Source organism: Rhinatrema bivittatum, chromosome 19 (assembly GCF_901001135.1).
Source record: "Rhinatrema bivittatum chromosome 19, aRhiBiv1.1, whole genome shotgun sequence".
Taxonomy (NCBI): domain Eukaryota; kingdom Metazoa; phylum Chordata; class Amphibia; order Gymnophiona; family Rhinatrematidae; genus Rhinatrema; species Rhinatrema bivittatum.
Window position 1 is genome coordinate 30,893,678 of NC_042633.1, and position 71,692 is coordinate 30,965,369.

At 42.5% G+C, this 71,692-nt stretch overlaps 4 protein-coding genes across 4 annotated transcripts; 1 reads left to right on the forward strand and 3 right to left on the reverse strand.

The window, feature by feature from the left end:
• The first annotated feature begins 1,502 nt into the window (after positions 1-1,502).
• On the forward strand, positions 1,503-5,023 carry LOC115080337 (olfactory receptor 6N1-like). The gene is made up of 2 exons (XM_029584487.1): positions 1,503-2,404; positions 4,789-5,023. The coding sequence occupies exons 1-2, from the start codon at positions 1,503-1,505 to the stop codon at positions 5,021-5,023; spliced, it is 1,137 nt and encodes a 378-aa protein (XP_029440347.1).
• A 3,763-nt stretch (positions 5,024-8,786) lies between these two features.
• LOC115080338 (vomeronasal type-2 receptor 26-like) lies at positions 8,787-23,172 on the reverse strand. Its single transcript, XM_029584488.1, has 7 exons — positions 22,847-23,172; positions 20,678-20,926; positions 16,051-16,342; positions 13,757-14,581; positions 12,860-13,087; positions 11,910-12,033; positions 8,787-9,697 (listed from the first exon to the last, which is right to left on the reverse strand). The coding sequence occupies exons 1-7, from the start codon at positions 23,170-23,172 to the stop codon at positions 8,787-8,789; spliced, it is 2,955 nt and encodes a 984-aa protein (XP_029440348.1).
• Positions 23,173-28,514: 5,342 nt separating this feature from the next.
• LOC115080340 (vomeronasal type-2 receptor 26-like) lies at positions 28,515-38,712 on the reverse strand. Its single transcript, XM_029584489.1, has 3 exons — positions 37,912-38,712; positions 30,632-30,755; positions 28,515-29,425 (listed from the first exon to the last, which is right to left on the reverse strand). Exons 1-3 carry the CDS (start codon positions 38,710-38,712, stop codon positions 28,515-28,517), a joined length of 1,836 nt encoding a protein of 611 aa, XP_029440349.1.
• A 9,311-nt stretch (positions 38,713-48,023) lies between these two features.
• Positions 48,024-61,570, reverse strand: LOC115080341 (vomeronasal type-2 receptor 26-like). The gene is made up of 5 exons (XM_029584490.1): positions 61,238-61,570; positions 58,779-59,603; positions 55,132-55,359; positions 51,717-51,840; positions 48,024-48,934 (listed from the first exon to the last, which is right to left on the reverse strand). Exons 1-5 carry the CDS (start codon positions 61,568-61,570, stop codon positions 48,024-48,026), a joined length of 2,421 nt encoding a protein of 806 aa, XP_029440350.1.
• Between the last annotated feature and the right edge of the window lie 10,122 nt (positions 61,571-71,692).

Consider the following 71,692-nt stretch of genomic DNA (forward strand, 5'->3'; position numbering starts at 1 on the left):
CTCCCCACCTGAAACTGAAACAGAAAGCAGAGCTGTAAGAGATTCCATTTTGAGTCACTTGTGTGATTGATTTTAGAGAGTCAGCACAGAGAGACTACGAAGCTACTTGCTTCTCAAAATTGAGAGCTCAAGGATAAGTTTATTTAAAAAATGGCAGCACATTTTTTAAGATATTGAGTGGTATATTTTAGAATGCCAGTTTTCTGACCTCTGAGGAAGGCTGGACGACCATTGAAACTTTAGCCATGTTGGGTAGCAAGAGTGAACAGGGCAATAAGAGTGAATATCTCTAATTGCCCTGTTCACTTTATATTTCTAGTCATCAATGTAAAATGTTCGATGAGATAAGTGATCTTTGATGCGGATAAGATTTTTGAATCATTGTTCATCCAGATATTTAAGGGCTTAGAGGAAGTTTTAGAACTAGAAACGTTTGCTATAAATCATTTATTAAATAATCTTTCTGAAAACTTAAAATGACTTTGTAGTATGAAGAAAATGGCAAATGATTTTACACATGGTGTGTTGTTCTGATTCCTGTTTGAAGCCCTACTGGACCGGGTAAGTGGGGGTTGGGGTGGATCCTTGCCTGATAATATTTTGAGTGGGAGGGATGGGTGGTGAGACATATGATAGAAGGCACAACAGGGTGCTCCCAAGGAAATGGAACACATTATCCATTATAAGGGAAGCTAAATTCCAGGAGACAAAAGAGGGGAACCCAGGAGGGGCTGCAGAGAATAATCAGAAGCCTAATTCTCCACTGTGAGTGTGTATTTTGTAAACCATGTCAAAGAAGGTCACTCATGAATAAAGGCAGAATATCAAGAAATAGAATATCCGGCTAGGAAAGTTAGCCAGATAACTTAGCTGGGATATTCAGCAGCATGGTTGCACCACTGAATATACCCAAATAACTCTGAGTTATCCAGCTAAGTGTCGGCTGCTGAACATGGCTGAATATTGAAACAGCACCACTTAGCCGGATATGTTCCAGCTAAGTGGCAACATTTGCTACATTAGTTAATTTATTTATAGACATTTGGGGCCTTACCCGGCCCTAAAAGTCTATCAATAAATAAATAAATAGCCAAATGTACCAGATGTTGCCTAATTTATGATGAAGTATCTCAATAAAGAGATTTATTTTGGAACATTATAATTGTGTAAAGACTTTTACATAAGTTAATAAATAAATATGTCTTTATAATCCAATTATATTAGTGAAAGTAACATAGTCCAATGCCTATGGCCCTCAAGGATAATCCTTAACCCTTTCCCCCCTGAAACAGCACCATGGAAGAACCCCACTGGGGTTAAGAGGAATGAGGACTCAACCCCAGTATCCCAGTATCCAGTGAGTTTCCTCACTATAGGAGGAACCCAAGAGAGGGTTTGACTGTCTCCAGCCAATGACATGTTATTGCTGTAGAGTAATGGAACCTAAAGAGTGTCTCCCTTGCATGTACCAAAAACTGACTCAGATTTGTCATTGCAGTGAAATGGGACCCAGTAATAAAAGCACCGTGACTGAATTTATAATCACTGGATTTTCTGGCATTAATCAAGTCTGGCCTGTTCTCTTCACGCTCCTGCTTGTTGCATATCTTCTCATCATCACTGGGAATTTAGTCATCTTCCTGGTCATCCGGCTCCAGCCACGCCTCCACCTCCCCATGTACTTTTTCATCAGTGTCCTCTCCTTCCTGGAACTCTGGTACACAGCGGTCACCATCCCCAAAATGCTTTACAATTTACTGGACAGGAGAAAAAGCATTTCCTTCAGTGGCTGCTTCCTGCAGGTCTATTTCTTCCATTCCTTGGGAATCACTGAAGTTTTGTTGCTCACAACAATGGCTTATGACCGTTACTTGGCCATATGCACTCCCTTGCATTACCCTGTCATCATGACATCCCAACTTGGCCTCAAGTTGGCTATAGCCTGTTGGATTTTGGGATTTCTTTACCCTGTGCCTGAGATCATTTTGATTTCTCGCTTGCCCTTCTGTGGACCAAACGTAATCGAACACATCTTCTGTGACTTGTCACCCTTGTTGAGCTTGGCCTGCACAGACACGTCAGAAAGCATTATTTTTGACTTTGTTTTCAATGTCTTCATAGTTGCAGGGCATTTTTTACTCATAATACTCTCCTATGTAAGAATCATATGGGTTGTGTTGAATATCCAGTCTTCAGAGGGACGACGGAAGGCCTTCTCCACCTGCGCCACTCACCTCATCGTGGTGATGATGTACTTTGGTAGTGTGGGTTTCATGTACATCCGACTGACCAAGACATATTCTTTGAATTATGATAAGTCTTTGGCAGTAGTATATTCTGTGATAACACCCCTGTGCAACCCAGTGATCTACAGTCTGAGAAACAAGGAGATTAGAGAAGCCATATGGAAAATAGTGATAAGGAAACAGACCTCCACCAAGCAGGATCAAGTCTGTAATGTTCTGTCTCACTGACGCCACTCAGTTAAGAGAACTATCTAGGGAGGTCAATGTACTACATTTATTTATTTATTTATTTAGAGACTTTTGTATACCGGTATTAGTAGGGACATCATACCGGTTCACATTTGAACAGCAGGTTTGAAAGTACATATTAACAGGGAGAAAGAACTGGGAGGGGGATAACACAAGAGCAGCGTAGAACTGTAGCTTAACAACAGGCGAACATAAAAGCTTAACAACAGGCGAACATAGAGCTCCTTAATATAAGGAATATAGGATAGTCTATATGGGAGATATTATAGCATCGTAGGAGGGAGGGGGAGGGCTAATCCGGATAGGCTTGTTTAAATAACCATGTTTTTAACTTCTTTTTAAATTTTGATGGTGCATGGTTCAAGGCGTAAGTCTGGAGGGAGGGAGGGAGTTCCAGAGTGAAGGGCCAGCAATTGAGAGGGCACGGTCGCGTGTGGAGGAGAGGTGGGCTGTTTTAAGGGAGGGTACTAGTAGAGTGCCTTTGTTGGCAGTTCTGGTGGGCCAGGTAGACTGATGAGTCTTAAAAGGAATGTCTAGCCAGTTGGAATTGTGAGCGTGAATGGATTTATGTACAATGGTCAGGGTTTTGAGTGAATTCGGGAGGGGATAGGGAGCCAGTGTAAGTCTTTAAGGATAGGGGTGATGTGTTCAGATTTACGGGTATTTAAGATGATTCTAGCAGTCGCATTTTGTAATATTTGTAGGATTTTTATTGTGGAGTAGGGGAGCCCTAGGAACAGTGAGTTACAGTAGTCCAATTTAGAGGAGATAGTGGCTTGGATCACTGTGCGGAAGTCTTGGGTGTATAGTAGTGGTTTAAGTTTTTTTAGGACATTAAGTTTGAAGAAACCTTCTTTAAGTATGGAGCTGACGTATTTCTTCATTCTGAGTTGTTGATCAAGGAGAACTCCAAGATCCCTTACAAAGGGTTGGGCTGTGGTGATGTTGAGATTGGGGTCATTAGACGGGGGGGGGGAGGGGGAGAGTGGGGGGAAATAAGTAGAAGTTCAGTTTTTTTGGTGTTGAGTGCGAGGTGGAGGTTGGTGAGTAGAGAGTTTTTAGAACAACCATGGTAACACTAGTTAACTGCTGCTTTTGACAGCCAACGTACAAAACAAAAGATATGATGAACAATCCAAAACCCATCCTCCCCAAACGTTGCAATGTCACCCCAAGGTGTAAATCGACCCATGTTAGCATAGTCGGGTAATAACACTGAATGTACTATCCAGCACCAATACCTCATAACCTATTAAAATAAATTTGGATTTTAATGCCTCATTTGCATGCATATTACTCCACCCACAGTAATGCTTGCGCAGCTACAATTAATGCAATATGGGCAAAGGCATTAGGAAATATCCACATTAATGCATGTTAAGCATGAGCGTTATTCCTAACACCACTCATAGCAAAGCTAAGAGTGAGACTGCCGTCCATTCAGGCTGGGATCGTTTGTTTCATGCAGATAGAAACTGCCTTCTTGCTGTAATAATTGGGTTGTGGAAATTCTCAGTGTGATGTGGAGTATTGTGTTCAGCTTGTGTCTTGTTCAGCCGCAGGCTGTGTTAATAAAGTTCTCAGAAAAGATTATCAGACACTAGAGGGTACACTGGGTAATACTGAAGTCTCACTGTTCCTGTTCAGACCGTGTGGCTGAGTATCTTTCTGATGGTAACCTAGTTATACCCAAATAACCTGCGCCTAACAGAATGTCCCACTCAGCAACACATTCCTGTAATCAAGCGGAAAATATTTGCTGTCCGTGAACATGTACTCTGTGTATATATATATATATATATATATATATATATACCAACAAACTCCCCAACAGACTACTGTCAGGGTTAAAAGCACTATTATAATATATAATAAAGCATTTCAAAAAATGTGGTTATTTTTGAAAATATAAAATTTATTAATGGCTTCGACCAAATCACCAATGATGTGTATGAATAAATATATTACAAACCATGAAATATAACATACATACTAAAATCCTCACCAAACACCTTAACTTTGACCCTCCATCCTCTTCTAATATTACCCTCAATCTGACCCTGATTAACTAAATGTTCCCTCCTCTCATTGACGTTATAACAGGTCTATGTTAAAGAAATACACCACTTAGTACTTCAACTATCTTAAATCTCGTGTCTTCAATCGCATTCCTTGATTCACACATTGATCAACTACTAGTGGTGTATGTCCTTTAGATGTCTTTACATCCCATCCTGACAAGGTCCTCGTTTCGCCAAGATTGGCTTCTTCAGGGGAATACTTTAATTATGACCAAACGTCAATGGAAACGAATAACTTCCATCGCTTATATCTGCACTCTAAGCGGAGTGGATGCAGGAAAATACACATCCAATTCACTCCGGCTCAATGGCTCCTACGTTTTATGTGTAAATTCTCCCGAATATGAATGTGAACCTCTATGCCGCCTCTTCACTCCATCCGCACATGCTTCCGATCATAAGCTCTCCTCCCCCGGTTTCAAATTTATATCACCACACCTTATTTGAGGAAAAAACCGCTGTATTCAAAATGGAGTCACCACTCCCTCGATCTTAGCAAACTTTCAACCAGTACAGCGTTCAACCGTACCGGTATCGGTTTCTTATCTTCTCAAATTAGTTCAAACAGCTGCCCCGAAGTCTCTCTACCTCTCACATGTTTTTCCTTGCTCTTCAATAACCGTGCATGTCCTTCAGAAGCTCTGAAGGACATGCACGGTTATTGACATGTCCTTCAGAAGCTTCTGAAGGACATGTCCTTCTGAAGGACATGTCCTTCAGAAGCTCTGAAGGACATGCACGGACATGCATGTGCGGATGGAGTGAAGAGGCGGCATAGAGGTTCACATTCATATTTGGGAGAATTTACACATAAAACGTAGGAGCCATTGAGCCGGAGTGAATTGGATGTGTATTTTCCTGCATCCACTCCGCTTAGAGTGCAGATATAAGCGATGGAAGTTATTCGTTTCCATTGACGTTTGGTCATAATTAAAGTATTCCCCTGAAGAAGCCAATCTTGGCGAAACGAGGACCTTGTCGGGATGGGATGTAAAGACATCTAAAGGACATACACCACTAGTAGTTGATCAATGTGTGAATCAAGGAATGCGATTGAAGACACGAGATTTAAGATAGTTGAAGTACTAAGTGGTGTATTTCTTTAACATAGACCTGTTATAACGTCAATGAGAGGAGGGAACATTTAGTTAATCAGGGTCAGATTGAGGGTAATATTAGAAGAGGATGGAGGGTCAAAGTTAAGGTGTTTGGTGAGGATTTTAGTATGTATGTTATATTTCATGGTTTGTAATATATTTATTCATACACATCATTGGTGATTTGGTCGAAGCCATTAATAAATTTTATATTTTCAAAAATAACCACATTTTTTGAAATGCTTTATTATATATTATAATAGTGCTTTTAACCCTGACAGTAGTCTGTTGGGGAGTTTGTTGGTATATAAGCCTCAGCACTAGGGGAGATAGTATTGCCAAATTTTTGGTTTTATATATATATATATATATATATATATATATATATATATATATATATATATATATATATGGTATGTATTTGGTGTCACCTTAATCTACAATGCAACCGACACAGATGGATCTGTTTTGTTTCCTGAGTGCTGGCATTGATGACAGCCATTATGTCCCAAGCTTAGTTGGTCCCATAATCCCTGTGTAACTGGGGAAAATGAGTGAAACTCTAGCAATCTACAGTCATTTTGCTCCAAGGGGGGATTATGACATTGCGGGGGAACAAGCAGTCACCCATTGCTGAAACTCTCATGTTGAGTCAATTCAGATGCATCGGCTCCCCTATGGGGAAAGGCTAAACAGGTTAGGGGTCTTCAGCCTGGAGAAGAGATAACCGAGAGGAGGTATAATAGAGGTCTATCAAATCTTGAGTTTGGTGGAACAACTAAACAGGGAATGGTTATTTATGCTTTCCAATAGTCTAGGACTAGGGGACACGCCATGTACCTAATGGGTAGCAAATTTAAAACAAATCTGAGATAGTATTTTTTTTCATTCAGCACATAATTAAACTGTGGAAATTGTTAACAGAGGATATGGTGAAAGCATTTAGAATAGCTGGGTTTAAAAATGATTTAGGAGAGGTCCTGGAGGAAAAGTCCATAAACCCTTAGTAACCATGCAGACTTTGGGAAGTCACCACTTATCCCTGGATTAGACTGATTCTTTGGGATCCTGCCAGATGGCCACGGTCTGAGACAGGACGTTGGGAGCTTGATGGACCTTTGATTTGACCCAGTATGGCATGTCTTGTGTTTGTGTGCTCTCTCTTCATGCAGCGATGAAATGTGTAACCGGTTCCAGTTCGGACCCTTAGAATCTGCATTTGTCTGTTTTACCTTTTATTTTCAGCCCTTGCTGTGACCCTCCTTGTCCAGAGTCCACGTGCTGTGCGCTGCAATTATCAATCTTTCATCGTCAGGTTCAAGTTCACCTCTCTCTAGTCACTCCCGTGGGCCTGGGGTGGCTGAAATAACTCTTTTTATATTTCTCACTGTGGTTGTGCTTTTGTGCATTGCTTTTATTTCTTTACTGTTTACATCTGTTGATCATTTCTAACCATCCCTCAAAGCGGTTTGAAACAGCAAAAAAATACCACGATACAAATGTCCATTACACATGACTACAAACAATAAAATATTAACCCTTTCATCCACCCCTCCCTATTTACCAATGAATTGGACAATCAAGGAGTGAAATTAAACTTTATTATTGAATGACTACCAAATCCACCTAAAGTTTGTTCTAATGTGCTTTGACCCCTTGATAGCCTTGTGTCTCAGTTCTACTTCTAATCCTGGCTTTTCAATTTAATCTCCATAATTGACTATAGGCAAGTCACTTCACCTTTTTGCACCTTTCCATTTTATCCCCGGCTCTGTCATTGACTCTCTGTGCATAACCCTAGGGCAATTTACTTTTGAATACAGAGCTCAATATTTTTAACTCAGAAGATTATACTTTGAATGCACTTGTTACTTTTGAATAATGGGTGGGGACAGTCAGGCAGGGAAGGAGGTAGGCTCTAAGGTTTGTCTAAGATGCCTCATACCCTTGCAGTGACGCTGCACTACCGAGATTTCCCAATCATTTTCCTTGTACATTTTCAGTGTTACGTTTGCACTCTATGGTCACACTCTCTGTGCTGTTTCACTGAAAAGCAGATTTCTGACACCCACTAATAGACTGGAAGAGGAACTGGCACAGAAGAACTCGTTCACACTTGCTTGTATCTTCATCTGGTCCTTCAGAGTTTTCGCACTTGGTTGCATTTTGTTCTTCAGCTTTCAGAGCTACACATTCATAATTCTCCTGCAGCCCACACACACCTGATCCTGAATGGGCATGTTCTCTCTTGCACTTTTGGCTTGCAAAAAAAAGAGGAATTCACTATTGATCCGTGCAGATTCTAATTAGGATAAGCTCATTTTAAAAAAATGCTTTACTTTGATTGGCCTTGCTTCCTAATGTCTTACCTCTCCTTTCTACCCCAGCTCCATGACGTCTAGGGTCAAATGACATCACTAACTGTTAGTAGCTTTGGGGGCAGGAAAAAACCCCGCAGTTTTGTTTGTCCCATAGAGTTTAATAGGAAACAAAATTGAAAGCAAACAACATTTGTCATTAAAAGTTTGAAGAACTGGTCAAATGGATTCATTGAGTGATCAAAAATAAATAGACCTCTGATTCTTTACTCAATAAAAACAAAATGAACATCCCTAACATATTTTTTGTTTGTTGCCCTTTATTTCCATGCAGTCTAAGACATGAAAGACCTTGTTTATTTGCACCCACTCCCAGAACCATCTAGAGCTAAGGGATCCGAAAAAGATTGCTAAGATTGTTTCCAGCATTTTAGCCATTTTGACCATCATCATTATCAAAAGCTAAGTTAAAAGCTATTGGGATTGGCTATATTGAATAGAACTGGCTAAAAACAAGTGTTGCCACAAAATCCATTTTATTTGTTCATTTGACAAAAGAACCAACAAGCAATAATTTAATGTAAATGATTATGAAAGAGCATGTTGTCATATTGAGAATTCCATCTTTAACACACTATATGATATCTCAATTAATTAGCCTTATTTATAAGAGATCTCTCCTGACTTTTTGATATTGAGCATAATTACTCGAGCCACCAGTCCATGAGGTGAAAAGTTCTTTATCCATTGTGCCAATCCAATAGACCTTTCAGTTTCTGCCATGTAACACATAATTTATATCCGTGTTGCATTTCTCCCTACTAAGTTATCCTTGGTGTTCATCTCTGGATGTAGAAGAATAATGTAACACTTAGGGAGAAAGATTAACAGAAGCAGCCCTGCACCAGAGGATAGGATGGCAAAGATCTCTACTGCAACCATGTACTTCCCTTGTGTACTGAGGTAGGCGGGAATGAAAGACAACCAGACACTCACAAAGACCAACATACTGAAGGTGATAAACTTGGCCTCATTGAAGCTGTCGGGTAATGTCCTTGCCAGGAAGGCCACAATGAAGCTAATGATGGCCAGGAAGCCCATATATCCTAACATGCAGTAGAAGAGCATGGTCAACCCATCATTGCATTCAACAATTATCTTCTCTCTTTCTGTTCTGGTGTTGTTCTCTGGAAAAGGAGGGTGGCTTGAAATCCAATAAGTGCAAATAAATAGTTGAATGAGGAAACAGAAAAGAACAATAAGGTTGGGTATCTTTGGCCCCACCCATTTTCTGAGGTGATTGCGGGGGTTGACAGCCTTAAAGGCAATGACCACCGTAACAGTTTTTGCCAATATACAAGAGACACTGATTGTAAAAATGAGACCAAAGGCAGGCTGACGAAACATGCAGGTAAGCTTCATGGGTAAGCCAACAAATGTTAAAGAGCAGAGGAAACATAGAGCAAGGGAACAGAGGAGGAGATAGCTAAGACCCTGGTTGTTGGCTCTCACAATTGGCGTGTCTTGGAACCGGAAGAAGATGATAAGGATGAGGACCGTAGTCAAGGATAGGCTAATGGCAACAGCAGCCAGTGCTGCTCCAAGGGGTTCCTGATAGGACAGAAACTCAATATCTTTTGGAAGGCACTTATCGCGACTCTCATTGGGCCAGTGGTCTTCTGGACATTTCCAACATTCAGTTGTATCTGAAGCAGAGAAGAAACACCAGTCACTGCTCCAAACTAAAGACACAATCTGTCCATCTGTGCTATAACTGTAGAAGGCTTAAGAAATTCCATATAATTAGTAAATATTATTTCTGGCTAAAGTTTAGCTGGATAATGTAGTGGCATTCTGGGGGTATTCTGGAAGGAGTTAAGATAGCCAGATAACTTAAACAGCTAACTCCGATATTCAAAGCTAGGTGGATAACTTATTCCTCTATCTCTGGTTGTGCTGGAGAGCTGTACAAAAGATAATTGGATACATTTATCCAGCTTCCTTTAATTTAGCCAGCTATTTTCAATAGTGCAGCTACACCATTGAATATCCTTGCAAATTTGTCCAGCTAAATTTATCTGGCTAAGGGGGTCGTTTTCTATTGCTTATCGCGTGCGATAAGCGGCTATCGCACGCGAAAAGTCCCTTCGCATGCAATAGCTTGCCGGGGGGCAGAGTCGGGCGGTGAGGGGAGGAGTCGGGGCGGCGAGGAGGCAGACACTGCGATATCTTCACTGGTGACGAAAAGGTAAGCACTATTATCGTCGCCAGTAGCGCCCCCAATAGCACCACCTTTCACGGTGGTGCTATTGGATGCGAAAGCCGGCAGCGAAAACACCACGGTGGTGCGAAGGCTGCCAGCTTTTGCAAGCCTGCCCCCCCGTTTTCGCTGGATTCACCATTCTGCATTAGAATGGTGAATCCAGGCCTAAGTTAACTATTTGGCCAATTAATGAATATTACCCTCATGTGTCAAAGAGACCGGGATTTCAATATTATAAAATGAGAAACATTGACTATTGACTCAGGGTTTGTTCACTCTTCGAAGCAAAGTCATTAAGATGCCTTCTACTGTAGCAACAACAGAATTATACTACGATGCTGCTCTAATTTATGAACTATCTAGTCTACAAGGTTCCCCTAGTCACATCAGCGATCTTGAAATTTCATGTAATCTCTTTTGTATAATGATTATATTGTTCCAATAAACGTTATCCTAGCCTGCAAAGATGCCTATTGTGCAATAAAGGGGCAATAATTAAACCCCAAGGGACATTACTTTGAATCTGTAGTCATGTAAGCAATTTATTTTGTTCCTTTCTTTCTTCTTTTTTTTTTTTTTTCATTTTAAATACATTAAAACAACAACAACAAAAAAGAAATTAAGAACAAGAATTAAAATAAAACACAAAGCAGATAAAAAAAACCTGTCTGTGTTACCCCAGAAATGGGCTGCCAAAATGGTGCAGAGCCTGCCTCATTGACTCCAGCGCTCAAAATCCTTCATATTGCTTCTTAAACAATCACAAAAAGTTCACAAAAATGCAGTAGTGCGGCGGACCCTCCTAACACCTGTGTGACATGGCTGGGGCAAGATCAGGTCGGCATCATTTTGAAAATGGCACTGACCAGGCCAAGAGCAAGGGTGCACCCTGCCCCGACGCAGGATCCATTCTAAGGTGGTGGGTGCTCGGGAGGTGGGTGGAGGTGGTGGACAGAGGTGCAGGGGGTGGGAGTGGGTATTGAGTCACTTCAGGGGGGCCAGGGGATTGGTAGGCAGTGACTTTGGGGGGGCGGGTGGTGAGGGCTTTGATTTTGAGAGAGCCACCACCATGCACACAATTTAAACATTTTTCTATTTTGGGGGAGTTGGGACCGCCTCAACCAGTCACCCCAAGTTGCACAGGGGTCAGCACTGTGATGAGCGCTATTAGTTTCGTAGCGTGTTGAACGCAAGTTGTGGACGCACTAATCCCCTTATTGCATAAGGGGCTGTGGCCGCATGTCCAAAACTCACGTCCAGCCACGGGTTAGACACATGTGGATTTTGCTGTTTTGAATAATCTTTGCTGGTAGTTGTTAACCTACATCATATAACCTGCAGGCATTTCTGACCAATGATTATATTCATAATGCTGATTGCCTGAAATTTAGACATGAGAGCCACAATCTCAAATCGTTTCCTTTGATGAATTAGCCTGACAAAATGTATTTGATTTGCTTTACTGAGGATTGATTTTGTTTGGATTATATTTCCTCACTTCTCCTGATAATTGTGATTGTTGTAACCAAAATGATTCAGCCAGAGTCATCTATGACAAGCCTGGGGTGTGTGTGCTACATCGTAGGCTTGGGACGTCAAACACGCAGCGTTTCAGAATCCTACATTATCTCATAGAAAGGCAAGAGGTGGCTCACCCGTTTCATTGGCTATTTCTCCAGGGGAGCAGGGGATGCAATCAAAGCAACAATTGGACTGTCCCATTCTGGCAGACTTCCTGTATCCAACAGAGCAGCTCTCACTGCAGACAGAACGAGGTGTCTGTGGAATAGAAAAGGATTAGAGCACAGATATATTGCACCTTTGGCAATGAAACTTTTGCTAAAATGGTTTTATTGTGCAAGTTGACAATTTTGTTTTGCATGTACATTAAAATGGACCTTAATATTCTATGAAAAAAATTGTATTGAGCGAGTATTAAAACTTGGCCTCAATAGCGTAACTGTGAAACTAATGTGGACACAGTAAGTAGCATAGTATATATCAGCAGATAAGGACCAAAATAGTCCATCCAGTGTGCCCAGCTAGGTTTGTAACTGCTCCGTTGTGCAGGTTACCCTAAACGTAAAAGGCCCTATCCAAATCATAAAAGCAGATGAGGATCAGACCTTTGCCTCCCAACATTTATTCATTCCCTCTTGTGGTGTTCAGACGGCCTGCCCAGCCATAGAAGCACAAGAATGGACTTCCCCCCTTGAAGTAATGCAAACAGCCAAATAGCAAAATCATATGTTTGCTAAATGTGCCCAAACGGATACCGTGCATGCACCACTGGCTGTAACTTCTGCAGAAATCGTTCACCAAATGTCTCTTTTCATGTATTTGAAATGGCTATTACATCCCCACTCTTTCCTTCATAAGAGTTAAATTGAATGAGTGGCAAAATTCTACCATCAGCCTTTCTTGTACAAAATTTTGCAGTTTCCATTTTGCCTGTGGATTTTCCACTCTTTTAAAGATGTTGCAGAAATCAAAGCCTGGGGTAGAAAGATGCATTGTTCCAAATGCATTCATGCAATCTTTTGCATTGTTTTCACACCTGATTTTTCCCAATTCTTTAATGCATCGCATAACCTTCACTGCTCACCTGATAGTAGTTTTGGTTCCATAAGATGGCAGTGATGTTCAGAACTGTTTTCTCTTCTGGGGATTTCCTGGAATCATATCTGCCAACTTTTACTACTTTGCTGGTATCATCTGTACTTATTTGTATATTCATGATGTCGTAGACGGACGGCACATCTCCGTTCACATCAAAGAATATCTCCTCTCCAGAGTCTATTGTGAAATGCACATCCCACAGATAACGGAGAACCTATTGGAAAAGAATTATGCTGAATATGTAAATAATCTCTGACTCAGGAATGCTGGCAGTATTAATTGCCCTAGAAATGATCACCTTTTCTTCTACTCCCCCAGCCCTCTATTTTATTTTGGTCGTCTCCTCACAGTCCCCACCCCTTCATCTAGGGCAATCCTCTCACTTTAGTGAACCTGAATAGGCTTATTCAGTCCTGTTTTTATCACATCGAATGCCTGGAGTTGTCGCTCTGATTTCCCTAAGTAACAAGGTCTATATGTCCATGGATGTAAATGGACTAAACCAGGACTGAATTGGCTTCAGAGAGGTGACAAGTATCATCCCTTCCCATATTTCTGGCTCAGTCAATGACTCCCTGTGAGATCTTGAACAAGTCACTTAGTATTCCTGCACATCAGTGCTAGTCATCAGGTCTGCCAATGGCTCTCTATGCTACCGTGACGAGTACCATAAATTAATTATTAGATAATAGTAATGCCAACAAATTGACTTCTCCTCTGGCCCATGGACAATTACACACCTTGTGAAAAACAGTAATATGCAGCCTGTGCATCCATCCTAGAGATAGCTGAATGCTTTTTTCCAAACTCACAAAGTAGAAAGCATCAGTGGTATCTTGTTGTATTTTAGCACTATTACAATTCCATTTATTATTACCAATACCTTCCATGGTTTGATATTAAGAATGCTGGTGCCTATACCAAAAGTGTCGTCCTTGACTCCTTCCAAAATCATGTTGTGCAGAGCATGTGCATAGGCATAAACAGCCAGGTAAGCGTGATAGGCAATGCTTAAATCATTCAACTGAAAGATCGCTGGGTCCAGTGCTTTGAGATCTTCTTCTCCTGTGCATAGGATGAGGTCCTCCCTGAACTCCATCTGGTTCATGTTCTGTCCCTTCCATCGACACCCAAATGCTTTTTCCCAGAAGAGTTTGGTGAAGGGGTCCTGTGAGTATGCAGAAGGCCTCATGTGATACAGGAAATCAGTGAAGCTGGGTATACTGTTGGTGGAGGCGGCAAACACCAGGCTGCCGTTGAGCAGTCGCCATGACTCCCTGGTGAACAGATATTGGTTGATGATCATCCCTGATGAGAAGATCCAGACTATGGAGGTGACATTCTGGAGGGAGAGGAGCTCCAAGATCGGCTTCAGATGTGTTTCATAGCAATCACACACAATAACTTTTGCAGAGGATTGATGAATAACGCTTGCCACCCTTGCCAAATTCTCGCTAGGGTAGTGGTTGTCAATCTTCTCCAGGAAGGCCACGCAGCCACCATTCTCCACCACCTTCTGTTTTATCTCCTGGCTGCTTAGGTTAGTGATATCTGTGTTGGAAGTCAGGATTCCCACCCATGTCCAGTTGAAGTATCGGAGCAGTTGAGCAATAGCCTGGGACTGCAGGATGTCTGCTGGGATTGTGCGTAGAAAGGACGGGAACTGGAACTTATTGCTCAGCATTGGGTGCTCTGCTGAGAAGCTAATCTGGAAAAAAGAAGGATTTCCATTATCTCTCAGATCGGTGGTGGGGAAAGGGTGATAAATGTTATATTGTTTTTATTCATAGTTACAGTCTAATTTTTTTAGCTGCCATGATTTCATACTGAAAGGAGGCTTAAAGGAGGTTGGTAAATAAATATATTGATATCTTTAATATATGTAAGGCTATTTATCTAATTTTAAGGATATCATTCCATCTAGGGATGTACATTCAATTGAAATGAATGTGCAAAAAGTGACAATTGAGACCATTTTCAATTTGTTTCAAATGGAATGAACTGAATGGATGATGCCTCCAAAACAAATGAAATCTTTTGTTTATTTTGTGTTTGAGAATTTGCCCATGCAGCTCAGTAGCTGCATGCTCAAATTTGCGGTTTGTGCACTCAGCTACTGAACTGTGTGTGCACCTCCAAACGGCATTGCACAGTTCAATAGTTGCATGCACAATTTGCCAAAAATGAAACAAATAAAAGACCTCCATTCCCCCCAAAAATAAAGTGGATCAAACCTATGTATATATAATTTTTTTTCCATGGGATGATTTAGGGTTAAAACACATCTAAGCATGTGTAATATAACTCATGCAAAAAAATGTTTAGCAGTGTGAGTCAATCAAAATGTAAGGTTCCCTGTAAAACAGCACTTAAAGGTCTATGCAAAAAAGGTTGACATTGTGCACTAGCATGATTTTCAGTATTAGGCACCAAGTTTAGATCCCTAAATCAAGGCACATGAATTTGAGGAATAAATTTAGAACCCCAGATGCCTAAATATAGGGAACTTTTCAGCTAAAAATCGGCCCCAATTTATCTGCCAATAATGAAGGCCCTAAGTGAAACAATAAATTGACACCTTCATTCTTCTTTGTTCTGCTTGCTGAATTGTTCCTTTAGACGGTAACTTTCAGAGCGGTGCACGTTCGTTGGCCCGCACCCAGGGTCGCACGCATGTTATAAAGTAGCCTGGCTGCGCACATATGTGCATGCAATTTTAAGTGGACGCGCGCCTGTGTGCGCAAATGACGCTTCTACCACATAAGTGCGCGTATTTATGCACAAATTCCATGGTTAAATCCCGGAACACTCATGCCCCACCCAGACCACGTCCATGCCCCGCCCCTTTTTTGGAAACTTTTTATTTGTGCGTGCAGCGACTTTGCACGCACGTATCCGGGCGGCTTTTAAAATCTACTCAGTGGCCATCGGTCCAACACATTCGTGCATCCCCTAATGTCGGCATGCTTCGGGCTTTTAAAATGTGCCTTTAAGACTTTAATTTCATCTGGAGAGTCTGAGCCCATCCTGGGTTTTTCTTCATTGCATTTAGTAAGAATGAAAGGAAATGGAAATCCATCAATGCAGTAAGGGAAAAACTAGGATTTTGTAGACAAAATGGACTCAGGTGGTAACTGCTGGGTCACTGACATAGACAGAGAAAGTGGAATCTCCTACCTGTGGTATCCTATAAATCCCTAGTATCCTGGCCATGACCTCAGAGACCGCAGAGATCAAGTCCCCAAGGATTCCTGCCAGACCTGCATGAGCCTCGCACTTGTAATTCGGGATGGCTTGGTTCCACCCAGACAGTAGTAGGAGAGTGTCCCGCAGTGCGAGTACTTCTGAAAGGCAAGAGTCCAAGATCCGGAAACCCAGAGTATGATTTGGCAGCAGATGTTGGTTCTGGTTTATTTCTTCCACGGCAAACCAGACGGCCAATAAATCACGATAATACCGGGTCTGAAATCTGTTAGGAATAAGTCAGTCTTACGTCATCATATTTCACGATCTATTTGTGCTTAATGCTATATGTGGCTTTTTCAGAGGCCAGCAGATGAACTTGTAACATTCCACAACCTCTCCCGCATACACACCAATTACCTACTCCATCTCCATGGCTCGGCATTGCAAACTTGGGCTGTGTGAAGGTAGGAAGCAATTCTAAGATGGCGCGGTTGTGACAGCACAAGGTTAGCATCTTTTCCTGCCAGCAAGGAATGTACAGATGGCTATATGAAGCCCGGGGGATCCAAGTGACCTTGTTGTATCAGGCGAAGAAGTGGGGCAATTGGATTTGGGTGATTTTGTTGGTGAGTTGGGAGGAGCATCGGGGTACAGGCCGCCTTGTGGTTGTGCCAGCAGTAGGATCCAAATCTGGTCAGACTTGTTGTCTGGCTCTGGATGGGGCAGGTCAGTTTCCAGGAGGGGGAATCAGAGGGTTCAGGAGTAGTCTTGTGTCATGCGGCTATCAGGTATGGGCTTGTGGTGGTCAATATGGGCTTGCTTTAAGCATAAGCAACTGCCATACTGGGTCAGACCAATGGTCCATCAAGCCCAGCATCCTGTTTCCAACAGAGGCCAAACCAGGCCACAAGAACCTGGCAAGTACCCAAACACTAAGTATTTCCCACGCTACTGATGCAGGTGATTTATTGGTGTTTCTTTTACTGGAAAAGTCTATAAATGGCTTTTATAGTTAGCACAATTACACCTTTTATGATTCCCTTCACCTACTGAAATGAGACAAATCTAGTCAAATTCATTTGTCTCCCAGGTCCCTTGTTTTTGGAATGCCTTACCTTTGGAAATATGGATTAAGAAAAATTATTAAAAATTTAGAAAAAACGTTAAGACTTATGCTCTTCACTCTGGCCTTTAACATAGCAAATGTTGCTTACCTGTAATAGGTGTTCACAGGACAGCAGGATTTTAGTCCTCACATATGGGTGACATCACCAGGATGGAGCCCAACCACGGAAAACCTCCGCCAAAGTCTCCAGAACCCCGACCGGCCCCCACTGGGCATGCCCAGCACGGCACCAACCCCGCAGCCAGCAGGGGTTGGTGCCGTGCTGGGTGGAAATCTGGGCGCGCCTGTTTTGATGAGAGAGCTGGATGCACTCAACCTTGTTCTGTCAGGGTGAACTGGATGGTGTAGTGGGGGAAGGGTGAGGGCTGTGTATTAGCAGGGGATGAGGGGGATTGGGATCTGGGTGGATTTGTTGTTGTGTGGGTTGATATTTGGAAGAGGGTGCAGTCAGGCTTACTATTTTGGCTGGTGTGTGTGTGTGGTAGGGTGCGTGAAAGAGGCTAGCACGCTGACCCTGTCGTGCAGAGTTGACCCAGCACACCAGCTCATTCCACCTGGTGCACCACAGGTTTTGGAAGTCACCCCATGCCCACGGGTTTAGATCAGGGAAGGCAAACATATAAATCTCTGCACATAGTTTTTCCCTAGATAATTGTCCTGTGTTTAACTTCCCTCCTTTGTGGCGTGGCAACCCTCCCGCTTACAGTGGCCGAGTGTAACAATATGCAGTCTTTCGATGTCACCTGATGTTTACACAAAGGGTGCAATTAAGAGAAATGTTCTCCTTCCTATCGGGGCAACTTACCAGGACTAAAAGGAATTACAAGCCACCCAAACAGTCCCTCAGGGGTAGAGAGGGAAGGCAGAGGTTTAAGAAGAAGTAAATCGGATGGCATCGCAAGTATTGTGTGAATAATATTTAAAATCGAATGTGTTAAAGTCCTTTTTTTGTAAATAAATAGTCAAGGTCCCTCATGCCAAAAAGGAGTTAGAAACATATTTACCAAGCTCTGATGAAATATTATTGTTAACATAGTTCTCTTCCTATCTGGGTTTCTGCCATTTTGGGAAGATGAGCACTGGGCATGTAGATTCCCAAAACAGAAAACAAGGCCCTTACACTCCATGTCTCCTATCCTGATGCTCAGCCCTGTTCCTACTCTTTCCTTGTATGTGCCCCAATAATGCTCATTGATACTGGGAGTTTAATGATGGTGTCTCTGTCACCCACAGCTACCTCGAAAGGTTGATGGTGCTGCCAGGGTTGTAACCACCCCTGTTGCAGGTCACCCTAGCCCATCTCAAAAACCCATAGTTGATATACCACTGCTATTTAGGGTTGTAGCAACTGCTCCGTACCAATGAACCCTGTGCTATTATGGTTTAACCATAATTAGCCTATGCAGGTTACTTCAGGCATTTTTCTGGAAATCCTGATGCAATTGTACCAGCAGTCTCTGCCCATTGTTTCTATGCACCCCTCTGGCCCTCTAATTTATTTAGTTAAAAAAAATGTATAACCCACTTGCCCGTAAATCTCAGTGGTGTACAAAATTACATCCATAATAAAATCAATCAATCAATAAATGTCTGCCAAGATCAATTCAAAGTCAAACAAAATAAACATATACAAAATTAAAAGAAATATTAATGCATAAAATCACAACACAGTACTAAAATAACAAACCAAGAAAAAGCATAACATTAGAATAAGCAACTGTCACTGCTGCATCAGAGGCCTCCGTTTAAGCTAAAAGCAACTAAATGTTTCCTTTGACTGACTGATCAAACACTGAAGCACCCTTCTTAATTTCTATTACTTGATATCCCACCTTCTGAGATAAGCAATTATGCTTTGTGCCTGTCTCAAACTTATTTAATTTCTGTCAGTTTTGATTGTCACTCCTTCAGCTGGTAGGCTATTCCAAGCAGCTCTTACCCTCTCATTAAAAAAAAGTAATTTCTCAGGTTTTCTTTCAACCTCCCTCCCTGCAACTCCATATCATGACCCCTTGACCTTGAATGTGCTTTCCTGTGGATGATTCCATCTTCCCATTCTTTACGGAAGCCATCAAATATTTGATTGCTTCTATCATGTCCTCTTTACCCTTTCTTTCCTCCAGTGATACAGGTTTTTGCCCTATCAGTGTATGAACATTTATTGCAGAATTGCATTCTGCAGTGAGCCCTAGTAACCATATCCAGCAGAAGAGTATTCCGGAGATGTTGTTAGAAATTAACTTTCAGATGTTACTGTGGGGCTTCCTTTCCATTCGAGTGGCTGAGCTGCCAAGTATTGAGGCAAACTGCAGCACTTATCACTGACTTCTAATGAGGGGACATTTTGCGGCCCTGAATGGTCATAGAAACATAATGGCAGGCAAGGACCATAAAGCTCTTATTCTTCTCAGTTTCTTTCTATTGCAATACCATAATCTGTATTTGATCTTCAGCGTCCTCTTCACTCCTATGTAACTAATTATATTTGTTTATCCTAGGCTTTCTTGCATCTACCACCTCCTCTTGGAGACCATTTCATGTTCCCCATTCTGCTCCTCCACCACATGCATTACATTCATACACACAGACCCCTTTCATGTGATGCCTGTGATTGAGCCCCTTTGAGTCAGATGTCATGACTTTTTGTTTTGAAACTTTTTTTTACTGAAAAATGAATTATTTTGTGCATTATTTATGGCTTTGAACTACTCAAAGATAATTTTCATATCCCAATTTCTCTCCCCTCTCCTCTAGGGTATACGTAATTGTCTACTGTCTTTGTTAACGCTTATGCTGGATTTATAACATGTCAGAAAATCCCAAATGAATAACTTCAGTTTCTGGCTTAGATAATGATAATCAGCAGCTTTCTGAGTGTTTGGATTCTTATGTTTGACTTTGGTCCTTCTCCATCCCTGTTGATGTTGCTACAACTGATGTAAAGAACCTGTCTCGTAGATTTTTAAAAAAGCTCTGGGGAAGATGACGCCATTGACTTCAAGGATAGATTTAATCACCTACAGCACTCTTTTACTTAAAAGAACAATGATGAGTCTCATCCTTTGCCCTCAGCTTCTACCATTTCTATCTGACACAATCTTTTGCATAAATTTCACTACTACCCATTTGGACAATTAGACAATACGGTGTGATATCCTGCTTTATCTCCTTTTTTTCCACCATGATATTGCTGATTTGTTAGATATCTTATATAAGCAAAATAATGGATACATAAAAAATGTGAAATGCACCAAGTTGGGAGATTTTACAAGAAGGAAATCCTAATCACACACCAGGATTTATTCAGTTGGCCAAATGATGGCCTTATCTAGTGACATAAACACAAGCAAACTGAAAGTATTCCTAAAAATAAGCATCCAGCTCTGGCCTCTGATTTTTCTCTTCATGGCCCTTGTTCCTAATTTATTAACCACTAATATACCCAATGCAATCAAATTAAAGACCAACATTTTCCCAGTCTGTATGCCTTACTCTTCACAGTGAGCTGGATGAGCCATCTCTCTGAAGTCAAGCACGGGATAAACCACGCCAGAATGAACTGCAGCTATCACTCCAAGGACAATGTCTCCATCTTTGGAGAAGGGTGTCATCTTCTGCAGCTCCAGCTTGCATCCTGGGGTTGTGGCTTCTGCTACCAGAAGGCTGAGCAGAGTAAGTGTCAGCCAACGAAAAAGTCTCATTACCTCGTTCTCTTTCACTAAGCCTCTGCTTTCATCAGTACTGCATGAGAAGTAAAGGGGATACAATAGAGGAACAAGTCAAAATAAAGCAAAGGGGAACATAGGCAGAGTGAAAAGTAAAGAGAAGACACCAGGAAACTCATCAAAAATAGATCAAAGAGAATGAAATCTAGAATGAAGAGACATGGAAACTGATTCTAGAAAGATTGTAGAGATAAGAGACCAGATATTTAATAGAGAAAATTAAAAAAAAAATCAAACACACATCTTGAGATCTTGAGAGGAAAGAAAAAGAGAAAGGTCATGCAAAACAGTTTGAATCTAGAGGCAAGAGACCATGGCAAACGTTGTCATGGGTGAATAACTGTGGCACAGGACTGTCTATAGAGGCAATAGGTTTATATATTTGTTGGCTGGAGATTTTCACTGACCTCAGTAATTCTACAGCTGCAAATAAACAAGGTGGTACTCAGGTGCCTTCCTGTACTACTCATTACATGATGAGTAGTGTGAGGCTTATAATAACGGGGCGCATTGATAATCACAGCCTGCCATGTCCTCTGGGACATATGAGAGGAAGCACACCAATTTGATCTGATTTCAGATTCTCTATTGTCTCCTTCTATTTTAGAAATGGCAGAATTTTGGTGCTCAACCTATAAGTTCAAGGGATTCTTAACTTACTAAGGGTTAATAGAGGAGTTACTTACGTGGCTCAAAGTATAGGCCCAGAGCTACAGTCTTTCACTTCTGGCACTGCAAGGGTCCGGCGGATTATTTTAGTAAAAGTGAGCCCTTTACCTCTAGGACCAGATGGCTCACGGCATGGTACAGCTTGGGGTGAAGTTTCAAAGTCATTTTTGAGTATCAAAAATGGTGTTGTGCATGAAAATGGCCTTTTCAACATTTCTCTCAGGGTAGTACGAAAGTGCAAACGTTTGCACAAAAGTGATTTTGCGTTTACTTTTACTTTTATGTGCACTGCAAAGACGCATTCTGGCGGGGGACTATTTATATGAGCACTTTTGATTTTTGAAATCATGCACATAAATCTAGACGCATGCTCACACACATAGCCCTATATGAGCTGCTGAAATGCACTGTGCCTTTGTGAATGTCTAAAACAAACAAGAGTAAAGGGGAAATAGTTCCAAAGCAATCAGCATCTTTTTGAGTTTACAAGACAAGTTCAATGTGTAGAAAAGTTTATTTAGAAATAAAGTCATTATTAAGGGGAATGGATTCCAATATGCAAAAGATGTAGGCATCTTGATCTGCCGAAATAAAAATACTCCCAACACCCCTCCCCTCTAAATTTACAAGGCACCTAAACTTAAAAATGGATGGGCAGATAGAAGGAGTCAGGCTGGGGGCCAGGCCAGGTTCTTATGGCCTGGATTGGCCACTGTTGGAAGCAGGATGCTGGGCTTGATGGACCCTTGGTCTGACCCAGCATGGCATGTTCTTATGTAAAATGTAGGTGACAGTTGCCAAAACTAGGCATGGCTGCCATAAATCTAGTCATTGTGCTCAGTGCTCAGTCTCTCTTCCAATCCCCAAACCACAATGCCCTCCAGCCCTTCCTCCCCCAAATCCTTGACACTTAAATTTTAGGCACCTACATTTAGGTGGAGTTTTAGTTGATTTTTGTAACCTAAGTTATCAGCTGAAAATGTTCCTAAATGTAGGCATCAAGAGCTGAATTTTCAAAGCTGCCTACACACATAAATATATGTATTATGCATGTAAATGGCTGTTATAGAAAAGCCAGGAGATCTGTGCTTGTAAAAGCTCATGTGCAACCCCATTTCATGTGTAACACCACCCCTATGCCTAGGGAGGGAGGAGTCATGATAGAAGCAACTGTTAGACAAACCTTTGTTTTCACAACCTGGGGGGATGGGGGGGGGGGGATCAAGACAGGAGGTTGGGTCCTAGCTCACTCCAGAAGTGACGATACAAATCCATGGTAAGCCTGTTGATGCCCGGAGATTTATTGTAAGGCATCAAACCTAGGGCTTCAGAGAGCTCGGCGAGACCAAGAGGTGCATCCAGCCGCTCCCTGTCACCCTGACTGACCGTGGGAAGCTCCTCCCATAAACGCCTGCAGGGCTCTGGGTCAATGGGATCCAGAGGGAAGAGCGTCAAGCAAAATTCTCTAGGTCTGGATCGAATACTTTCCAGATCGGTAAAGAGAGACCTGTCTGCAGACAGCAGCCATGTTATCTGTTTCTTTGTCTCCCTTCTCTTCTCCAACCCATAGAAGAAGTGCAAGCCATGATCCATCTCCTGAAGAGAGGTGAAAGAATGCTTGAAGAGTGACATTTTTTTTATTTTTAATAGACAGCTCAGATCTATGGATAAATGTATCCTGGAAATCCCATCAATAAAATCAGCAAGTTTGGCATTAACAAGAAAACGAGCATTCTCAGTTGCCGGTCCTATATTATGGAACTCCATGAAAGAATACATTTGACTCACAGCAAACCGCAATGAATTTAAGAAAGTACTGAAAACATATTTATTCACTTGCGCTTATAATATACCGCAATGACCTCCCTAACATTAATATGTCTGATGTTGTAGTTTGAATGTATTCACACTGTATTTTAATTTGTCGTATTGTTATGAAATTATGTATGTTTTTATTATGTGCACCGCCTAGACGGATAAAATATTATCCCTTGGCGCGGTATATAAAAACTTTTAAATAAATAAATAATAATTAAAAGTGTAAAAATAAAATAACTGAGATCTGAAGTTTTTAATGAATTTGTGCTCCAAAATTAAAAAGAGAGTGCACAAGGGAGTGAGAAGTACAAAAAAACTGGAAATAAAACTTCCTTAGAAAAGAAAGCTCCTTGCTGTACAGGGAGGGTTGCTGCAGCAGATGACTGATTAGAGCTCAGCCGGGCTTCAGAGCTTGTGACCCTGCTGAGCAGCTGAGGTATCCACCCCCCCCCCCCCCCCCCGAGCTCCAGGAGCCCAAATACTTAGATAAAGAAACTAAGAGGTAAGAGCTGCTGCTCTTTGAACTTATAAAACTAAAATAAAATCAGAAAAGGCAATTGTGGGGGAAGGGTTGAAATTAAATAACTAAATCAAACAAAACAACTGAAATAAAGCTCTCCCTTCTGCTCCAGTGGGAGGCTGAAGGAAAGAGCACAACAGAACTTAAAACTGTGAAGCCAATAAGAAAGGAAATGTGCCTTGAAACTCACCCTGCCTAAAACAAAACTTACCCTGCAACTAAAGCCCTGAAAAACTGTCCCTGCCCAACTAAAACTTCACCCTAAAACAAAGAAATGTGTGTGGTGAATGGGGGAAGGGGAGAGGAGCTGCCTGCCCCTCAAGCAAACATCAAATAAAAGGCTAAATAAATGAAATAAACTTTAAATAAAAGTGAGGGCTGATGCCTCTACACAAACTGAACTACAATATGTCAAAATTAGAAGGCTAAGTAAATGAAAATAAAGGTTTTAAATCTCTGCTGCAGGAGCACGATGTGCACACAGCCTCTCTCCAGGAGGGAAAGCCAGGCCTATTTTAGATTGGCTACGATCCAATGCACCTGGTAGTGGTGCCAGAGCAGTGCATGCAACCTTGGATCCCTTAAAGGAGAACCAAGAAAAAGGCCACTCTAAACTACAATTCAACATAAACCGGTTAATGTGCCTGTAACTCAAAAATGAAATACAGTGCACCGGGGTAAATCAAATGTTGAAGGGTAAAACATAATCCGGGGGGACAGGGCGTGAGCAGGGCACATTATTTAGTGCCCACTGGCTAGCGAAGGTGTCACCTGAGCCCGTAGTCACAGCGAAATAGTGCTCTGTTCAAAGGCAGATCGCAGGTTCACTTGTTCAGTTAAAGCTTCACGGTCATTTCACTTATTTTTACACATTTCATTTAAATAGAAAAAAGTCACCTTTAAGCGACCCTTCTCACCTCCTTTTTCATTTCAGTAGAGGCTGCTTCAATCCCAGTCCCCATTGCCTAAACCTCAATAAAACAAACAGCCTGGGCAATGGGGAAGCAGCAGCCTCAAGCAGGCCCCAAAAAAGCTGGGGGGAAAAAAGGTGCCAGCTGGAAGTCAATGCCAAACAAGAACATCCCTGACTTTCTGGCTGGCACCCCAAAAGCTGCAGCTGCAACCCCCAGCACCTCCTATCTCTGCACCCCCTCAAAATGCAGCATCTAACCCAGCAGCAGCTAATGATGACATCTCTGCTGCTGCTGCTGGGCTGAATACTCCAGGCCCAGCACTGCTATCTGCTGGGGCAGGGACCCTTTAGTGACTGTCACTACTATGCCAGCCACGGAAAAAAAAGCATTCCTGCCTCAGGAACTTCCACCACTGAGGTAGCCATTCTGACCGACACTACCCTACCTTCCACCTCAGAGGTGGCTGCGTCGCCAGCCAGAGAGACAAGTGGTGTCTCTGCTGCAGGAGCTTGATGTGCACACAACCTCTCTCTAGGAGGTAAAGCCAGGTCTGGATCAAGCTGGCCTGAAAATCTGGAGCCATTTGGCAACCCTACTCTTGCCATTCTCCCTCTGTAGCCCCAGCCTGGGAAACCAGTCCTTGATCCAGTTTATGTCTTCTTCCTCCTCTGATAGTTTGGGGCTCACACTGATATTTTTCCTTGGATCTTCATTGGCTCAACATGTCAGGCGACCTCCTCAGTCAATCCCAATGACAGCATGGCTCAGGATGGGCCTATTTTGAAGGTGGATGCATGGGAATAGGTGAAAAGGGTTCAGAGAAGGGCGACCAAAATGATAAAGGGGATGGAACAGCTTCCCTATGAGGAAAGGCTGACGAGGTTAGGGCTGTTCAGCTTGGAGAGGAGACGGCTGAGGGGGGATACGATAGAGATCTGTAAAATCATGAGAGGTCTAGAATGGGTAAATGTGACTCGGTTATTTACTCTTTCAGATAATATAAGGACTAGGGGGCACTCCATGAAGATACAGGTAGCATACTTAAAACAAATCAATGAAAATTGTTTTTCACTCAATGCACAATTAAGCTCTGGAATTCATTGCCAGTGGATGTGGTTAAGGCAGTTAGCATAGCGGGGTTAAAAAATGGTTTGGACAATTCCTGGAGGTGAAGTCCATAAACTGCTATTAATCAAATTGACTTAAAGGAATATCCACTGCTTTTTACTGGCATTAGTAGCATGGGATTTAGTTGCTGTTTAGGTATTTGCCAGGAATTTTTGTTCGTGGATTGGCCACTGTTGGAAAGAGGATGCTGGCCTTGATGGACCCTCCGTCTGACCCAGTATGGCAATTTCTTATGTTCTTAACTGTAAGGTTTAACAAGGTAGGGTGTAACTTATATTAGTTATTCCCAAGTCTACATCTTTCTCCCTGCCAATTGTGTTTGTCTGGTCCCACAAGCACAATCCTTATGTTCAGAACCATGTAACTGTGCCTACTAAAATGGTCTGTGGTCTTCATTCTAAAACATATAGGCATAGACATAAAGAACTAAACATGAATATCTAAAAGGAAAGGCGAGATAGAGGTGGTATGAAAGATATATTAAAATACTTCCATGGTATCAATGCACAGGAGGTGAGCCTCTTTCAAAGGAAAGTGGGTTCTAGAATGAGGGGGTCATGAGATGAGTTTGAAAGGGGGTAGACTCAGAAGTAATCTTAGGATGTGTGGAACAGCCTCCCAGTGGAAGTGGTGGAGACAAAAACAGAATCTGAATTCAAGAAAGCATGGGTTAAACTGCAAGGTATCTCTGCGGGAGTGATGGGCATTATAAAGCTGAATTAAGTGGGCAGATGGGCAGACTAGAAAGGCTATGCGTTTTTTTTCTGTCATCACATCTCTATTTCTATGTTTCTATCCTTTCATGCCGTCACAGAAGAGTGCTGAGTTATTTTATTTATTTATTTAAGGCTTTTCTATACCGGCATTCATGATACAATCATATCATGTCGGTTTACAGATAACAGGGGAGTGAAAACTTTGTTCATTTAACCAGTGCAGAAGGAGCAAAAAAGTTACAATATAACAAGGTCGTTGAAACTGGGGAATGAAGGAGATAAGAATAGATAGGAATAAATATAAACTTTACAGAGGTAGATTATTAGCATTGTGCAGTAATGTCTCTTTGTGGTTAATATTTACATTGTCCCGTTAGGTCTCAATGGGTGGTAGAATCTGTAGGGTTCGCGTGTCGTAGGATCTCTCCTTGGATATTAGACTCGGGAAAGGCTTGTTTAAATAGCCAAGTCTTAAGCCTTTTTCTGAATGTTAGCAGGCAAGGTTCAAGTCTGAGCTCAGGTGGTAAGAATTTCTACACCATAGTGTTTTCCCTGGAAGCCTGGGGGTGCCCCACTGAGCACTCCCTGTTCTGACCCTGAACAAGAAGCTTGGGCTAGATGGGCACCCAACAAAAACAACATAAATATTATCTGTTCTACCTCAAAATAAAACAGACCTTGGGACGATCAAACATCCTTTGTGGGCAAGTGCATTTTGTGGTACTGATGAAAAGGTTTCCATCAGAGAGCCTCAAAAATAATCTTATATTCTCCCCCCACCCCTGCCTCCCCCGTGGTAAATAAACCCAGAGCCTCTGCATGGACTGGAATAGTACGCAAAGGCTGCAGAGAAATGCATTTGTTAAAACTGATGTGCTTCTTCTTACTTTCTAATACCCCTTTGCTTCACACGAAGGCTTCTCATGAGGAAGGTTTCTCCAGATAAATGTCCAAGTGGCACATGAGCGTATGATATTGCTACATGCACAGCAGAATGTGATCCTGGGAGATGAGTATTCTGCACTAGGCAGGGTGCCACACTGAGAAATTTGCATCTTTATATAAGCATGCTCTTCTAGCTAGAGAGCTCAAAACATATTACAACGGGTCAATGCTTATATCCATAACATCACAAATAGATAAAATGAAAAGGCCCAGTGTTACAGCAGGTTAATGCTAACATCTCTATACTAACAACTTGAATAAATAGAAAAGCATGGAATACATCAAATTACATTAAAAAAATAAGGAAATAATCACAGTTTAGGAACAGGAATGTATGAAATGTATACAGAATATAAAAGGCACAATAGTGAACAAAGATATAGTTAATGACTGTGATGTATAGGGCACTGAATGGGTTGGGTGCCCGTTATTTGTAGGAGAGGATCAGGAGCTTATATACCTTAACCGAAATTTGTGTTCTTTAACAGTATTTACCGTACACTCCTATGCACATGGCAGTTTACAAAATATTATATACATAATCTAAAAACAATAGCAATTAACAGGGACATACAATTTTTACCCAATATTATATTCATGCAATGAACTGCCTCTGGTCATAAATTAGATATGGAACTTACATTCAACCTATGTGTAATTATGTTGCAAGGAATACATAACAGTGAGTGCATATCATGTTTAACTGACTGGAGGTACTCTCTGAGCAATATAAAAATGTCACTGTAGGAGCTTGTGTGTATGTGTTATAAAGTAACACATTGGCGAAACTCATTTTGTAGTGAATCTGTGTAGAACTGATCTAGAGGTGGAAGGCTTTGTCTCTCTTATCTCAATCTGATAAGCCATTTATTTTCTGGACATGTTACCTAGACTTTATTTCCGTGTTGTATGCTTTCCTACTAAGTGTTCCTTGGTGTTCAAATCTGGTCGTATGAGAATAACATAACATTTGGGGAGAAAGATTAGGAAAAGTAATCCTGTGCCAGAAGACAGGATGGCAAAGATCTCCACTGCAACCATGTACTTTCCTTGTGTGCTGAGGTAAGCGGGAATAAAAGACAGCCAGACACTCACAAATACCAACATGCTGAAGGTGATAAACTTGGCCTCATTGAAGCTGTCAGGTAATGTCCTAGCCAGGAAAGCCACCGTGAAGCTAATAATGGCCAGGAAGCCCATATATCCCAACATACAATAGAAGAGTATGGTCAACCCATCATTACACTCAATGATTATCTTCCCACTTTCAGATCTTGTATTGTTCTCTGGAAAGGAAGGATGACTTGAAATCCAATAAGTGCAGATAACCAACTGGATGAGGGAGCAGAAAACAACAACAAGGTTAGGTATCTTTGACCCAACCCATTGTTTGAGGTGTTTGTTGGGGCTGATGGCCTTGAAGGCAATGACCACTGTGATTGTTTTTGCCAATATGCAAGAAACACTGATGGTAAAGATGAGGCCAAAAGCTGGCTGGCGAATCATGCAGGTGAACTTTACAGGAAGGCCAAGAAATGTGAAGGAGCAGAGGAAGCAGAGTGTGAGGGTGCAGAGGAGGAGGTAGCTGAGACCTCGGTTGTTGGCTTTCACAATGGGTGTTTCCTGGAACCAACAGAAGATGGAGAATATGAGGATGGTGGCCAAAGACAGGATGACAGCAATAGCAGCCAAGGCTGCTCCTAGGGGTTCCTGGTAGGACAGAAACTCAATGGCTTTTGGAAGACACTTGTCTCGTCTCTCATTGGGCCACTGGTCTTCTGGGCACTTCCAACACTCAGTTGTATCTGAAATGAAGGTGAAACTCCAATCATAAGCTTAAATTAAGGACACAATCTGTTCCTATGCGCTATGCATAATAAATAATTGACATTAAGAGGGACTGTGATTGAGCCCTTTTACCAGACTTGGCTTTGTACTGTAAGGCATTCGTTGACATATAATGTTTATTAGTGAATAGCAATACAATACTACAACAACTTGCAAAAAATGCAATGAACATTTACAACCTCTACGAACATATCTAGTTTTTATACATTTGTCAAGACTAACTCAGAGTTAAGCAGTTTTGGCACCAAAAGAATGTGAGAAAAGGATTTTGGTCCGTATGGTGGGATAAATCCCTATGTGTATCTTTTTGTAGCTCACAGGGCCATATGGACCCCTGTTAAGGTTGCTAAAGTTACAAAGTCTCAGGATAACAGGTGTTGGTCTTGTACTAAAGAAGTGGGTACTTTTCTCACATCTGCTTTTGTGTGTGTGGGGGGGGGGGGGGGTTCAAGCTTTCAGAGATTTTGGAATAAAGTTTTGGAGCCTATCCGTGCTGTTCTGCATCTTCAAGAAGTGCTGTCTTAGGATGGTTTAGCTCTAAAGTCCAGTGGGAGGAAATTTCTGGACGTCATGCTTTCAGTCGCAATAACGCTAGTATGGAATTGCTGGAAAGATAAGATCACAGTGATGATGAATGTGTGGAGGAATGTATTGTATTATTGTATTTTATTTTTTATTTTTTGTATTTTGCTGTTATGCTTTGTTGAAAAATAAAAAGATTTAATTTAAAAAAAAACCCAAAAAACCTGCCTTCTGATGAAACACTGACCACCTTTTTAGTTTCTTTTCTGGATTGTTTTTGATTAATGCTGATCAGAATCCATATTTTTTTATGTATTTATTTATGTTTTACTGCTGCAGAATTCTGTACGGTTATGTTGAAAGACAATCTGCTAGCCGGACTGTGAATATGGACCTCTACATTTTTTAAACCTTTCTTGCTGTTATTCAGATCACAAGTTCCAGTATGCAACGGGGTAAAACCAGGAATGGTTCACTGTCATCCTCGGTAATTAAAAAACAAACAAACAAAACAAAACAACTAATTTGGCCAAACTAATTCCTGACAGGCTTGGGATATGCTCCAACATGGCCTTGGAAAGTCAAAGTTGTGGCAAGCTAGAATCCTCTGTTAACTCACAGCTGGCCCGGAGTCGACTCACCCGTTTCATTGGCTATTTCTCCAGAAGAGCAGGGGATGCAGTCAAAGCAGCAGCTGGGCTGACCAAGTCTGGCAGATTTCCTGTATCCAACAGGGCAGCTCTCACTGCAGACGGAGCGAGGGGGCTGTGGAGTATAAGAGAATTGGGCACACAAGATAGCACGCAACAGCTGCTTCCAGATAATGGTCTATTTTACCTTTACAATGGGTACTTCAGACCTTTCCTGATTTATGATTTTTCCCACCTCTAAGGTTCGCCTATTATTTCCACAAGCACAATTGAATTCCGTTAATCTTCCACCACTAGGGATTTTCATTCACTTGAAACGAATGGGTAATGTGAAAAGAAAACAGGGCATTTTTGTTTCGTTTTGAAACGAATGAACATTGCCCCTGAAAACAAGGAACTTGTTGGCTTGCCTTTTTTTTGGATTCCATTAAAGTTGACAGAGCAAGCAAAACGGCAGGGATTTTTTTTTTTCCTATTCACGTGAAGCCCCTGAAGGCAGACAGAACAGAGCAGGAGTGGGAAGGGACAAGGAAAGAGCATAATAAATCAAGATCAAGCATTTTTTTCAACCAGTTTATCCAAGCTGGCACCTGCACGGATTGACAAGTAGTTCTTTCTTTTATTTTAATCTGACACTGAAAGCAAGATGAAACTGAGCAGTCACCATTTTACTCCTTCAACTCTCTGCTGGATTTTGGACAGAGATGTTGTGCTTCTGAAGTTATCTCAGAGTCAAAGAAAAAAGTTTGGTTTTTTTTCAATTTAGAAAGGAAAGGAGGGAGAACCCTAAATCAAGATGGGTTGTGTCACTGAGTAAGGGGAGACGCTGCTGTTTTCTGTTTATTCACTGATACAAAATTACTTTAGCATTAAGCAGGCTGGAGTAAGAATATATCTTTTGCAGCACAGTTTTTATTTAACAAATGCAACATCTCTGACCAGTGATCACTGCACTGCCCATGTAGAATCCCAGCCTTTCTTTTCTTTACTCTCCATGACTTTTTGTTTGAGGAAAAAGGCGTCAGTATACACTAATTACAGTGCATGTGTGTGTGTGACTCTTTTCCCACATCCTGTGTCATTTCCTACTGGAAGCGTAGATAGTCGCAGTCAACAGGAGGATGGTGTATGGCATGCTTTGTTAACAAAAGTGACTGAGTACGGTATCTGTTCTGTCTACACATCACACTAGTATTGTTGTACAATACTACAGTGCCATACATTTATTGCAACAATTAAAACTCTTAGCCACTAATAGTGACTGAGTGGATCCAATGCATTCATGCCATGGGGAGCAAAAGGTAAGGTAGACACGACAGTGACATTAATAGCAAGATCAATGGCAGAGGAAGGGACCTATGGCTAGCACAAGTATCACCTACCAATGATAGCAGGGAGACAAGCAGTGACTCCCCTGTCTGAGTCAGGGCTAAGGAAGAAGTATCTAGCTGGAAGATCACATGCTGCCTGATCTTACTTCCAATATTGCAGGGGCAGGAGAAGGCAGAGTCAGTGGAGGGTGGTACCAGCAGTGGAGAGGCAGGACCACTAGGAGTCGAACACTTCAAATCAGCCCAGCACTCCTTCCTGACCTGTCCTGTCCTGGTTAGTGTCTGCAGCAGATACTGGAGAAAACACTGACTCCGATGAATCATGGGAAAGATTCTCAGATTCAGGGGACATTGAACTTTGAGTAGATCAGGAGAGTTTTTTGATGTCTGGTTAATCATACGCTGTCCTCTGGTGAGCAGCCATAGTGTATAGAAAGTAATACTGCTTGAGCAAAGAACACACTTCAGGAAAGCAGTCAATGGAGATCATGAGCGATGCCTCTGGCCTTTTCCCTCCCACTCTACCCGCAACTCTAGCCACAGCAATAGCACCCAAATATCCAGAGAAGAGGAAGGGATCCTGCGAGATATCAGAGCTATAGAGGCATTTCAGAGTAGAGAGGACCAGTGTTTTACAAAATGCTTTACTATTGGAAAGCCATCAGTAGAAGAAAGAAACTGGGCCACCTTAAAAACAGTTGCTTTATCAACATGTAAAAAACATTAAAAAAACACCCATTGGTATTCACTGCTGCCAGTCTGGGGATCCTATCTACTACTCAAAGCAACAGCAAAAGCTGGAAAGCAAAAGAAAAGTTCAGTCTGTCTTCCAAGCCAACTCCACAGCCCCTTTCTTCAGTGGGGGTAAAAGGCAACCAGCCCCCGACCCCCATTTCATCCACAAGCCATCCTGGAGCAAGTGGGGTGTTTTAGCACATCACTGTCATTAGAAAGAAGCAGGCAGCATCAACGTTGGTGACCTGGTGCACTGGAGAAATGACAACCATGTTAGACTAGCGCCTGCAGATCCTGGAAAATGGGGGATTTAAGCAGCTGCTGCACTTCATAGCCTCGAAAAAGAAAGGTCCACCTGGACAGCCTTCGGTAGACAGGCCACCCTGCCATGTACACTCAGTGCTGGGCTCGCATGGCTGCACAGAGAGAGGAAGCATCCATTTCACCATTCTTGGGCACAATAAAGAAGATGATAGACAGCTTGCAGGTGTGCAGTGAGAAAGGACCGTTGTTCCTATATATTTTTTTTTATACAACAGTGGTGCTAACCAGATAAAGGAAGCAGAGGCTCTGAGGGGGCCCAACATAGCCACACATAGTAGATGACGCCATAAAAACCCCTCAATTGGCCCATCTAGTCTGCCAAGCAAGTGTATTTTATTTTATCTTTAATTTTATTTCTTGATTAGACCCCTGCTGCCCCTGGCAATAAAGGATGCCCTGGGGACCCTGGAACAATACGACAGCCTAAGTCCACAAGGAATTAATAGAGAAGTTCAGAAGGTCATTTTCACTAGAGCATGAAGGTTGGGCAACTGCTCTATGAGAAGCTGGAAGCAGCGTGCGTACGTGGGTGTAGGGGTGGCACATCCTTACCTCATCTTCATTTATGATGTAGGCAACAAATCCCACCCCCATGGCCCCCCTAGAATGGGCTCTCATAGCAGACAAGATTATCCTCCCCCAGCAAAGAAGACCCCAGCAGAAATAGCAGCCACAAGCTCTTGTGCAGAGCCTGTCAAAGACCTGGCCACAGATCTGTTGGCGTATTGGGCACACAAGGCTGTAGTCTGTTCAGACCTTGCTCACCAATCAGTATGCCTAGTGGTTGGGTATTCTCAGTGGCAGCGGACATCACGACTCCACATCATACATGACTGGCACCAGAGTTGATGCAAAATTGTTCATCATTAAAATAAAACTCTGTTAGGTTTCCCTGTATTTCCATGTGAGTGAGAGTAGGACTGAGTGCACAGGTGCAGTGAACCAGTGCCCACAGTGTTACAGTTCCTTGCTGTGTTGTTCTGCTACCCTTACTCTCAGCCCCCTCTTTCCCTCTCATGGTGCCTTTCAGAACCCCTCCTATTGCTGTGATATTTTGCCCCGCTCATGGTCCCTTGGGGTGATCGATGCACTGTACTCTCTGTCCTATATCTCACTCCCATGTCTTGGGGTTCTGATAACACTGTGCTTGCAGTCTTACCCCTCAATCTATGGTTTGGGTGTTCATTCCATTGTTGGTGCTGCTTTCTCCACTCATTGGGCAATGGGGTCTTCCCTCTCCTCCATATTGTTTAATATCTATCTAGCCCTGATCTGCAGAATATTTGCAAGTTTCAGTGTAAATTGCTATATTTATGCCAATGACATACATTTTTTAGTTAAAAAATTCACCATCTGGTCTGAAACATTAAAGTTAGTCTCACTATGCTTGCGATCAGTTAACTGTTGTTCCAAAATAAATTGCAATTGAATATGGATAAAACTGAAATGATCATTCTTAGTAAATTTCCATTGACTAATAATCTCTCCATCCCAATAGAACAAAAAGTGCATAATGTAGGTGCAACTTTTGACACAAAGCTATCCTTTTCTTCTCACATTAAAACTGTAGTCTGCTCTTTATTTTTTAAATTGTATTTGTTAAAAAAAATTTGTGTCCATTCCTTGAGCTAGATCATTTTCGGATGGTTCTTCAGTTTTTAATACTGTCAAGACTGGATTATTGCAATGCCTTGTATGCGGGTTTGCATCCCCTCTAACTCGTCCAAAACACGAACACTCATGTTCCTTCTGGCTCCTCTCTCCGCAAATACATTTCTCCCGTGTTCTCATTCCCTCCGTTGGCTACCTATTAACTACAGAAGCCAATTCAAATCGGCTTCCTTAATCTACCATTTGCTTCCCAGTAATCCGAAGTCTGCGCCAGCATGATTTTGCGAATCTATAAGCATGCGCGCTCGATGAGGTCTGAAACTGAAGCGGTGCTAGAAATTCCATCTGTAAAGCTGGCATGTCCTGAGTGAGTCCGAGAATGAGCATTTTCTGTTGTAGGCCCTGCTTTATGGACCTCAAATCAGGTTGGCGGACTCTCACGCTTCTTTTAAAAAGGCACTGAAAATGGTTTCATTTGGGCAGGCTTATGGTCTTAGGCGTTCCTGATAAGAATTTCAAGACTTTGTTTTCATTTGCTTAGTAGTATTTATTTCAAATTTTGTTTATTTTGATCACTATAGTTGTGTATGTAATTGATTTTTGTAATCCACCATGAACTATTATTTGTGATATGTGCGGACAATAAGTTTTTAGTACATACGAAATACTAAATACTGCTGCTTTATCGGTCTGCGTTGCCTTGTTATTGGTGACCTTTGCCCCTCTTTTGGTGTTTGGAGATCCTCACCCCATTGTTGGGGGTGCTTTGTACCGCCGATGGCGCCTTGGGGTGTTTATGCCACTGTTTGTCCTGCTTTGGTCTTCTCTCGGTGCCTTGGTTTGTTCCTGCCACCCTCAGTGCTGCTTTCCACCTTCTAATGGAGATTTGTGGTGTTCCTGCCGCTTGTTTGTGTCTTTTGCTGTTCATGCCACTGTTGCTGGTGCTCTTTGCCACTCCTTAGTAGCCTCAGGTTGTTCTTTCCATGCTCAGTGCTGGTTTGGCCCTCTTGCAATGTCTTTGGGTGTCGATGCCTCTGTGTGGGCTCCTTTAAGCTGCCATTGCGCCTTGGACTATTCAGACTATTCTTGGGGCCACTTTGCCCACGCTTGATGTCTTGGAGTTCTCTTCGCTCTGCTGCTGTTGCCTGCCTGCAGGTTTCACTAAACTTGAATTAATAACCTCCAACTTTTGAGCTCATATTATTGTGTAATGTGTATTGCTTCCCCCACTGACTTTAAAGAGAAATGAATGACCAGATATGACATACACACAAAAAAAGAATAAATATTTTTTACTCCGAAACCAAACAAAATGAATCGCTGAGCCAAATGAACTGAATGAACAAACCAAACCAAAAGCTTTTTCCACACACGACCCTTCCACCACCTCTGTCTAAGGGATGTTGCATGTACACATTGTCCTATCCATGAAGAAATATTTCCTAATGGTCCAAGTATTTGCTGCAACATCTTATTTGTTTTGCCCTTCACTACCATAATTGCAGAAAAGTAAATCCTTGGGCAAAAGAGACACCATCCCATATAAATCCAAGCAAGTTACTTGTCAGGGTTTGTTATCTTCCCATCTCCCCCCACATCTTATTTTATCCAATTCTTAAAAGCAACATGAAGCCTTCATGCCTCACCTGATTATACTTTTGGTTCCATAAGATGGCCGTGACGTTCAGAATTATTTCCTCCCCTGGGAATCCCCTAGAATCATATTTACCCACTTTTATCAGTTTGCTGGTGTCGTCTGGGGATATCTGTATATTTGTGATGTCAAAGATGGCTGGCACGTCTCCATGAGTATCAAAGTAGACCTCCTCTCCATACTCTGTCATGAAATGCACATGCCATAGATAATGGAGCACCTATTGAATTCCGTGAGGAAGGAAAGATGGCAAGCTGAATATATAGACAATCTCTCTAAGGAATGCTGAATCAACAAATTATCCTGCAAGTGCTCTCATCTGCTTCTAAACTCCATCTGCCCCAGCCTTCCATCTAGGGATGACACCTCAGCCAGGTCAACACAAACAAGCTGATGCAGTCCTGGTTTTCATCACACTGCATGCATGGGCTTGCAGTTCTGATGTCCCCAAGAAAAGTAGGGCTACATTTTCATGTATGCTATTGATCTAAACCAGGACTGATTCAACCTCTTTGCATTGACTTTGAAGAGGTAGCAACCATACCTTCATGTCTTCTTTCTATTCCAGAGCCACAGCAATCCAGAGAATGGGGATGATGAGAGATCACTGTACACTTTGTACCCATGTTTGTCCCCGATCCTTCCCCTCTACCACATGCACAGCATTTTCACTCCAAACGCAAAGAGTGGGTTTCAAGGAAGCTCAGGCCTACCTATCTGTCTCTGTAAAGGGAGGCGGTGGGAAACCAGATTGGAAAGGTTTCAATGGCACCAAATAGAGCTAATGATGATCTCCAAAAGGGTTTGGGGGCGGGGGGTGGACTTGCAGCTTAATTGGATCCAAGGTTGGGAGATGGCACCTGAGCCTTCATTCTAAAATACCTGGAGATTGAAATGTTAGTGTGCACTAACCCCGAAAAATGAAATTTCCTTCATTTTTCGGGGTGACTGAAACAGGACGAATTAGACAATTTTGTTGAAATTGTCTAATTCATCCTAGACGAATGCACATCCCTAGTATTTTCTGCTTTTCTGTTAAAGTTAGGGACTCCTCAAAAATTAACGCCTGCTCCGGAGCAGGCGTTAATTTTCAAGAATAAAAATGTGCGCATTGGGCGCACATTTCTTTTTGCATTGGGGTAATAGCTAATAGCCTCATCAACATGACTTTACATGTGATAATCACTATTAGGTATGCACTGGTTAGGACGCATGTTTTGGATGCATTAATCCCCTTATTGTTAAGCAGTGCGCTCGGCCGAGCACACTATATTGCATTGGCCTGACTATGTTTAAGTTCAGATTTTGGCTCAGCCATTTACTCCTTGGGTGACTTTGGCTGGGTCACTTAATTTCCCTATGCCTCAGTTTTAATCCTCATGTCTACCAATGACCTATTTGATCTTGATCAAGTATCTTTTGCTAGTTTCATAAAATTATAAATAGATGCTAGAACAGTAATGTCATATTTCTCTCCTGACCTTTGCACCTTACCTGCTGGTCAGAAACCAATAAAGTTCTGTTTGACCAACCATCCTAGATGAAGATGTACACATGTTTCAAAAGTCCTAAAATATATAGTACTATTGGGATTTTATTATTATTATTACCAGTACCTGCCATGGCTTGATATTCTGAATGTTAGTGTTCATATGAAAAATGTCTTCATTGTCTCGATCCAAAATCATGTTGTGTAGGGCATGAGCATAAGCATAGATAGCCAGGTAAGCATGATATGAAATGCTTAAATCATTCAACTGAAAGAGTGCTGGGTCCACTGTTTTGAGGTCCTCTTTTCCCGTGCATTGGATGTCATCTGCTTTGGTCAAAATGTGGGTCCTGTTCTGTCCCTCCCATTGGCACCCAAACACTTTTTCCCAGAAGAGCTTGGTGAAAGTGTCCCTTGAGTAACTAGAAGGCATCATATGATAGAGGAACTTGGTGAAGTGGGAAATGTTTCTGGTGGAGCCGGTGAATGACATACTGCCATTGAGCAGCATCCATGAGTCCTTGGTGAACAGATGTGGGTTGATAGTCATTGCTGATGAGAAGACCCACATCATAGTGGTAATGTTGTGGAAAGAAAGGAGTTCCAAGATAGGTTTAAGGTGCATTTCATAGCAGTTGCACACAATCACACTCACCGAGGACTGATGGATTACCTCTGCCACCCTTGCGAGCCTCTTACTGGGGTAGCGATCATCAATCTTCTCCAGGAAAGCCACACAGCCACCATTTTCTATCACCTCCTGTCGTATCTTCTGGCTGCTCAGGCTTCTGCTGTCTGAGTTGGAGGACAGGATTCCCACCCATGTCCAGTTGAAATGCAGGAGCAGCTGGCCGATGGCCCGGGGTTGCAGAGTGTCTGCAGGGTAGGTGCGTAGAAAAGATGGGAACTGGAGCTTATCACTCAGCATTGGGTGCTGTGCTGAGAAACTGATCTGAAAAGTGGAAAGTTTCCATTATCGCCACTGGACTATTTAAGGATGTTACACATGTCTCGGATTTGGGTGGGCCATAGTGATGAAATTAAAGGATGTGTTAAAATGACAGTGATAGAAGGTCTTGGACCATCTAGAACCCATCATATGCAGTTTTCAAAAAGAAAAAGCTATGGTCCATTGGGAGAGCATTAAACAATGAGTTGTGGGAATTTCTAAGACTCATTTCAAGTATTACTACACTAGACACTCCCTGCCATTTTGTCTTATTTTCTCTTTGGGTCTCGGTTCTCTTTTCTGCCATGAATGTCACCAAGCTTCTCTATGTCTCATTTCTTAAGCAGAGTCTACCATTGACTCTCTCTGTAAGATGTTGAGTAAGCCACTTTATCTACCTATGCCTCAATTCTAATTCCATCTGTGCCTCTGAATCTCTGTGTGAATTAACTGTGGCAACTTAATGAAAATCAGAATAGCATTTGTTCTATTTTAACTTTGGAAGCTTTCTTGCAATTCAAATATTATTAGTGAGGAAATGCCTTCTTTACTCTGCACACTGAATGGTGCCTTAAGGGTTTCCAATTCATTTGTAGAGTTTGAGTCCATTTTGGGTTTTGCTTCATTACATCTATTTAATTATTTTATTTATTTTTAATACTTATATCTAGAATGCTTGAAGTTCCAGTTTCCTTGGGAGAATAAAATGGAGAATGTTATAATGCCTCTGTATCGATCTACAATGTGATCATCCCTTGAGTGCTGTGCGTATTTCTGGTCTCTCTATTTCAAAAATCTATAGAGAAACTATTAAATCAGTAAGAATGGCAGCAGATATTATAAAGGGAGTGAAACAGGTTAGGGCTCTACAGCATGAAGAAGAGATGACTGAGAGGAGACATAACAGAGGTTTATAAAATCATGAGTTGGGTGAACAGGTAAATAGAGGATAGTTAATTACCCTTTCAAATAGCACTTGGACAAGGGCACTCTCCATGAAACTAACAAATAGCAGATTTAAAACAAATCAGAGAAAGTATTTTTTCACTCAACGCACAATCAAGCTTTGGAAGTTATAGCTGGAGGATGTGGTCAAGGCATGTAGCATAGCAGGGGTGAAACAGACTAGACAAGTTCCTCAAGGAAATTTTCATAACACATCAAACAGAAAACAAAGAGGTGAAAAGATGTAAACCACATGAGGTTATCATAAACCGCATTTCTCAAATAATGCAATGTTTTGTTTTACTAGTGGACTTAGCATCAGATATCGTGAGTAATCTATCAAATCCACTGCCTTTCGCCTCATGGGTCTTAAGCAGTATCATAAAAATGCACTTGATTCCACAACCTAAAATAAATTATTTCTGTGTTATTTGATGCTGGACTAACCATAAATTGAAAGCAACCAATAAACTGAAAAATATCCAAAAATTGTGGAAAATCTAAACACTTTATTTATTTATTTATTTATTTAAAGTTTCTTTTATACCGATGACCGTTTACACATCGCATCGGTTTACAGTTAAAAAGGAACAAATGGGCAGAACCCTTACATATAACATTGAAAGTTATTTAGAAATACTTATTTCAACGATCACTGTCTAAACTGTTCAAGCTGAACAATCTACATTTATAAATGCCAATCCATATTATGAGAGGTGATTGCCTGATAAATGTTCCAGATTTTTCTGTAGGAAATTTTCATAAACCATTTGTAGCCAGGCAGGCTTGGGGAAACACACTATGTATCCCTGGGAATGATCAACAAGGAAGGCCTGTATTTTGTTTATTTAGTCATAATCCACTTTGAACTTTTCTATGAATTTTGGGACAAGACGCTCAATAAATCAAATCAAATCTATTCTTTGGGACCTGGATTGGCCACTGTCAGAGACAGGAGGCTGGGCTCGATAGTGTGACAACATGGCATATGCTATATTGTTATGCTCTTAAGAAGGAAGTGTAAATCTATGAAGGAAAAAATAGGCCTATACAGATGAAATGGAGTCAGGTGGTACTGGCAAACACTTGGGTCACTTATAGAAACATCAAGAGAAGAATCTCATACCTGTGGGATCCTGTAAAACCCTAGTATCCTGGCCATGACCTCAGTCACTGAAGAGTGGATCTCCCCAAGGATTCCTGCCAAAGCCAGACGAGATTTCCACTTATAATTTGGGAGTGTTGGTGTCCCCCCAGACAGCAGCTGCAGAGTGCCCTGGAGTGCGACCACCTCTGAAAGACAAGAATCCAGGATCTGGAAACCAGTGTGTGGTTTGGTAGCAGATACTGGTTCTGGTTAATTTCTTCTATGGTAAACAAGATGGCCACTATGTCTCGATAATATCGCACCTGAAAACTGTTAAGGAGAAACCAGATGTTCATCAACATGTTTAACCATTTGGAAGATACTGTGTCAGTAGAATCTTCCTTTCCTTTAAATAGACATAAATGCTTTCTAAAGTCATCAACATGGACCAATTCTTTTTTGCCCTCATAGTTGTGTATTCTTGTTATAGAGAATTTATATTTTAGTTGGTATATGCATCACATTTATATTTGTGACTAGGAAATACTGTTATTGATGGTTAGTTGCTTGACAGTGAATTTGCAGTGATGAAAGATATTTATTGCTCATTTAATTTTGAATAAAATGTCAATAAGCATGTATTTATTTTTAAGTGATTATCATCCATTGGTGATTGGTGGATTAATATTTATTAACTGCATTCTTGTTGGATTAAAGATTAAATAGCTATTTTTTCTTGAGTAGTTTATATTGGAGTAGCCTGCTGGTTAGATCAGTGGGCTGAGACCCAGAAAAGCTACTGTTCAAATCCCGCTGCAACCTTGTATAAGTTATTTCACTCGCCATTGCTTCAAGTACAAAGTTAGATTACAAGCCCTTTGGGGACAGGGAAATAAATACCTAGTGTGCTTGATTTTAACTTGCCTTGAGCTATCAATGAAAAAGCATGATATAAATAAATATTGGTTTTTTCTTATTATACTAATGTGTTTCTAATTAAAATCAAAACTGTTTACAATCAGATTAAAACAAATGTACTATATATAAAATAAATGCAATTAAAATAATCTAAATGTAAAATAATTTTATCAATTCATTGATTAAGGATTGAACATTCATTGACAAAGGTTTGATTAGCCATTGATTCAATTGTAATGGGTTGAGTAACTATTGATTGCTCAAAGTTTCTTAGTGATAGGTTTATTGATTAATGATTGACTTTTCATTAAAAAAAAGTCCTTATTCACTTTATTAGTAATCCATGTACATTAAAAACTAATTGCCAAATAGAACTCAATTTTCTAGAAGAGCCATCAGGAATCTCTGCATGCGTAGAGAAACTCCATGATAGGCTCAGCAAGACGTCTCAAGGTAAATGAAGCCCTTGGGCGTCTCAGATTTTCTCTCTCCCATCATGAATGGCAATAAGCAGGGATGGAACAGGTCCCAGTTTGGGCTGTGGAAACCCAAGAGTCATTAGATCCTGGATAATCGCCTTTCTTTCAAAACTCCTGAAAATTCTCAAGAAAGTCACACAACTCATTTTTTGATTCTCAAAAGTCATCAAATGTCTGTCCTGTCAGTGTAGTGAGTACAAGCAGCCATTTTCCCAAGGCGCTCAGACCATGTAGGCTCTCTCCTTCAGAGGTCAGTTAGGGACTTCCTTTTTATTCAGCAGACTCAGCTGCCAAACATATCTGGCAAATTATGGTATCTACCAATGAGATCTGAATAAGGACCTCTGAGGTCTTGAAAGCTCAGGTAAAACAACGTAAAAATATACAAATTTGATGGCAGAAAGGAACGCTAAGAAACGTAGAAAGAGTGTACCATTAAGACACATATAGTCTGCCCTGTTTTCTTGCTATCCACACTTCATCTTTGGCTTTCCTTTCAGTTGTTCTGAACTAAGGATTTATCTCTGCTAATCTCATGCTTTCTTAAAGTTTGATATTGTTTTTTGCTCTTGTCATCCCTACTGAGAGGCTGTGACATGGAGCTGCTTTCCCCCAAATTCATATTACTCCCGAGTCTGCCTTCTTCAAGCCTCATATGAGACGTTTCTACCCTCAAACTTCCTTTCCACTGAAAAACTCTTCTTGTGCATTATTTATATCTTTCAGCTATTTGAAGGTTGGCATCACAACACTCTCCTCTTTTTCATCTTTTTTCTAGGCAATACTTATTTGGATTTGATAGCATTAAATAACTCTTATGTGGCCCAATGAAAGTATTTATTAACCGTCTACAGTTGCATTATTGGAGTTTCTGGAGTGGGTAAGGATGATTATGCACATTGTCTGAGTGCCTCGTTATCGACTTTTGGTCTTTCTTGATCCCTGTGTCATTTTTTACAGTTGACAGCTAAGAACCTAGCTCAGCAATCTGCGGCTTTCTCTGGGGAACACATTTATGTTGCCTCTAAGGCAATAGAAACCTGGTCAGTCTCATCCTTTGACCTTGACGTCTACCAAGTCCATGTATCTTAAACAGTCTTTCGGTTTTAGCAGAGGAATTGGGATGTATTAAACCTAAAAAGTGGTTTGGCTAAAATATGTGGTTGTTTCTGCTAGAAGCTGGGGGACTGGGGCAACATTATAGGTTGAAAGTTGTTGAAAGGCACCTGGATGTCTGTCTCATGGCCAAGGTATTACTTTGATTTTTCATTTTCATTTCATATGTAGACTCCAGGGCTTTAGTACGTACAATATTATCAAAAGTGTTCCCTATGCTACTTCCCTGAAATCTCTGTTCCTCACCCTCTCACCCCTTTCTCTGCTTTTCTTGTACAGATTAGTTTCAGAACAAAAACTGTAATTTCTTACTGATTCACCACTTAAATTAATCTTATCATTTTATCCTCTGGCCGTTTCATATACAGATTTTTAAGAGACCCCCATGCGTTGCAGCTATCCTCAATTTATCCCATCAGTTTATCCCATCTGTAACCACCTACATTCTTCTCAGCCTTAGTCTAACTCCAAAACTTCTCATATGATTTTGTGTGTCTGTTTGTTCTTCCTGACTAGATTATAAACTCTTAAGGATTATGGACTGTCCATTATACGCTTGATTTTCCAAGTACATTACATGCAGAAAATCCTGTTTTATACACATTAAGAGTGTGATGCTTTGAAAGTCAACCCGGGAATTCTGAATGCAAAAGTCTATGCAAAACCCTATTTGGTGTATACTTTTTACTGGTCCTATTAAGTAGGTGTTTTGGCAGACGCCGTCGGAATGGGTGCTGAATAGTTTCAAGTTTTTGAGAGTATGTGTGAAAATCTACAGGTAGAAAGTCACTCTCTGCTCTGAGCAGGGTGAAACATTCTGCGGATAAGTCCGTGTATGGAGTGGCTGAACCAGCAAATTTTCAAAGCAGACTTAGTCACAGAAATCCAGTATGAAAATTCTGGCTAAAGTACAAAGTCATGCTAAACAGGTTAAGCCTCCTCAGTTTGGAGAAGAGACGAATGAAGGGGGTAGGAAAGAGGTCTACAAAATCTAAGTGGGGTAGAACAAGTAAATAGATAATGGTTATTTACCATTTCAAATAACCCTAGGACTGGGGGACACTCCGTTAAACTAACATGTAGCAGATTTAAATCAAATTGGAGAAAGATATTTTTTTTTTCACTCAAAACACAGTCAAGCTTTGGAATTCGTTGCGGTCAAGGCAACTAGCATAGCTGGGTTTAAAATGGGTTTGGACAAGTCCCTGGAAGAAAAATCCATAAAAAGTTATTAACCAGCTGACACAGGAGGCCCATCACTTGTCATAGGGAGTGAACAACAAAATATGAAAGCTCCTTTTAAGGCGTGGCCATTACTAGAGACAGGATGCCCGGCTCGATGGATCTTTGGTCTAACCCTCTATGTGCCTTTGTACAGTGCTGCCTATATCTAGTATGTGCTATGCAAATCACAATGCTAATAAGAATAAGAATGATGAGTCCATCTTGAATGCCAAGTGAAAATAATTGTTCTCTCTATTCATTGACGTATTGATGATATTTTTTAATAGATTTTAAACATGCCAAATAATGGTTAGGCAACAGATTTGCATTATGCCAATACTGGAGATTTTACCAGAAAGAAAACCTAAATCACTCTTGAGAAATTACCCATTTGTGCCAGATGTTAATCGTATTGTCATAGACACAACCAAAGTAAAAGACGTCTCAGGGTATTCATACTGAAATGCACCCAACTTTGGCTGCTGCTGCTGTCGCTAGGTTGTTTTGGCCTCAGTTCCAGGTTATTACCAACTAACATAGAGATTAGTTTTCAAAGCCATTGACCCTGGCAAATGGCGATGTGCCCACGTGAACCAGGTGTCTAAAACGTGCCTCCTCGGATGCTCCTAAAAATACAAGATTTTGCTCCACAAAGCGGTGTCCTTTTCGCCGCAATTCCAGGAGGCATTCCCGGGGACATGTCTAATACAGGGGAGGAAAACAATGTGAGTGGATTTCCTATCTGTTATACATAGGAAAAGCACCTGCACAAAAGCAGGTCAACTGTTTCATGTTTTCTCTTTGAAATTTGGGGCAAAGTTTGGGAGGAGAAGGGGTAAAAAGTACACCAATGTGAAGAGTTGGAAAACTGCCCCCATGTCAGGACTTTTTCCTGGTTAGGAATTAAGGTCACTTTATACTTTTCTCAGTCAGTAAGTCTTACTTTTCACAGCGTGCTGGCTGAGGGCTCTCTCTGAAGTCAAGAATGGGGTAAACAATGTTGGTATAAATTGCAGATATCACCCCAAGGACAAAGTCTCCATCCTTGGAGAAGGGCGTCAGTTCCCTCAGCTCCAGCTTGCATCCCGGCATTGTGGCTTTCCCTACGGGCATGACAAGGAGCAGAAGAGTCGACCAACCATGCAGTCTCATTTTGCTCAGCCCTCTTTTGCCAAGGCTTGGGATTCGTCGTTACTGCTCAGGAAGCCCAGAAGGAACAAAAGAAAAGGAAAAGGGGGGAAATCAAGCGACATAGAACGCATGCGGACTGAGATCAACACACGACAGAGTGAGGAGTAAAGAGAAGAGACTGGGAGAAAAAAAATCAGAGGATGTTCCAAAATATAAAATGAAATCTAGAGAGAGAGGATCAGGAAATAAACAGAGAATGTTCAAACACACAGATAAAGATCGAGGAAATAAGCAGAGAAAGCTCATCACAGTTTGAAATATGGAGAAGACAGGTCATAAGAAAGATTGACATGGATGAACACCTCTGCCAGAGAAGTGACTTCAGAGCCCAAGGGTTTATATCTTCTCTGTCTTGAGATTTTATTCCACTGACCCCTGTAATTCTACCGGTACAATAAACACAAGGAGGTACGCAGGTGACTTTCTTCTCTCATTAAATGAAGAGTATGTGTGTGACTTATTAATTATGGGTCCTGGTGATAATCACAGCCTGACTCGTCCTCTGGGATGTATGGCAGGAAGCACTGAAATCTGTTCTAAAGTCAAATGCTTTATTTTCCCCTTCAGTATCAGAAAGAGGAAGATTAACTCTAAAGTTCTGAAGAATGAATACATCTACCACTGATATATGGAAAGAGTCTGAAATAAGGTCAGGGACAGGTTTAGGATTTTGCTGCCCCTAGGCACTTTTGGTGCTGTCACCTCCCCACCCCCCTTCGCTTCTGCTGAATAAGATTCAGCAGAGCTGGAAGACAGCAAATGTTAGCCCCTAAATATTTGCCACCCTAGGCACAGCCATAATGGGTGCCCATTCACAAATGCAGGGCTGAATAAGATTCGGGCATACTTAGGTTCCACAGATTTAATGGCAGAATGGGAAGGACCAGATGATTCTGGGGGATGGGCATAGGGATGCAGCACCTTTCACCTCATGACACAATCTTTCACCTCGAGAGGTGGATGGCTGAAGCGCTTGTCACAGTGTCACACACCCTGATATTTCTAGGACAGGATGGATCAGGGGATTGGCATGCAAATACAGCCCCATTCAGCTCTATAACCAGATAGCCGAAGGGCTAGAAACATACAAAAAACCATGCACAATACATATATTAGACTCATTGTACCAGACAGAGAGGCCTATGTGCTAGAAGTGAACAGAGGGAGACTCTTATTTTGTTTTGTTTTTTTAAGTATTCATTGTAGGTATCCTAAACTCCTGACCTGTCTGTGGCACTCCAGGACTGAAGTTGCCTACCTCTGTCTTACTTAGAGCCTATAATGCCAGAAAGCACTATCGAATTGATAAGTAGTGGAACCCTTTCTTATTATTCCTCAAGAATCCCAATAGTCAACTCTATTTATTTATTTGCTGTATTTTCTGCTTTTTCAGCGTTTCAAAGTGGATTGCATTCAGGGCCTGCAGGTGTTGCCCTGTCCCCAGAGGGTTCACAACCTAAGGGGGTCATTTTCTATCCCTATCGCACGTGTGCAATAGCTAGATAGGGGTGAAGTCAGGGCGGCGTCGGGACCGGAAGAGGAGGAGTCGGGGCGGCACCGGGGCGGACGCCGCGGAAACTTCGCTGGCGGCGAAAAGGTAAGACCCCTTATCGCCGCCAATAGCGCACCCAATAGCGCCGCCTTTCACAGTGGCGCTATTGGGTGCGAAAGCCGGCAGCGATAACACAGCAGTGGTGCAATTGCTGCCGGCTTTCGCAGGCCCGCCCCCCGTTACCGCGGGATTCAATAAGAGGTGCGATCTTAGAAAATCCAGCCCTACGTATGTACCTGAGGCAACGGAGAGTGAAATGGCTCACTCAAGGTCACAAGGAGCATTTCTTTAACCACCTCCTGCCCTTCACTACCAGTAAATCCCTTTTCTTATGTGGCTTACTCTCAGAAATGTGTCTTGACAACGGCTGCCAACTGTTAACTTTATACACCTGATTTGGAAGGACACTGGCCAGGAAAACAGCATAGAAATATTTAAAATAAAATACATTAATTAATAAAACGTTCACCCTGGCTTCAGCTCAGAACTCATTTTGCTCTGTGATTTGTCAAATTAGTATCACCAAAACAGGAAAGCCCTTATCAGGGTATGTAACTACAGTACTCCCAACGAGATTCTGTACCAAACGCTTTAAAATCCGGCATCTTTGAGTGAGAGATTCAACTCTTTATAGCAGTTTAAAATAATTATTCTTCAAACACAGTGACTATCCTGTATTCATTTGACAAAGTAAGCAGCATTTTACAGACAATTAAAATATTGTGGACAGAATTGTTTTGTTTTTCCAAGGAGCAGTTTCTGGCCAAATCATTTGACTTTATTTCCTTGTTGAATTTTTTCCTACTAATTTTTCCTTGGTGTTCATCTCTGGTCTTATGAGAATAATGTAACACTTGGGGAGAAAGATTAGGAAGAGTAATCCTGCACCAGAAGACAGAATGGCAAAGATCTCCACTGCCACCATGTACTTCCCCTGTGTGCTGAGGTAGGCAGGAATGAAAGACAGCCAGACGCTCACAAAGACCAGCATGCTGAAGGTGATAAACTTGGCCTCATTGAAGCTGTCAGGCAATGTCCTAGCCAGGAAGGCCACCATGAAGCTAATGATGGCCAGGAAGCCCATATATCCCAGCATGCAGTAGAAGAGTATGGTTAACCCATCATTGCACTCAACGATTATCTTCCCACTTTCAGATCTGGTGTTGTTCTCAGGAAAAGAAGGATGACTAGAAATCCAATAAGTGCAGATAACAAGCTGGATGAGGGAGCAGAAAACAATGATAAGATTGGGTATCTTTGGCCCAACCCATTTTCTGAGATGATTATGGGGGTTGACAGCCTTGAAAGCAATGACAACAGTGACAGTTTTTGCCAATATACAAGAGATGCTGATTGTAAAGATTAGACCGAAGGCAGGCTGTCGTATCAAGCAGGTGAGCTTCACAGGAAAGCCAATAAATATTAAGGAACAGAGGAAGCAGAGCATGAGGGTGCAAAGAAGGAGAAAACTAAGGCCCCTGTTGTTGGCTCTCACAATTGGCGTGTCCTTGAACCAGAAGAAGATTGTGAGGATGAGGATACTGGTCAAGGACAGAATGATGGCAACTGCAGCTAAGGCTGTCCCCAGAGTGTCCTGGTAGGACAGAAACTCCATGACTTTTGGAAGGCATCTAGTTCGTCTCTCATTGGGCCAGTGGTCTTCTGGGCACTTCCAACACTTGGTTGTATCTGAAATGGAAAAGAAACACCAATCACAAGCCTAAGCTATGGCTACAATCTGTTTATGTATTTTATAACTTTTGAAGGTTCAATAGGTCTTTTGCAAACAGTAAATGTAATCTCAGAAGCACTGTAAATAAATAATTTATAACATGGAGACTAAGAGTTCAATGCTATAAGACTGGTGTAGGGAACACCCCAAAACTGACCTTCTTTTTGGGTTGTAGTGCACAGAACATTTTGCATTGGGGAGTTCCTCTATTATCGTGTTGAGACATGTTTGCAGAAATGTTTTCTATGCCTGCTGTTGTAGTACTGCTAAAAAGCCACTGGATGGCATTTTAGATGTGTGAGTATTGCAGTTTAGAATGATAATGGGATTATTTATTTATTTATGTATTTATTGGTTTTTTTATACCGACGTTCATAGGAAACATCACATCGGTTTACAACTCGTTATCAAATGCATAATTAAAAACATTTGAATTTCCAAATATAAATCATGGTCATAAAAGACATAAAATTCTTGATTATGGGGAAATGGTGAGTTTCTTCCCTTAAACCAGTGGGGATTTCTGATTCGGTAACCAGGGTTTAGTGGGAGGTATAAGAGAGGGACCTTTGGGTGGGGGGGTTTGCCTTCCTGCTCCTTCCCATTCCAGAATAGGATGGGGAATAGGGACTTCTAGATATTTGATCAGCTAGAATAGCCAGTCTGAGGTTGGAAGGCCAAGGGATCCTCTCAGTGGGAATAAGATCCTGTAGGGTCTCTCCTCTCAAGGGAAGAGGCCTGAGGCCATGAAGAAGGAGAGGTTTCATCCTCCTCCAGAGGATGGTTAGAATCAAGAGCTGTTTCCCCCTTTGGGGAATGATGCTAGGAAACTGAGGACTGGGGGGTGAGTCTGAGGTGTAGAGTATCCTAAGAAATCCCTTGTGGTGCAAGGGTCCAGGGAAACTCCACGGGGAAGAAGGTGATGTGGAATATTAAGTCAAGGTCGAAGACCCAAGGAGTATGAGTAAGTCATTTAATCGGGAAGATGTATTGTGTCCCCTCTGGATGTGAATTTTGATACGGGTAGGCTAAAAGGTGAACACCAGTCAAACAGGGTTGGAAATGTGGTACAACTTGTTAAGAAATTGAGAGCTCAGACTTACGATTTGTGTGTATGGGGGGAGGGAGGGAGGGTCAGGATATGGACCTGTGGTGTGCCCCATATTCCCAGCAGTATATAAGGCAGGCTGAGAAGGCACGCAGTGCTGGTCCAACAGCCTTCATGGCGTCCGTTACTTAGAAGTGCTACCCATTTGTTTCCTGGTTTTCTAGCCTTGATCCTAGATCAAGACCCTGCTTCAAGATTCCTGCCGTGTGATTTGTGCTCCAGCATTCCCGCATATCAACCTTCCTGCTTCGCAGTTCCAGTGTTCCTGTTCAGGGTGTTCTCTCCTGGCTCTTCTCTAGTTTCTGACCTCCATCACGCCTTTCAGGTATGCACCTTCCCTCCAGGATGGTCCTGATTGCCAAGGCCAGACACACCCCCCCCCCCCCCCCTCCTCCAGCTTACAGAACATAAGAGCTGAATTTCAAGCAAAACGTTACAAGGTCCTCTGGAGCCTCACTGTGCTGAGAAAAACCAACACATTGCTTTTTAGATTTGCAATGGAGGATTCTAGATCAAATCCAGCCTTGACAGTCTAAGAAAATAAATTCACAGCTAAATGAAACATTGAAACATAGAAAAGGACAGCAGAAAAGGACCCAACAGTCCATCCAGTCTGCCCAGCAAGCTTATGGCAGCCTCTGCCGTGCCATACAGGTCTCCCCCCTACTTTGTTTCCCAAACCGTCAAAGGCAGGGTCCTTGTTGGTTGCTGGCTGAGTCCAATTCCCCGTTACCTCTTGGGTCCTTTTCTGCCATCATTTTCTATCTTTCATTTATCTGTGAATTTATTTTCTTATACTGTCAAATCAACATAATTGTTTCATGGCAAAAATATTATTATAATTGCAAATTTGGCTGTTCTTTATGTTGTTGTTTTTCTGTGAGCCAGCTCACGTAGTGTGTGTATGAGAGAATCTGGGGGAATAAGGGCTTGAGGTTGTGTAGTCGTGGGTGGCGGAAAAGAGAGGGTCTGAGAGGCAGGGGGGCCAGGCTATGGAGGAGGGTGTGATGTGTGGAAGTGTCAAATTTGGCTTGCCGCCGCCGCCCCCTCCCCCCCCCCCCCAAAAAAAATTCTGTCTAGAGATTTTCTGGGACCTTAAGCATTAATACAAGAAGGATGGGAGAGGGGCAGAAATGCATTGGCTTCCGGGTGCCGGAGACCCTCGGTACAGCACTGCTGCCAGGTACCTGTAACCTGGTTTAGCCACTGCTCGAAATAGGATACTGGGCTTGATGGAGCTTTGGTCTGACTCATTATAGCAAATGTTATATTCCTATATTATTATGATTTCAGTTCCGCCAGTACTAATTGAGTGCATGCCTTATCGGGGCCTGTTAGGGAATGCAATGTTTCTAGATGCCTTGAATGACTGCTTTATGGAGCTGCTGGTCATGGAACCAACAAGAGGGGGAATCATCTAAATCTAACTCTCAGTGGGACATAGGACTTGCTCTAAAGGGCTGCTTTGCAGTAGCGAACATAATGCAATCCAATTTAACTCACTTAAGAAAGAATATTATGTAAATAAACAGTAGTTACATTTATTTTTAACAAGGATGGTTTTAAAAGTCAATGATAACTATGCTATAATCCTGCCATCAATTTACAGCTGCACCAGAGGCGGCTCTCACCTGTTTCGTTGGCTATTTCTCCAGCAGAGCAAGGGACGCAGTCAAAACAGCAGCTGGGCTGTCCCATTCTGGCAGATTTCCTGTATCCAACAGGGCAGCTCTCACTGCAGACAGAGCGAGGCGTCTGTGGATTAAAAATTTTATGCCATTAGAACATAAATTGTGCCATTTTTAGTGAAATTACAGTCTAATAAGCCCAACATCCTGTCTCCAGAAGAGGCCAATCGAAGTCATTAGGAATTATCCTGCAGAACTCCAAAATTCGATCCAATTCCTTGTACCTCTGAACAACACTATTATTTGAGTTCATTGATTTGGTCCAAATGACAGCAATCATGACGCTGGTATTGATGTTCACACGTGGATGTCCCTTATTTGCTTGGAAGCCCTTTAAAAATGGGGCATGTGCGACCCCTCTGGTAGAAGAAACACACTACCGGCTGGACGGTGAATTGCCGCTGAAGCTATAACATGTTAGCATGATTTTCTTTTGTGCCCGGTTGAAATGTTAAACTTGTTTTATAAAAAAACTTTTTTATCGCCAATCTTCACAGATTTTTCGGCCCCATGAAGAAGGTGTATGCCGAAACACGGACCGTGTCGGGCAGTTTCATTTGCAGGCTCTCAACACGCTGGGCTTACAAGTGTTTCTCCGACTAAGCTAAGTAGCTTTAAGCTCAAATAAAAAGAAATGAAAGGTGCAATTCTTTTCCCACACAGATGTTTGCTTATCATTTCTAAAAGCAATTGACATTGTTTATTTTGAACACGGCAAGCTTTGGATGCACTACGCATTATAAAATGTCATTTATGACCTAGGATTATAATTTTGGCAGAGAAAAGTCGTGCTATGAAGCATTCACGATGCTGCCCAGTATGAGGTCATTTAAATGATACTAAAAAAATGACAATAATGGTCACATATTAGTTTTCAGATGGTGGAGGTACATTAGTCCTTTCGTTGTTATCCATATGTTATATGACGATTACCTCACTTTAAAATTTAAAGAGATTTTCTCGGCTGTAATATTACTATTATTCATTCTTATATTCCTCCATATCTGTGTGGATTAGCTTTTTGTTAAATCCATGCTGGCTCTTCCCCAATGAGCCATATGCATCACTGTGATCAGTAATTTTGTTCTTAACAATAACTTCTATCATTTACCAAGGCCCAGATGTCCGTAGATTTTGGGTCACTCTGGTACCTTCAGATTTGAATATTTTTTTCTGCCATGTCATGTGGACTGGTTTCAAAACCTCATGGACAATATTTTTAGACAATTCATACACTAATGCTTCAGAATCTTTCAGGAATCCAGCGACTGAAGTTTAGCTTTTGGCATTAGGTTATTAAGTTCTTTGTAAAATGTATTGTCGGCTATATGGAGAGATGTGGTAAAGGGTTACACATTTTATGGCTCACCAAGTGGAATCCACTTTGATGTACACTTTGAAGCACCGAAAAGTGGAATATATATTAAAAAAAAATAAAACAATTCTAAATCTAAGTTGGCAGTGCTTCACGGATCACATGAGATCAATCAATATGGCGTAGGCTCTTGTCTCTTTCAATGGATGTTAGAAATGTGCATGAATTTTAAAATGGAGGATAATCCGAACCAAAAATGTCCATTTTCGTTTTGCCTTGTTAGATCCAAAATGAATGAAGAATGGCCCGAAAACCCCCCAAAAGAATTTGCAAATAGCATGCAAACAGAGCCCCCAAAACAAAATTCAGGCGAAAAATGGCCTCAAAGCCAAATAGAAACAAAGTGAAATGGAAATGTTGGCCACACACGTCCCCAGTGAACTTTCCTGCATTAATCTAAGGCATCTCTCCTGGTAAAACTGTGCCATGCCCAGGGAGAGGAAGCCTTTCATACCTGCCCTCTGCGTGGGGTAAAGAAAGGGCATTTTTTCAATAACGTGCACACTACAGAGGTGTTCACGGGGGTTGGGGGAAGGGCGACAAATGGAACGACGCCCTGTGCAGGCAGAGTTTAGTTGTGATGGCGGATATCCTTGCGGGTCATTTTTCATTTGGGAATAATCATGAGCGCATCCACCCGATCACCCAGTCTGCAGTTAGATACGCCAACCTCCCCCTAGTTACCCCACAACCTTTAAACCCATCTGAAATGGCTGTTTTCTTTTTCTTTTTTTTTTTAACTTACCCCTCCTTCATGGTAGAAGTTAACCCTGGTGCCCGGCGGGGCGCACAAGTATTTACGTGCACATCTGTTGGCCACGCCCACCCAGACCACACCCCTTTTTTTTACATCAGGTGAGATGTGCACACCGCAGGACATCCGCCTACCTCTGGGCGGCTTTTAACATTTGGTGGGCGCGCACAAGTTGCTGCGCGCCCCAGGCTTTTAAAATCTGCCTCCTAGATTGTTGGGGCTTCGAGCTGACCATTTACTGACTCACGACCCCATGTTTGCTCCCTGATCTAGGGAAGTTTAACGCAGAATGTTTTTTCTCCTTGTGCCTTTTTTGGTTTCTTGTTCTTTTCTCTTTTTTTTCATCACAGGAGGGTGACTTTTTCTTTCTTTCATTATAATGCTGCTCTCCAGATTTGTGCTTGCTGTCAGTTGGGAGATTTATATACAAGCTTGGGCCATCATGCCTCCTTTCTTCTAATTTTCATGTCTCTGTGGCTACCGATTTAAAGGTTTTCTCTCTTAATATTAATGGCCTTAGCCATTGCATTAAATGTAAAAAGGTTCTAGCTTACTTAAAACCGTTATACTGCAATATTGGTTTTCTACAGGAAATGCACTTGCCCTCTCATGAATCTTGAATACTCAAATGAGATAGGGTAGGACAAGCAGAGTTTGCATTGGTGAAACACAAAAAGAAGGGTGTAGTGATACTGACCCAATAAATCTCTTCCTGTGCACCTTTTAGAGCAGAATATTTGTGCTCCTATTTCTGATGCTTCCTCTTTTTTCAGGAGATTTTGGTGATTCTTCATGAATATTCTGCCCTTCCTGTTCTGATTGCAGGAGACTTAATGTTGGATCAGCAAGCCTCCTGTCCCAGTAGACCTTCTCCTTTGCATGCAGCTATGCTGCTCAGTCTTCTTGCCTCCCATGGTGTAGTAGATCCCTGGAGAGTGCAGGCATCTGACAGAATAGGTTTGATATTTCTGCATCATTTAGACCTGAGAAGTATTTGAAGTTGCGATCACACCTTCCCCATTAATTAAGGGCTAAATTATATCACCGGGCATGCAATCATGCACCCTCAGTGCATTTTACACTAGTTTTGTTGTCCCCATTTTGTCAGTGTTTTTTTCTCTCTTTTTCAAAATTTGCAGGAAACGAAAACTTTGGGCAGAAGGATGCACCTTTTCATATTTGTGCAAGCCAACTGATCCATCAGGCATCCTCAAGCCTTCATTCCTCACCTGATTAAGCCTTTGGTTCCATAGTATAGCAGTCATATTCAGAGTGATTTCCTCCCCTGGAGAATGTCTGGCATCATATCTACCCACTGTTATCAGTTTGATGGTGTCATCTAGATATATCTGGATATTCTTGATGTCAAAGATAGTGGGCACATCTCCATTCACGTCAAAGTAAACTTCCTGTTCAGATTCTGTTGAGAAATGCACATCCCTCAGATAATGGAGGACCTGTTGAATGATGAAGGAGAGGTGTTTTGCTAAATATAGAGGTGATAATTTTATGAATTTCCTAGATGTGATCATTTCTGTTTCTCCCCTACGCAGCCTGCCATTTCACATCATTCCTCCATGCCCACAGCTCTTCAGTCTATGATACCTACCTCACACAGGTAAACCTGATCAGGCGGATACATTCCTGGTTTTTTTCACACGGCATGCATGGAGTTGCAGCTCTGATTTCCCTAAGAAAATGAGGCAGAATTTCAATGCATGCCATGTGGCTTAACCAGGACTGGATCAGTCTGTTTGAGTTGACCTGGAAGAAGTGGTAACCCTAGCACCATTGCTTCCTTCTAATATTGCAGCCACAGCATCTATGATAGAAATGAGAGAGCACTGCAATCCTTGTCTCCAAGTTTGCCCTTCCTCCCCCTCTGAAGGCACGGATCTCACTTCCACTCTAGATAGGTAGTTTGGAGTTGAAAGGGGGAACTGAAGACTGAGGGACAGCTCTGCCCTACCCATGCAGTCAGCACTTGCGTGTCTGTAAATGGAGGCAGGAGAAACCACACTGAATGTTTTTCAATGGCACCAGAAAAAGTTGAGGATGACCTCCAGTGAATGATAGGGATTTTTGGTGGGGATTTTGGTCTTTCAGCTCAGACAGAACCAAGGCTCAGATCCAGTACCTTGAGCCTTCATTTTCAATTACCTGGGAATTTTTCACCTCTGTTATATCTTTTCACAGCTCACTGAGCCCAGGCATTGCAGTAACAGCTCTCAGCCAACGGGCATGTACCAGGGCTCGTTCCAGATCCCTGTAAGCATGAGCCCTGTCACAGGTCACTAATTCTCACTGGCATGCAATGACTTGGGGAGCCCCATCCCTCCCAGGGAATGAGAATGCAGCATCCACTGCCCTGACTTGGCCATGGGTCAAATCCAGATCATCCACAAGGCTGTGACACTGAGCCTCCTGGCTGGTCCACGATTGACTGTTTTAATTGCTTATCTTGCATGGTGCATTTTCCTTATCCCTCAGGACCACTTTTCCTTAGAGCATCCAATTTAATGAGATTTGCAAAATGTTCCCATTTTCTGTGCATGGGAAAACAGTGAGCAGATCTAGCATCATATATCATCAGACAGTCATACAGTTTTTCCAGCTAAGTTCAGGACTTAGAAGGACAATCTGTAGGTTTCAAATGTCCCATCTCACGGATCATGTCTAATTTATCCAGCTAACTGTTTAACCAGAGAAAAGTTGGCCGGAGAAGTTGGAGGCCTTCCAATGGCATTCTGGGGCAGAGGTAAGTTAGCGGAATAACTTATCCAGTTTAGTCTAGCTGTACTGGAAAACAATCCTAAAGTTAGCTGGACAAGTTTATCTGGCTAACAGAAATGGTAACTGTCATACTGGCGCACAGGCGTACCTTGGCACAGGTGTGCCCGCGTGCCCAGGTTTATGGCTAGTTTATAACTTGCACGCGTATATGTGCACCTGTTATCAAATAGCCTGACCACGCGCAAATGTGTGCCCAATTTTAAGTGGGTGCGTGCCTACACACAGAAATCCCGCTTCTATTGTGTAAGCCATGGAATTTTTAAAGGGCACGCATCCATCACCAGTTTGTCCACCAGTTCACCCAGTTAACAGTCAGGTCCTCCAAACCCCTCTAGTTTGATTGTATACACTCCCCCCAGCTACCACAGACCCTGAAAAAGGGCTACTTGTTTTTATTTTTAAACGTATACCTCTTCCATAGCAGAAGTAAACTTATGCAGCGGGGGTGTGCGCCCAGGTGCATATTTACGTGCACATCTGCTGTCCACGCCCTGAAATGCCCCTCCCCTTTTGGAAAACCTTTGAGCTGTGCGCGCAGTGGGAGATACGCGTGCGCGCAGTGGGAGATACGCGTGCATCTGGGCAGCTTGTAAAATTAGGAGGGCCCGCGCGAGCCCGACGTGTGCATGTGTCCTCTAATTGACGCACACGCCAGGCTTTTAAAATGAACCTCTAAGACTTTATCCGGCTATATTCAATGGAGCACCTAATCGGCAGCACTCCACTGAATATCTGTGACCCTTCATCGTGTCGATTTTCTAGCCAGATAAATTGTCTGCTTGCCATAGTGCTGAATGTTGACCCCATCATTGTTATTAGAAAGGCGAGTGTGGTCTAGTGGCTTAAGCTTTAATGTATGAGTCAGGGGAATTGCAATACTGTGACCGATTTTCAGTATGGACTTAGAAAAGTAGTACAATCTTCCAGCGATTCAGTTCAAGTAGCAGCTCATTCACTGGCACATTGGGCAACTTTGGACAAGTCTCTAATACTCCTTGTCCATCAGTTCAAATGTTGGCTCGACCATCTACTTTGTGAGATGAATTTTAAAAGCCCGGCATGCGCGTCAATCGGGGGATGCGCGCCAACGCTATTTTAAAGAGCTACCAGATATGTGCGTAAAGCCCGCTCCGTGCACATCTGAAAGCTTTCCAGAAAGGGGCATGGTCTGGGTGGGGGCACGGGCATTTTGGGGACTGGTGTGTAAATACTTACGTGCCCTAGTGTGCCCCGAGATCCTCTGCCGCGTAACTTTACCTCGGCCTTGGAGGGCATGTAAGGAATAAAATAAAATGATGGAGCCATTTCTGAAGGGGCTTAAAGGGTCTGGGGCAACTGGGAGGGAGTGCAGCTTTCAAGCCAGGGGTATTGGAGAACCTAACTCTTCACTTGGCGAACTGGTGGACAAACTGGTTAAACTGGCAATGGCATCGGCATGCACTCCTTTTAAAATCTCCCGGCTGATGTGGTTGAAAGTGGGATTGGGCACCCATTTAAAATTGGATGCACCTGTGCGTGCAGCCAGGCTATTTTATAACATGCGTGCATATGTTCAGGTATGTTATCAAATGAGTGCGTATCTCGGCACACGCCGGCATGCGCTCATGTATATGCGCCTGCGTGCCAGTTTGAAAGCTACCATCCATGCGTCTCCTTAGACAAGCAACTGAAATTCCTGTGTCTCAGTTGTAACCCACACGAATGATAGATTAGATAATAGAACAATAACATTATACGTTCCCTTCTTTCTTGGTCTTTGGAAGCTTACATACAATATAGAAACCAATAATGTGCTGTCTGACCATAGTTGTGGCCACATACACATTTCCAAAAGCCTAAAGTATAAAGCAATATCTCATAGCTTCCCAAACTTGTCCTGAAGACAGTTAAGTTTGCAGGATATCCGCAATGGATATGCAATGGAGGCCTGGTATATGCAATTATGTCTCATGCATATCAATTGTGGTTGTCCTTCAAATTTAACTTTCTGTGTGGTCACCTGAACAGGATTGGGAAGCCTTGCACTATAGGAATGCTGTTTGAATGTTAGCATTATAAAAAACCTTATTATTATTACCAGTACCTGCCATGATTTGATATTCTGAACGTTAGTGCGTATATGAAAAATGTCTTCATTGTCTCGATCCAAAATCATGTTGTGCAAGGCATGAGCATAAGCATAAATAGCCAGGTAAGCATGATAGGAAAGGCTTAAATCATTCAGCTGAAAGAGTGCTGGGTCCAGTGATTTAAGGTTCTCTTTTCCCGAGCATGGGAAGTCAACTTTTTTGGCCAGTATGTGGGTGATGTTTGGTTCCTCCCATTGGCAACCAAATGCTTTTTCCCAAAATAGTTTGGTGAAAATATCCCATGGGTATTCAGAAGGCCCCATGTGGTAGAGAAAATTGGTGAAGTTGGCAATGTTGCTGGTGGAGCTAATGAATACCATGCTTCCATTGAGCAGTCTCCATGACTCCTTGGTAAACAGGTTTTGGTTGATGGTCATCCCCGATGAGAAGACCCAGGTCATGGCGATAATCTTGCGGAGAGAAAGGAGCTCCAAGATAGGTTTAAGATGATTTCCATAGCAGTTGCACACAATCACACTCACCGAGGACTGACGGATTACCTCTGCCACCTTTGTCATCCTCTCTCTGGGATAGCGATCATCGATCTTCTCCAGGAAAGCCACACAGCCACCATTTTCTACCACCTCCTGCCGTATCTTCTGGCTGCTCAGGCTTCTGCTGTCTGAGTTGGAGGACAGGATTCCCACCCACGTCCAGTTGAAATGCAGGAGCAGCTGGGCGATGGCCCGGGGCTGCAGGGTGTCTGCAGGTAAGGTGCGTAGAAAAGACGGGAACTGGAGCTTATCACTCAGCATTGGGTGCTGCGCTGCAAAACTGATCTGAAAAGAGAAATGTTTTTATCATCTCCGTCATAATTAGCCACAGGACTATTTAGAGGTGTAACAAGGGAAGTTTTAATGGATAATGATAGAGGCCCTTAGAACAAATGGAATCTATTTTATGTCATCTACAAACTGGAAGAGGTGCAATCTAGTAGGGAGAACATTGAGCAATGAGTTAGAGGAGCTTCTGAATCTCATTTTCAAATATCACTGCACCATCTTATCTTGTTACTTTCATTCTGTGACTCAGATCCGCCTTCTGCCATGCAAGTCACTCTCTCGCTGTGCCTTTGCTGAGGTCTGCTGCTGTTATGTCTGTTGGCCCAATTCTCAAAGCATGCTTTCAAAAGTATTCTAGTCACTCCGAACCAATAAATGATGGAAGAAGAGAGACGGCATGCAAGTATAGAAAAAGAAATATGAGGCTAGTTAACAGGTTTTTAAGAGTTGGAGCTAAAAGAGTAAAAGGGATGCATATTACCTAGTGGGGATACAGACTGGGGAAACTGGTAATTGCGTCGGGGTGCATATCTAATAAAATCCCCCCCACTTACGCAATAGAACTGGCATTTGCGCCCACATGAATGCATCCATATGAAATTGCGCTCACAAGTATGCACGTATAGCCAATTTTATATCATGCGCGCATATACGTGCGTATGATATAAAATGACTGCGTCCATTATCGCGCGCCGCATGGCGGTTTAAAAGTTACCGACCCCATTAAAAACTACAATATAAAACTTTAAAACTACCAGCTAGACATTTATGGAATATTTAAAAATGTACATCAAACCTAAAAGATTCCGATCCTCTGTGAATGTGCCTGTAGGGATGTTAACTTTGAAACCCCCACGCGTGGGTACACCTTTGTGCTCGTGCATCGGCCCGCACACAAATAGGTATGCAGCCATTTTATAACCTATGTACATAGGTTACAAAATAGCCTAGCCGTGTGCTCATGCGTGCCAAATTTCACATGGGCAAGTACATGGGCACACAAATCCTGCTTCTACCCTGTGAGTCAGGGGATTGTAAAAGGGCACAAGTCCACGCCATTCCCAGTTTGTCCAGCAGTTCACCCAATTGACAGCTAGATCTTCCAACCTTCCCTGGTTTGATAGCCTGCACTCCCTCCAGTTACCCCAGACCCTTTAAACCTCTCAGAAATGGCTGAAAACTTCTAGTTTATGATGTACACGTCTCCATAGCAGAAGTAAAGTTATGCAGCAGGGGATCTCGGCACACATGCGGGGCACATAAGTATTTACACGCCACAGCATTTATGCGCGTATATGGGCACTTTTTACAATACCATCGGCGCGCGTAAGCCCCAACTTCCTCACGCATCTCCTAACTGATCGCACACCAGGCTTTTAAAATTCACCTTAAAGCAAGCAGGGGTACAAACCATCATAATCATAAAATAGAAACAGCAGAACACTCAAAAGAATTTTCTCCAAACAAAAATAGCAGATATGAAGGAAAATACAAATGTAGATTAGGAAGAGAATCCTTTTTGAGTAATTGATACAAAAGGACCTAAAGTTCATAAACTAGGATGGTGCAGATAAAATGCAGTCAAACAGTACTGGGTCACTGACAGAGAGAGCAAGAGAAGAATATCTTACCTGGGGGATCCTGTAAACCCCTGTTATCCTGGCCATGACCTCAGTCATTGAAGAGCTGCGCTCCCCGAGAATTCCTGCCAGATTAAGCTGTGCCTCACACCTATAATTCGGGAGCGTTGCTTTTCCCCCAGACAGCAGCTGCAGAGTGCCCTGGAGTGCCCATACCTCTGAAGCACAAGAGTCCAGGATCTGGTAACCCAGAGTGTGGTTCAGCAGCAGATACTGGTTCTGGTTAATTTCTTCTATAGCAAGCAGGATGGCCAATGTGTCACGGTAATACCGCACCTGAAAACTTGAGAAGGAAATCAGACTTCCATCATCATGTTTCACCATAGGGAAATGTTAGCAAAATCCTGCTTCCTTCTGATAAACATAAATGAAAGAAATATTTCATGTCATATTATAGAGATTTCAAATATTCATAGGTACTTACATCACATTTATATCTATGAAAAGTAAACAATTTAATTAATGGTTGATTGATGGTAATATATAATGACTGATAACGTGTATTACAGATCTTATTGTCTATCGACTGATTCATAATTAATTGAGCTTTCATTGATTATTGATTGATTATTATCCACTGATGATTATGATTAATGTTATTAACTGCATTCATATTGGATTAATTAATGATTTTTTCACTACAGATTTATATTGTATTGACCATTCATTGATTAGTGACAATTAATTTATAATGATTTCATTATCTGTTGATTAAACTGTGATGGGTAGACTAACTACTAACTATAAATTGATTCATCAACATTTCATTAAGGATTATTGATTGATGATTGACATTTTTGTTCTTCTAAACTGTGGATTAGCATATGCCATTAGCATTGAAAATTACCTGAGAAATTGTACTCAAGATTCAAAGGAGACCACCAGGAATCTCTGCATGCCTAGAAAAATTCCATGGTAGGCTCAACAAGGGGACAGAAGGCAAATGAAGACACTGCATCACCTTTTCTCTATCTCCTATCATGAATGGCAGTGAGTAATGACAGAACAGATCCTAAATGGGCTGAGGAAGGTGAGGCGCCAATAGATAATAGCTAAGCTCCTTCCTACCAAAAATCCTCTAAATTCTCAATAAATTCATGCAACATACTTTTAAATTCTCAAATGCCACCAGGTTTTTGGCCTGCCAGTGTAAGAAAATGTGCTTCCAAGTTCAATGCTGGAGTGAGTCCTTGCTCTGTATCCAGCATAAGAGGTGTCAGAAATGTTCAGATCATGGCAAGTCCCTCCTTCAGTGTAACTTTTGGGCTTCTTTTTTACGTACCTGACTGAGCTGCCAGTTTATGCGAGAAATTACAGAATCTACCATTGACCTATGAATAAGAACCTCTATGGTGTCAATAGCTGAATTAAAACATCATAAAAACATAGAAACATAATGGCCTATCAAGAATGGCAAGAAATATAGAAACGTAGCACCAAGAGGAACATCTCATTTGCCCCATCTCCATGTAGTTGCACTATCATAACCCACACTTGATCTTCAGCTTTCCCTTCACTTCTTTGCAATTAAGGATTATCTCTCTTAATCCCATACTTAAAAAATAAAGATTATTTTTGCCATTACCATCTCTGTTGGGATGCTGTTCCGTGTCCCCTCTTTCTCCACATCTCTTTTAATCCTGAGTCTTCCTCCTTCAGATCTCCTGTGATGACCTCATACTTCATTTGCTCTGAAAAACGCTTCTTCGTTATACTTCTGAGGTAAATAGCTCCCCGCCCCCCTCTGTCTCTTCCTTTCTGTCATGATCCTGCTGCTACACAGCTTCCCCGCCAGTAAAGGGCATAAGTGAGCCTTGCCCACAGCTGCTCTAGCCGCCTCCTCACCGATCACATGGCACAGAAGTTCTAGACCTATTATTCCCAAACTCTCTCTGCACTCCTTGCCGCTTCATTTAGTCTCTCTGTCTCCTTGTATTGGCTCCCCTTGTCTGCTATGCCTTGCTCTGTGGCCTTCTCGACCTTCCTGTCCTGCTTGCAGCCTTCTGGTCTTCTAGGTTTGCCTTGTCCAGCCTTTTGGCCTGTTTTGGCTTTTTTTTTGTTCTTTGTTTCCTTGCTCTAGTCCTGTCCTTGTCCTATCTGGTGCTTGTCCTGTCCTGTCCAGCCTGGTCCCTGACTCCATTCCAGGCCTTGTCTTGTCTTGTCATGTCCAGCCATGTTTCCAGCCCTAGCCTGGTCCTTGATTCTAGTCCATGTCTCTAGCATGCCTGTGTCCAGCTTTTGCCTGCCTCCAGTATCAGCCTTGTTACCATCCCTAGCCTGGTCCTTCATTCCTGCTCGTTTTCCAGTTCCCAGCCTGTGCTGTGTTTCAGCTACAGCCCTGCTTCTGGTCTCAGCTTGTCCAGTTCCAGCTAAGTCTGCAAGCCACCAGAACCCAAAGGCTCAACTTGCGGGGGGAGGTGACTGGTACAGATAGAAGATCCAGTTCGGCCTTGTCCCAGACTCTAGCCTTACTCCTGTAGGGGTAATCCCTGATCACAGCCTGACTGACTGTGATATCTAGACAATACATATTTGGATAACATTATTAAACAACTCATTTAATGAGGCCCAAAGAAAGGATTTATTACTGCCAACAATTCCATTTGAATACCTAGAGTTTCTAGAATGGATAAAGATAATTAAGCAGATTTCTGTGCGCCTCACTGTTGACGTTTGCTCCTTCTTTTCTGAGCCAGCTCATAAGACTGACAGTTAAAATTCCGTTTTGTTAACCTCTAAAAACTTCTGGGGAAGACACCTGAATGAGTTCTAGGGGGGTTATCATTCCAGTGCCTTATGAGCTTCACATTAGAAAAAAGTTTTCCTTTGATTTAAAGGTAAATTAGGGATGTACAAAGAGAACTATTATGGTTTTATTCATTTATTTGGTCCCATTCTGAGCTCTAAAATTTGTGTTACTATCCAAGTTTACTAAAACTTGCAGGCAGGAATCAGCAGCAGAAGTAAGGACAATCCAAGACAAGAGTGGGTCAAAATAGCACCAAGAATGGCATGAGTAGATGAAGGCAGCTAGACAGGGGCAAAGAAGCCAAAACAGAAGCATGACCACTTCAAGACACAATGAGAGGGGCAAAGCAGAGCCAACATTAAATTTTGGTATATCCTGTTTTTGTTTAGACTAATTTTATATGTCAGTTCTCAGTCTGTTTATTGTAATCTCAAAATTTCAATGTAACAGTTTGTTATAATGTAAACCGGAGTGAAGGCAACTCTGCTATACCTCGGTATATAAAAAACGCTAAATAAATAAAATAAATAAAAAGTAACCATGAAAGAGGCAAGGAGCAACAACAACAGTGAAATGGAGAGCCAAGAGACCAAAAGAGGGGCAAAGGGCATCAGCAACAGTGGCATGAACAACCCAAATCATGCCATGACAAACCCCTCAAGGCATTGTGAGATGGGCAAAGCAGCGTAAATAATGGCTGGTAATGAAGAACAATCATCTACCATGGAGGCAGTAACCTTTGAATGCATTGTGAGAGGGGCAAAGAGTAATGAACAGTGAGCAGAACTCATCAGGAACTCTGGAGGAGATCCCTAGTGCTCCTGACATAGATCCTCAGTCCCAGGGTCCAGTGGACCTATTGTATTCCCCTTTACAATACTTATTCTCATGTACTGGGGGGAATTCTTTCCAATCCCAGCATGCCAGACAAACATATTCCACCAACTTGCACAAGCTGTAGATAGTGAGAACTGAATCAGAGCAGATTTCTACATTCCCACTAACATCCTTTGATTCAATGACTGATTGATCTATTGGCAGGAGGGGGAAGGAATTTGCTGGCTGGGTTTGGGGTGCTGGGAGAGTTGCAGGGGTCAGGCTAACGGGGGCAGAATTCTGGGGTCAAGAGAGTTCTGGAGACAGGCTGGAAGGCATAGGGAATGTGAACCAAGAGAGTGCTGGGATTGGACTACTGTCAGAGAATGGGGAAAGAGTGAAGAGCAAGGACCAGACCTTTGTGAATCACAATCTTTTTAAAGTAATCAGTAGTATGGACACTCCAGCAGTCAGAAGGAGAGAAACATCCATGAGGAAAACACTTCACCACCATGGTGGAAAGCTCCTTCAGCTGGAGCAGCAGATCCTTCTTGTTGTTCTAGTCCTTTTTTCTCTATGTTGACTGAGTAAATGAAGTACATGTCTACGGGCATGTGATGGAGGGTCACCACCATGGCCCGATAACAGCAGTTATCCTTGAATATGGTGCAGTAGAGCAGGGAAGGCTGGCATTTCGAGTACTCATGGCTTCTATCATACAGTAGTAGGGAAGAGCCATGTTCTCATTGGCTTACACCCAGAATTCAGACAGGTCAGTGAGCATAGCCATGCCTGTGTTATTTATAACCAGGCCTGACATCCAAGGCATTGAATAAGGGCCAAAGCAGTGGAAGGGAAAGAGAAAACTCTACAAGGCTTGAAAAGAGGGACACAGAAGCTAGAAAACTGGTGTTAAACCTCTAAAGCAAGCACAGTGGCATCAACACCCACAAGGAAAAGAATAAAGTGTAAGCAGCAAGCGCAGTGTAATTTACACTCAAAGCAGAGAGTGAGGCAGTAATCACAGTTATATGAATACCCCAAGGCATAGAGTGAGGGGTAGAACAGCAAGCACAAAGGTATCAAGACCCAAGGCAGAGAGTGAGCATTATGGCGTGAAGAAAGGTGACATCAAAACTTCAAAATACCCATTGAGGGTCAAAGGGCATCTACAACAGCGGCATTAACATTCCACACAACCGAGATGGGGCCAAAATAGCAGAATCAGAGGCATGAAAAGCCCAAGGCACTGTGAGATGGGGGAGGAAAGCAGTACCAATAGAGATCACAGTTCCCAAGGCATTATGAGAAGGGCAGGAGCAGGCTGGGTAGTAACGGCACAAACTGGTCAAGCTGGCAACCCCCCCCCCCACCCCAGTTACGAGGTAGAAACGGGATTCGCGCACACAGGTGCGCGCCCCCTTAAAATTCAGCGCACGTGTGCACGGCTAGACTATTTTATAACATGAGCTCATATAGGCACGTATGTCATGAAATAACCGCGTCCCCGCGGCAATGGGCCGACGTATGCCCTCAAATGTGTGCATGCGTGCCGGTTTGCAAGTTGCCGTCCCTCTGTACAGCTGGTGGTAAAAAAATATCCACGGACTTTGTCCCAGAGTTTGAGAATTTACCTCTTGCATATGTCTCTTTCCTGACTGGCAATCATGCTAAGAATATGGTTCCTCCAGTCAAGAAGACTTACTTTTCACAGCGTGCAGGGCGAGGGGTCTCTCTGAAGTCAAGGATGGGGTAAACCACGCCAGCGTGAGCTGCAGACATCACCCCTAGGGTAAAGTCTCCGTCCATGGTGACTGGGGTCATCTCTCGGAGCTCCAGCTGGCAGCCTGAGGCCGTGGTTTCGCCTATGTGAACAGCGAGCAGCAGAAGAGCCACCCAGCAGAAACGTCTCATATCCTCACCCTCTCTACAAAGCCTCCGGTTTTATCACTACCGCATGGGAAGCAAGGAAGATTCAAGAGAAAAGATTGGTGGAAAAATAAAACAACATGGAACTTACAGAGAGAGAGAGAGATCAAAGACACACGGTGTGAGGTGCAAAGAGAAGAGATGATGAAAATAATCATAAAGTGAAAAGAAGAGAGAAGAGATCAGGAAATAAACAGATTATTCAAATACACAGATTAAGATTTAGAGAGGAAAAACCAAGGAAATAAGAAGGTGAAGCTCATATAAACACAGTTTGAAATCTGGCAAAGAGAGGCCATGAAAAAGATTGCCAGAGATAAATCACTGTGCCCCAGGGTTGTCTACAGAGCCAAAGGGTTTATATATTCTCTGCTTAGAGATTATTTTTCACCGACCCCTGTAATTCTACAGGTGCAATAAACACAAGGAGGTACGCAGGTGACTTTCTTCTCTCATTAAATGATGAGTAGGTGTGTGGCTTATAATTACGGGGTCAGATGATAACCACAACCTGACTTCTCCTCTGGGACGTGTGGAGGAAGCACTCAGATCTTTTCTAATTTGGATCCTGTATTTTCTCCTTTCATTTAAGAAATAGAAAGTTTAATTCTTTTGGTGCCCAACAAGGATGGGTTTCACCTCTTAGGCTAGATGCTTCATGGGGCTGGCAAAAGGATACAGTTTTTCTCCTCCAGGGCTGAGAGGATTGTCACAGTGTCACATACCCTGCTATCTTTTGGATAGCTCAGAGGTTTGATGTGAAGGTATAGGCCCATTCACCTCTGTGACTGGATAGTTTAAAAGATAGGCACAGAGATAGAACCTGTCAGCTACCGAACCTAATGAGTCGAGAGACAGCCTCAGGAATGCAAAACTTGTCTCCTCTGAGACTGTCTGGCTTAGGGAACTGGTACAGGGATGCAGAGCATTTAACTTTTAGGACTGGATGATTCAGGGATGGGCACAGGGACACCAAGGTTCTTGCCTCTAGGATTTAATGGCTAGCTCAGGGATGGGCACAGAATACAGATACTAGAAGGGTACTGAAAGTCTCACCTGACATGATAGTATCAGTATATATGAGAGTTATCCCCAGAAGAAAGGCATAAACCTTGGGAGGGAGCTGGAACAGACATCATCCTTGAATTTTAGTGATACTCAAATTCCTGGTAGAAGGACACAAGAGACCTTGAGGACCATCTGCAGGGTTATTATCGGACATAAATTATAACATTGCATGAGGAAGGGATTACGTACCATTGGTGACAGACTGGATTAGTAGTGGAGAATCTATGAATGGGGAAAGAGTTTCCTTATCGTAGTCCAAATGCATGGGGTTTTCTCCCCTACCAGCAGATGGAGACAGGGAAGAAAAGCTTTGCTGAGACTGTATTGCTTAAGTCAGTGAGCCACCTGCAGTCTCTCAGGATTTCTCTGTCTCCAGCAGATGGTAGAGGTAAAAACCTGCAGTCTGGAGATAAAAAAAAAAAAGAGGAGTGCTCCCAGGGGTGTTAGGATCTGTGAGGGACCATTCCCTCGGTGGAGCAGAGGCTCTGGTAACCTTTTCAATTGGCTCTGCCTGTAGACGTAAGGAGATTGACATCTAGTGCTTCTGGTTCCCCCATGAAGGGCTCGCTCTTCCCCCCACTCAGCCATCAACGGATCAGGGAAGCATTTTAACCTTTTCCAGTGTGATTCAGCTGAGGGGCTGTCTCCGGTCGCAGCACAGGAAGGAGAGGCATTAGTCCCCAATACTGGCGGCAAGGGGGTACCAGGGTCCAGTCGTGGTCATTGGCAGCCATTTTCACAAGCTTTTGGCAGCCCGCATGGCAGTCAGGCAGAGGGTCCGTTTTGGGCATACAAGCCATGGCCGGGCATCAGATGTGAGCATCCGGTATGGAGGCCGAGCCTGGGCATGCAACTTGGGTTCGCAGGCTGGAGGTGCCTAGCACTGCGAGGGATTGCCCAGGCTGTGCATCCATCTTAGGCGCACACGGCACCAACGGAGCAGCAAGCCAAAACAGAAAAGGCAGGCAAAAGGGTTTAGGGGGTGGGGAGGAGAGGGGCTGCGGGGAGAGGGAAATGCCTCCAGTGCCTGAATGTAATGCGCTTTGATGTACACTCTGAAGTGTCGAAAAGTGGAATCTAAAAATCTAAAAAAAAAAATCAGAGGGAGGGGGTAGGGGGTAGGGAAGTTCCCTCCCAGTCCGCTCCTTAATTGGAGCGGACTGGGAGAGGCCTGATCTCGTCACCGCGCATACTTTTCTAAAATGAGGCACCCCCTGTGCGCGCCGCCCACAAACGCACATGCAGATTATAAAATCTGGCGGGCATGTGCGCGTGGCCCACGGATTTTATACCTGCGCACGCCAGTGCGTGCATGTTACAAAAGCGGCACATCCACACGTGCCTTTTAAAATCTACCCCTTTATTTATTGATATGATTGCAAAAAATATTTTCTACTATATATATATATATATAGTCTATAAAATATATAAAATGCTCATAAGTATTGGGTTAGATTTTAAAAGAAGCACGCGTGGCCTACATGTGCACACGTACACCCGATTTTATAACATGCACGTGCAAGTTATAAAATCCGGGGTCGGCGCGCGCAAGGGGGTGCACAATTGGGCACCTTGTGCGCGCCGAGCTGCGCTGCCTTCCTCCGTTCCATCCCCCTAACCTAAACTTCCCACCCCATCCCCTAACCTTTCCCCCCTCCCCCCCCCCCCAGCCCTACTCTAACCCTCCCCCCCGACCTTTATTTTACCTTTTGCGCCTGCCGGCTGACTACCGGCATGCAATCCCCTGTACAGCGGCAAATATGGCTGCTGTGCCGGGAGGCTGACCCCGCCCCCGGATCGTCCCACCCACGCCCCCGCCCCTTTAGTGAAGCCCCGGGACTTACACGCGTTCCGGGACTTTACGCGTGTTGCCGGGCCTTTTGAAAATAGGCCCGGTGTGCGTAACCTTTTTAAAATCCGGCACATAAAATAGAATCGACAAAAGGGACTGAGTCCTTTTCACTAAATACAGTCCATGGTATCAGTGCAAGAATCGTTCTGAACAATACCGTCCCCTGAGTGCATATGTTAGTTTCAGGACATGGGGGGCAGGGTGGAAAATGGATAGCTTAATGTGCCAGCGAGTGTTGAGAGAGCAGGAAGAGAAGGAGATGATGATGCCATGGGGTGAGGGAAAGGAAAGGAGTAGAGGTTTATGGTGCTAAGAGAAATGGCATAAAAGGTGGAATGATAATGGGAAGGGAGGAGGAAAGAAGGAAAAGAAATGTGTTGCTAGGGAGTTGGAGGGAGAGGGAAGGGAGGGCAGTGATGATGATGCCTTTGGGTAGAGGGAGAGTGAATAAAAGATGATAATGATGATGCCAGTTGGTGGGGAGTAGAGGAAAATAAAGACACTAAAGCCAGGGTGTGAAGGCTAGAAAAGGTGATGATGAAAATGGATGGGGTAGTGGGAAGGTGATGATGACGCCAGGGGTTTAAGAGAGAAGTAAAGGAAGAAACGGTGATTATGCCAGGGAAGCGGGATGAGAAGGGGAGGAGGGATAGGAAAGATAAGAGGAAGGGTTTTTGATGATTATGAGAGGAGAAGGGGAGAGGGAAGGGGGAAGTGATGAAAACCGCTGCTAGAATTCTCACAAACTCCAACAAAAGACCACACATCACCCCTATCCTCCGTAACCTACACTGGCTGCCTATCAAATGCAGGATCCTCTTTAAAGTTCTCACAATTATTCACAAAGCGACACACAACCTCTCTCCCATAATGTTAAGCACACAACTCCGACTGCATACTTCATCAAGACCCATCAGAAGTGCATACAAAGGCACACTGCACGCCCCTCCAGCTAATACATCACTAAGGAAGCGCGCACTATCTGCAGCAGGCCCTCATCAATGGAACGCGCTCCCCCAGATCGACGACTAGAACCAAGCCACCGGGAGTTTAAAAAAAAGCTCTAAACCTGGCTCTTCATCCACTCTTACCCTGACACTTAAAACTGCCATGATGTGAGGACAGACTTAAGTTCATCTTCCCATCGGTTATACCTTCCATATTCTTTCACTGGTTAGATGTTTTCATTCACCGGCTATTATGTTCCATATTCATTATACAGCTTTATGTATTCAGGCACTTGTTACATGTTCCCTATTCATTCACTTGTTATATGCACCGTACTCATTCTCTCTTGTTATATATAAGTATTTAACATATTTAACACATTCTACTGTTCTATGTACAGCCTCTGGCTAATGTTCAGTTTTATGCACAGCCTTTGGCTAAGTTACAGTTTTATGTAAACCGGAGTGATTTGTATTTCATACAGGAACCTCGGTATATAAAAATAAATAAATAAATAACTAGATAAATAAATAAATAAATACTGATAGCAGGAGGGGGAGAGGGAAGGGAAAATAAAGGGTGTGTCATAATTAAATGAGCCCTGTGACGTGGATACCTCTCAACACAAAAAAAGACTGAGAGCTAGGGATGTGCATTCATTTAAAATGAAATAGGAAATGTCTTTGAGTGAGAACTTTTTTTTTCTGTAATGCAGCTTACATTACATTTTCTTCAAATACAGCAAAAATGACAGGAGTCGGGTGGCACCTTACACACTGACCAATTTATTGAAGCATGAGATTTTGAGTCCATTTCTTCAGATGTATGAACTGATGTATGAGAAATGGGTAAGGTACATACAGAATAAAGAGAAGGCACTGGATTAGGCAGGACATGGTGTGGAGAGAGTGTTAAGAGCATTATAGTAAAGCCTACTGACAACTGAGGTAAGTGTGAAAAGACAGAATGATCTCTTAAAGTTAAGTTCATAGGTAGTTGTAGTGAGTCATGAAGTCACTGTCTCTGCCTCTGGTTCAGGCTTTGGGTGATAGATGAAATGCGTTCTAATTCAGCAGTTCCATGC

Coding starts and splice junctions, on each gene's coding strand:
- LOC115080338 (XM_029584488.1), bottom strand. CDS start 23,172: ATGGATCATGGCTTGCACTTCTTCTATGGGTTGGAGAAGAGAAGGGAG. Junction 16,343..20,677: donor CATCCAGCTCACTGTGAAGA/GTAAGGCATACA, acceptor TATTCCTAACAG/ATTTCAGACCCGGTATTATC. Junction 9,698..11,909: donor AGAAATAGCCAATGAAACGG/GTGAGCCACCTC, acceptor TCTCTGCTTCAG/ATACAACTGAATGTTGGAAA.
- LOC115080341 (XM_029584490.1), bottom strand. CDS start 61,570: ATGGTGAAACATGATGATGGAAGTCTGATTTCCTTCTCAAGTTTTCAG. Junction 59,604..61,237: donor GGGTTTACAGGATCCCCCAG/GTAAGATATTCT, acceptor TTCTCTTTTCAG/ATCAGTTTTGCAGCGCAGCA. Junction 51,841..55,131: donor GGAACCAAAGGCTTAATCAG/GTGAGGAATGAA, acceptor TTTAATCCACAG/ACGCCTCGCTCTGTCTGCAG.
- LOC115080337 (XM_029584487.1), top strand. CDS start 1,503: ATGGGACCCAGTAATAAAAGCACCGTGACTGAATTTATAATCACTGGA. Junction 2,405..4,788: donor AAGGAGATTAGAGAAGCCAT/ATGGAAAATAGT, acceptor TTTAATTATGAC/CAAACGTCAATGGAAACGAA.
- LOC115080340 (XM_029584489.1), bottom strand. CDS start 38,712: ATGCTGAGTGATAAGCTCCAGTTCCCATCTTTTCTACGCACCTACCCT. Junction 30,756..37,911: donor AGAATATCAAGCCATGGCAG/GTACTGGTAATA, acceptor TATACTCCACAG/CCCCCTCGCTCCGTCTGCAG. Junction 29,426..30,631: donor AGAAATAGCCAATGAAACGG/GTGAGTCGACTC, acceptor CCTTCATTTCAG/ATACAACTGAGTGTTGGAAG.